At 51.0% G+C, this 64,753-nt stretch overlaps 1 protein-coding gene across 1 annotated transcript; it reads left to right on the forward strand.

Moving 5' to 3' along the window:
- The first annotated feature begins 8,748 nt into the window (after nucleotides 1-8,748).
- LOC131211876 (metallo-beta-lactamase domain-containing protein 1) lies at nucleotides 8,749-59,523 on the forward strand. The gene is made up of 3 exons (XM_058205537.1): nucleotides 8,749-10,048; nucleotides 15,350-15,517; nucleotides 54,148-59,523. The coding sequence occupies exons 1-3, from the start codon at nucleotides 9,889-9,891 to the stop codon at nucleotides 54,498-54,500; spliced, it is 681 nt and encodes a 226-aa protein (XP_058061520.1). The 5' UTR covers nucleotides 8,749-9,888; the 3' UTR covers nucleotides 54,501-59,523.
- The last annotated feature ends 5,230 nt before the right edge of the window (nucleotides 59,524-64,753 follow it).

Genomic DNA, 64,753 nt, shown 5'->3' on the forward strand with positions numbered 1-64,753 from the left:
ATTTTTTAAAGAAGTATTTGGGGGTCACCGAATAGGCTTCAATCGGATATCGTAAGACAGAGGGATATTTTGAAACAGAATCCAATTAACAGTCCAGTGTCCGGTACCCGAAACCCGTGCCCGGATGCGAACTCCCCGGCACTGGGTCCCAGCCTCGGTGAGCGAGGTGAAACTTCCGAGTCGCTCGGGGCTTCAATAAAAATTGCCTTTCAACTTACGCAACCCGATGCCGAACGACGCGCACCGGCAGGAGGCCAAACGAGATGCGGCAGAAACATGACCAAACGCCCATTCCGTCGCCCGTCTGGGCCGACGCGTCTCTGGTGGGTGTGTAAACATCGTGGGGATCGTGCAGCATTCGAAGCCCCCCCCCGGGGCCGTCGATGAAGCGTCGTGTGAAAGACGTGAAAATATTTCGTGAACGTGTTTTGCGAACAAGCGCACCCCCGGGGACCGTCACAGGCCGAACAATGATCCACTGGGTGAAGAAGTTTGTTAAGTTTGGCCACACGGCAGGTTTTTGGACAATCTTCAATTTTAATGTTTTTCCCTTGTTCGTTTCGGGCGGGAAACGAGTTGCGTGGGCAATAATTTATGAAACGCCAAAAGCGCAAAACAGGACCACAAAGAGAGAGAGAGAGAGAGAGAGAGAGAAACCTGGGAAGAGCAGGCTGCAAACAATGTTCATTCCACCCCTTTTTTGTCAGAGACCAGGTTCCGTTCCGATGAGAAGTACTTTGGGAAACGGTGGATCGCGCCAACTTTATGCAACTGCCCGAGCGTAACTGCCATTCTCGCGAAAGAATACGATCGTCGCGATCGAGAATGCAACGGTCTGGTGGACTGTTTTACAAACAATTCCGATTGTTTTTGGGCCACCCGTTTTGGTTTTTTGGTCTCGCCCCTTTTTAACAAACCATAATCCTGCGCTTTTGCCGAAGGTAACCGAATTTTGTTGTCACATAAATTATCTCACACAATGCAGCATAATTTTCCGTCCAATGCTTTACGCTCTCAACTCACCTCGAGCATCTGTTGGTTGGCTTTATCATTTTGCCACTCGGTTTGGTGTGCTTTAAGGACACACGGTGGGCACAAGCCAGCACATAAGGCACACTCCGGGCGCCACGAGATCAAGGACACTGCAACTATTAGTTTTCAGCTAAATATTTGCGCGATTCGTCGGATGCACTGCGATTCACACTTATTCCCTGGGATAATTTTGCACACTCGATGATTCCGCGATCACGCGGTGAGTCACGATTTCGAAGACGTTACCCACTGGGCAAACCGGATCCGCGGTGCACGATCACCTATCCACCAATATATTTCCGCCTCGAGGCACGCGACTGCACCACCCGTTCCACTCGTTTGTGGCCGGGTTTTGTTGTTTCTTTTGCGCTCCCTGCAATTTAACTGCACTGCGGATGCTGCTGCTGGCAGCTTCCCACTTTGGCAAAAACGGCGTACCGCTTCGACGGACCGACGGACGTTCGACACTGCCTAACGACTGTTCTGCGAATGACCAGCGATCGACGGTGCCGATCGTGCTTTAATGAAACCAAAAGTGAGCTCCCACGAGTGCCATACGCGCGTGAGTGCCGTCCCGAACCCCGAAGACTGCACCGCGCGTAGACGACGAACTGGTTTGCGGTGGATCGGTCGCCGTACGAAAGCTTCACGGGGACGGGGAGAAAGTTTCGAAGATGCGATCGGAGCTTTCGTGAGTGAGAGCTCGTGAGATGATCGCGCGGTGGTTGTTTTGTGGGGTCGAAATAATGTTCTTTCGGTGTCGCCCAAGGATCACGTGACTGATCGTGCGGGAGTTGAAGGATCATCGAGAGTCGTCACTGGAACACAAATTGAGCACAAAATAGAGGCACAGTTTTTGTTTAACGTTTAAACTTTAATCGATCATTACCGAAGGTGTGTGCCCGCGAATGAAGAGTTTTCTAATTAATTCAGCTCATCAGCCTCCGGGGGCCCATTTACCGATAAGATATGCTTGATGTGGTGTCACGTTCGTCTGGCGACTTTGGCTGAAAACCCCCCGCTTCTTCTAAGTCTGGGATTGATTATGCGCCCGTTCTGTGGTTTTTCGTTTGCTACCGTCTCAACGGTATGCAAATGCCCAGTAACTTTTGTGTAAAGTGTGCTCTTAAAGAGCCCCAACGCATTAACGCGAACCGAGCGATAAGCGGGTGCCGTTTTGGTGCAAAAATGCGCTTAAAAGTTTATGGTGGAATTGATTAGAAGTTTCGTATGTTAATCACACCGAAGGACCAGACCCCTCGGTGACCTCCGGTGGCCCGATGCGGTGGTGTGAAAACCGAAGATGCTACCAATCGACCGTGACCACTTCTAAGTGTGCCCGGACCGGAACCGAAACCAGTCTCACTGGTGCACCGAAGACGCCTCCAAATGGCTGCCACTGGCCTGTGTGCGTGCGGGTGTGCACAAAATTAATAACAAACCCGTCCCCGAGAGAGAGAGAGAGAGCGAGAGAACGGCAGCGAGCCGCGGAGAGAGTTGCGCAACGGTGCATTAGCAGCGCCGCCGTCCGGCTAATGTTGCTAATGTTGCCGGGATTTGGCACGTCTCTTCAAGAAGTTGTTTTTATTTACTTTCCTATGCGTTCAAATATGCAGTCGGCATCATCAAACTTGACCTCGATGTGGCCCGCTTCGGCGGGGCTTGATTGGTGAATAATGTTCGCTGATTGTAGGATGTTTATCAATCGAAATTCGGGGTTTTTCCCTGAGGAGGTCCTTAGGCCTTCGGTGGCGTTCTTAGTGCGTTCGATCACGTTACGATCACGGGTAGCGCGGTTTGCATCATATTCGAGTTGATTCACGAGTGTTATGCTAACGTCGCGCTAATGAAACGTGAGCGGTTTCGAGTGTCGCGCTTGAAATGCTTGCGCCATGCGCCAAGCGGATCTAATGCCGTTCGACGGATCGCTGATTTTTCGCTGGCTCTTCCGATCGTCCGATATCGATCAAATTTCACCGACAGGGTAGTCACGTGGTCACGAGACGGCAGTTATGTCCCCTTTTCGATCACCCGGTTCATTGTTTGATTTATAGCCTAAAATTGGCATTGTTGATGATTTAGTATCGCAATTTTTTTCTCCTTTAACTGAACTGTTAATTCTAAAAATCAAACTGCACTTTGAACCTTTATTTTCTACTCGAATAAATTCTGATTTTCCCCGAGCTTTGATGATCGATGATTCCGATTGACGGAGGTGGAATGATCACGTGGGCACGTGATAATACAGTTATCATGGATTCCGCTTCGCTTTCTCCTCCGATTCCGGTCGTTTTTCTAGACGTTTTTTGCAAATTAGTCACATTGATGTGAATTTTTTTGTGCATGAGTAACCCGGACCGCAGTGTCCCGGAAGCTGGCAGAGTCCTTCGTAACACTGATAGTCCATTGTAAAAAAGGTGATTTCAGCCGACGGACAACATTGAACGGAAATGGAAGCGTTACAAAATGGCTGAGATTGAATTTCCCACCGAGCCGTTCTTAGCCTGCGGAGTACGGAAGCAAGTGGCCCAGGAAATCCTTTCAGGCAGCAAAGAAGCAAACGAGCGAAAAAAAATAAATGGAAAATAAAGTGACAAAGCGACCGAGTGCCGAGACCGCAACATAAACACGGCCCAAAGATGCGCCGGCAAGGCACGAGTGAGAGCGACCCCTTGCAACATAGCAGGGCCCGTCTCGTATGCGCGCTCGATCGAGCACATAACCAGGCATAAAACCGTGCCCCCGCCAGGGCGTACCGCCGTCAGCATCGTTTTATGTGTCACTGGTGTTAGCGTGGCGGGACCATAAACCGACCGTGTCCCATGTTTCCCCATGTTCCGGGGGGCGCTGGGCGGCAAAAAGGGCCGAGCAAAGACGGGGCAGATTAACGGGCAACCACAAGTAATTGCTTTCGGTTGCCGCCAGTAATGCGGAACACCACGATCAGGATCGTCGATGGACTGGGAGATTACAGATCGCCGAGAGTTGAGATTAAAAACAGCGGACAGTGTGTTGCACATTCGTTTCCTTAACGATCTTTGGTTTCTTACTGCCCCTTGCTCGATGCCCAGCCTGCCAGCGGATCGTCGAGATCGTCGAGAGTTGTTTTGTTTTTAAGCACTTCCAGCCAGCCACTAGTGTGGCCACCGTGTTGGTGGCGTTTGCCAACGAGCGCGGCAATTCGCGTGAAGCCGCTGAACTTTATCTCCCCGTGGTGGGGTGGAAGAAGAAGCAGAAAAAGGCCACCCTATTCCCCGGGCCGGGCCAGATGGGGTCGGGTTGGCCACTATCGGCCGGGGCGGAAGGTGATGAGGTTATGTGATTTAGAAATGTCATAATCAGTGGCCAAGTGGCACGTTACGTTGCGCAACCTCGATGCTCGTGCTGCGGTGTCGATTTGGTGTCGAGCCTTGCCCGAGCCACCAGGGACGCTTAGAGGCTTCTGGATGGGACAGCAGGAAGCCCCGGGGTCGGGGAAGCGAACGGAGGAAACCTTTCGCTTGGCGCCCCGCTTTTTGTTCGATCATTTGCATTCCGCCCGTTTTCGGTCGTTTTCGTTTTGTCGTCCGCGCGAAAGATTGATCTTTGGACGCGGTGAAAATTAATGGTGATCCACTTTTTAGAGTTTCCCTTCGGCATCTTTGCATAATTTGCGATCCGCGATTTGCGGTCCTTAAGAGGCACTGCACGAGCACGGGCACTTGCGAGCCGCGCGAGATCCGCTAATCTCCGCCATCGACCATCGGTCTGCGCTCTCACCGACTAACCCCCATAATCGATGCTGCAATCAACGGTTGCGCGACCGGATTTTCCCCGGGGGTCCGATATGGGCCCTGAATGGGCACAAGAAACGTGCGACAGTTTCGCACGGACGGGAAGCTCGCGATGCTTCGGTCCGGCTCCGACGCTTCCTCGTTCCTGCCGGGGCCGGAGCACCAGCAATTAACACAAGCTCTCGGAAGCTGGATGGTGCAATGTTTGGCCAATGGTTTTTCATGTCACCAACCGGGGGCTCCGACCGTAATTTAGACGTTTGCTTCGCGATGCGATGTTAGGCGTCGTTTCGATTCGAACAATAGTCCGAAGCTCGTGGATTCCACATTGCGTGTGATCGAATCGAAAAATATTTGCCTTTTTTATTTTACCCAACACGACGCTAATGCTATTTACTGTTGGCCAAAGTTGAAGGATGCTGGCTTGATATGCAAATTTTGGGAGTGATAAATAGAGGGATTTCGCACGCTTATTCATCGTTCTGGTCGCTCTTTAAATGATATGTTGAAGTATTATAATTTGTGGTAATCTTACATTTTATTGCTTAAAAGCTAGGTTGATACTTAAACAGATGGCCATCGCGTCGGGGCCATGATCTAATTTCGGCAACGGCAACAACCCATCTAAGCGAATCATTATGGGGTGTTTAGTTCGGGCTTTCGGGACATCGAAACGATCGTCAAGCGTGACACGGACCCCGGATCATGTGCACGAATGGGAGGTAATGTTGTTTTTAAAACACATGCTACATGCTGCTGGGTCGCTTCCACGAGGACCGTTGCGATACTTTTACGCCGGCTGCCACAACCTACTGACTGAGTAGCGCAAGGCCTATGCCTATGAACAGGAAACTGAATCCGGTCCCTTGCGGTTGCGGGGTACCTCGCTGTGTGGCGGGCGCCTTCAGCTGGTCACCTGCACACTGGGAAGCAAACCCATCACCGGGCAAAACTGAAAGTGATCAACATTTATGTAACAGGCACTCACCGGGCTCGGCGTCATATCGTTTAACGCACCGCTTCGAGATGCGAGATGTGCTCCGGGTGACAGGACCGCTTGGAGCCGTTCATTATCACTCTCGCGACGATGACGATGTGTGTCTGCGTGGCGGGGCAATGTTTGGATTATCGCACCCATAACCTAACCTCAAACCGGCGCACGTGATTGCCGCCGGCTGGTTGGTCAACTTTCGAAGGTTGAACTTTCGCCGAATCCCCGTTCCCGTTTGTTTTTTGGGCGTTTTTTCTGCGGGAGGCGGGCCGGGTTTGGCGCCACGATGGTCGGGGCCACCGGGTGGTTACGGCATTTCGGCGCGGCAAGATGTGGGCCAGGAACAGGATGTGCTCGGCCAGAGCCGACCGGGTGACCGGCGGTTGACGGTTAGATCGATTGTTGTCTGGTCTAGTTATATCAGGCGCTGGTCCGGCGAAGGGTTCACGAGACGACGACCGTGATGCAATCCGTGGAGTCGGAGTGCGCGCGCGTTCCGAGGCTTTGTCCATTTGCGTACGGCGCACGGACCCTTGCCCCAGGCGCCATAATCGTGCGCGCGTAAACACGTGAGCCGTGGGCGCCCCATTTGGCAAGTGGTGGGCTCCAAGTGGCGTACAGGAAATGGTGGCCACGATTGCGCGATGAGTCGGTGGCGTCTCGCTGCAGGCGGCCCGACCGTTGCGGATTTGGAGACTTGGGCTCCGATCGGATTGCGAAAGCGTTGCACATCGACCCGCTAATTCGATGCGCATTGCACAGCGGCAAGTGGCGTGGCAGGCTGTCGCTGGAACCTGGTCGTAGGTCCGTAACCGTTCTGCGGTGGCCCGCATCGCCAAGCCATAATCGGCTCGTGCCATCGTGGCCATGATCCGCAAAGTGCAGTTGCGTTCAGCGCAAGCGCGGTGCATTCGGTAGGGGAGCGGCACATCCGATCTCCAGAAGCTAAGGGTCTGTTGACCGAATTCAAGTGGCCCGGCGCATCGGTGCTGGTGCATTGGAGCAAAAGTATAATTAAAAATTAGTCCACCTGTGCCCGTCGTTAGGTTCGATGGAAAGGCGAAGTGGCGAAGATTACGATTGAGGGCTGAAAGGGGCACACCTCGTGTGGGGGCCGGTGCCGGTACAGAGGGTTAACCGATTATTGGCTGTTGACACCGGCGGCACTTGAAGTCATTCGCTGTCTCATTGGGTATTCAATCAACGCACCGGCGGGACAAGGGCACGTTGATCGGCAGGCTTAGGGGGCAGTGATGCGATGTTGTAACGCGCCCAAGACTTGGCCCGTTGTTGAACTTCAAACGTGACAAGGGCCAAATAACCGAAATTTATTGAAGGACGCACAATCGACATGTCGGTTGAATGCTTGAAAATTGGGCAACCACAGCGCACGGTCATACGTTGGATAAGGTTGGCGTTCTGGAACGGGACAGTTGTTTGGCTGATTGATTGCGATGTTACATCACTTTAATCAGCTGTTGGGCCTTTGCGTATCTTTGGATGTATTTTGAATTTATTCACAAGTTCACTTTGTATTCCACTTCTTCTAATACGAGGCTTGCAGTGTTATACGAAAGTACTGCTCGAAATTACGCGTCACCGAAGAATCCAATTTTTCCTACTGTTGGAGTTAGTTCTAGAATTATAACAAATTCTATTGGGTTCGTTTAAAAAGTAGGTAATTCGATGTTCTCAAAATTTATTGGTTCGGTTTTCCGTTAATATGAAATATTTCATCTGCTGATGAGTGGAAATTTTTCACTTGGTGATAATTGCACGCAAGTTGGTGGATTTTTAAAATCCAATTTATATTCGTATTTCCATGACCCGACTGAAATGTACTATTAAAATCTGAGCTATGTGTGAATTATTTTATGCATACACTGGAGTTTGGTGGGCCTCTACTGTTCGTACACAATACTCCATTGTTTTCTCGATTGTATCACGAACAAGCTTAACGTTTAAAAAGTGACAGTTCAGGTTCATTCAAAATAAGGTTCATTTAATTGTCAAACAAATGAACCACAACAAACTGAGTTTGGTTGGCTAAAGTGAGAAATTGCTGTTTCGCGTTTTTGGGTAATGATTTTGAATTTTTGGTAAACAGCCCGTTAATCTACTATTCCAGCTCCAGCAGCACTTTTTATGCCGAGGTCGCTAGCTCCTTTACGCTAGTCAGCAAAAGCTAGGAACGCATAACATAACTGCTTGGCGGGGACTTTGCTTTCCCAGCCACGAGTTTATCGCACTGTCGAATCGAACAGAGGAATCCTTCGTCGTCAGCGCCGTGCTGCTTTTGCGAGCTTTTGCGCAACTGTAGAACGTTCCCCCGTTCCCCCGGCACCGCCGGTTCGCCGACGCCGGAGCGGGCGGCCGGTGAGTTATTTGTGTACACGAGGTACGAAGTTCGCGCCGGGGCGAGAAAGTTCGCAGTCATTGCAGGAGTGAGAGCGATCACGTCTGCATTGCATTTTCCTGGCCGAAGCCACCGACGGCCGCTGGCATTCGTATCGACCAAATCCTGTCGCTGGTGAGGGAGCGGAAACGGCCGAACCGAACAGCGACCGACCGACACCGAATGGATCGAACGGGGAAACGAGCGAGAGAACCGGCATCCGGTCCTCTTCACGGGCCGCGCGGTGTGGGTGAGGACAGATCACCGTTGCCCACCGGTGAACGGTGATTTCATTTCTTCTCTTCTCTTTCTCACTCCCCGGATGGAGCGGACCGAAGCGAACCGAACGCAACCGAGTCGCGTCCGAACCCGTCCGTGGAATCGGGGGTGGCGCGGGACTCGTCCTGCGCCCTCCCCCACGGCCGTGGGAAAATTTTGCAATGCGCTCGGTGCGTGGCCGCAGCACCAGCGGGAGCACTTTTTTGGCCGACTTCCTTGCCCGACGCTGTGTTCAGTCAAGGTTGATCACTCGGCAGGAGCGAACGGAGCGCGACTTCCGGACGGATGACCGGCCGATGACGCCGCGGTACGCGTAGCTTGTGTCCCCCGACGCCCGGAACGACCATACGGAATGGTGGTGTTTTTTTCACGGAACCGGAGCAGCCTGTTTCGATAGTTGGCGATGGAAACGGAAAAGGCAACAAACGAATCCTTTCCTCGCCACAGCAGGCGTGTGATCAGAAATCGTGAAAAGTTCACGTTGCACGTTGCACTTTCGTGGCGGTCGGGAAAAAAAAATGAAACCGAAAACGTTGCCGCAACGCCACAGTCGGCCAGCGACGACCACCTCCGCCGTCGTAGACAGCGCCGTTGAAGAAAATGGTCCAAGAGAGAGGAAGAGAGCGAGAGATGGAGCGTGATGGAAAATAATAATAAATCGTGCGTGTTTATGTGCGTGACCGGCCATTAACGCAATGCTCGCCTTTCCGGTGGCCGCGGCCGCTAATCACGCGGCCGTCGCGGTGCGTTGTGTTCGCGAAAATAGCGCAGGAAACGTCCCAAACACTGCGAACGCCGCCGCCCATCGTGCCATCGATCCTTTCGCGTTTGCCGCACAGCCCGGAGGAGAGAAACGCGTGGCCAAGAAATCGCAAAACAGCTGGAACGGATGCCGCGAACCAGTTCGTGAGTGTGCGGGCGTGTTTGCGGTGGTGTGTGTCTGCGGTGCGTGAGTGTGGAGCTGGCCGTGTGCGCGCGCGGGTGTCTCAGTGTGTGCGTTTGCTGTTGGTGAGGTGAAGAAAATCGTGCGGAAAAATCGGCCACCATCGGGGTCAAGTCAAGCTACGCGTACTGCGACGTCGTCAAACGTGCGTCGTCCTGCTCGGTCGCTGCGGTCTGGTCGCTCCTGTCGGTAATCTTCCTGAAAGACTTTTCGCACGTTGCCACGTGTGCGAAACGTGTCAAGCGGTTTCGATGTCGAACCGCTCGGTCGTTACCCACGGCCAAGGAATCGGACGGTGGGATGAAAAGGATACATGCTTTGAATATGCTTTGATTCACACGGTCTTGCGTTGGCGATTTTTAACGTCTTACACGTCGATTAGTTTGGTGCACCCCACGAACCCCGACGGAGACTCATCGTTCGTTTCTGCACCGACGCTAGGGACGCATCCTGGAACCTGTCGGGTGGAACGATAATGAACGAAATCATCATCCTGAATGAGGGCTACTCGAGATACGAGGCAGCGGAACCCTCGGTGATGCTGGCCAACTGCACCTGCACGTTGATCAAAGGCCGCGATTGCAACGTCATCGTGGACACGATGACACCTTGGGACGGCGATCTGCTTTTGCAACGTAAGTATCTTTGATTAGCATATTTGAGACCCTTTTCAGGAGCCATCGATGAAGTTCTTGAAGCGAAGGCGGAAAAAGGATTTATTTTTATGGCCCAACGGGGATAAGCGTAGGGGCAGAGGCCCATTTACGCCGACGATAGCGCAATCGGCATTACGAGCCGACCCTCGGCGACCGCGAATACCAGTGGCCCACTTGGCAACCGACGATGACGACGACGAGGGTTGGTTCATGATGTGTTTCAAGTATGTGGACCCCATTTTCACTTTCCACTGGATGCGATCCAAGCCCTCGATTTCGGCGTACCCTTTCAGCAAAGGAAATGCCAAATCGAACTCTCATTTTCTTCAGACTCTGCTGGGGCCACCACGGACTTTTGGCGGTTACGGAACCTCGATTACACATAAAAAACGAACTGCGATGCGCATTTACTACGTCCATTGACTTCGGGCGCTCGGCCGGGCGGTTCAGTCCCACCCACCGCTACATCGGCGGGTCGATGGGATTCCGATAGCCATGCACGCACGCTACGATTGGTGACAAAAGAACACGCGTTATACGCATCAAACATCACCCCGCGAACATCCCACCGGATCCTCTGGTGGGTCGGGCGTGGGGCGTGTGCCGTTCGGCTGATAGCAGCGTGAACCGCATTTTCCAAAAACCCGCCGGCGCTTCGGTGCGATGGTGGGTTGTGTGTACTTCTTCGGAAATAGTTTTCCCTCCGATCCGCCCGTTTAATCCGCGGTCCCGTGTTGCCCTCGGTCCTACTTTTCTTTGCGTTCCAAATCGCCGCCCAAGATAAGAACGCGAACGGTGGATTCGCGTGGTGCGCAGTTCCCTTCAACTTTTTGCCCGCAGCCCGATCAATGCTCGAGCTCGAAGGTTAGCAAATCAGTCTCGTGGGGTCGGTCGGGTTGTCGCACAAGGACCTCCCCGTGGGTCCCTGGGCCGTTGAAGTTGAACACTGCGCCCGGAAGGGGGCCACACGGTATCGTGGCCCGGTTTGTACCGAACATTTCCGGAATGAGGTAAAAACATCGCCCAAGCACGCAATGACGAGCAAGTTTGCGACGCGAGTTTGTTCGGAGTTTCGCGCAACAAAACGGAGTTCTGCGATTCCCCCTTCCCCTTCGAGGGGTGGTTGAAACTGGGAATCCTTCGGGCCAAAGGTTCCTGCTTCAGTCGGGTTTTCGTCGAACTTTTGATTAAGCTTTTGTCGTTTTGCGCGTTTCCGCGCAAACATAGCGCGGCGCCAGCGATGCCCGGTTCGGTTCGGTGGTCATTTGAATCGCTTTTCGCGGACCGCATCGGGATTGGATCGAGCTTCGGGTTGAAGCGGGCCAGACCCGTCCTGCCCGTCCCTGTGTACTGGTCGATCAGCAGCAGTGCCACAGCACGGAATGGCCCGGATTACCGATCGGACGTCGTTTGCGTTTGACTTTTCGTTCGGCTCATCCGCCTCTCCGCGGCGGCGGTGGGCGATGGCAAGGTGGCCGGCATAAAATATAATTCGAAACACCCTGCCCCGACCCTGGTGGGGCAAAATTTGTGATTCCGACAGTAACTACCGACCAAAAAAAAAAAAAACCCGACGGGAATCGATTGGAAAGCAGTCAGCTCGAACGATAGCTCAAAAACAATTCCACTCAGCTCATTTGTTTCGTTTCCGTTCCGTTGGTGAGACCGAGTCGCGGTTGGTCCAGTGGACCGGGCGGACGGCCTGGGCTGGCCAGTGGCTCGGAGAAAAAGTAATTTAGTGAAATAGAAAAAAAAAATGAAAACGAAATGGCCGGAACTAATTTTGAAAGTTTTTGTCACACATTTTTCACCCAGCCTTTGTGGCTGTGGCAAGAAAAATGTGTCTTTTATTTTGTTTTCTCCATTTTTCGGGGGAGTAATTTGTGAGATGTAGGAATCAGTTTGGTTCCCTTTGGACAGCAGAAGGAATGAAACGATTTTCTTTTACAATTTATTCTCCCAACTCAGTTTTATAGTGATGCGAACTATTGACGGTGACGAACAATGGCCACAAATTAAAATCGTTTATTAAGAGTTTTGTAATTTATGTGTTAGTTTAAAACTATATAAAATTGTGTTTTTTACCCACCGTTTTTAAGGACTTCTCGTTTTGAAAAATTATTTTTTTCTTGTAGTTACGCAATCTATTGGCCATTAATTCTGTTTCTATTATGAATTAGATGCTTTGAAGCTGTTTCTTTCATAAAGAGATGGCCAACAAAACAGTATTCTATGCACTGTTGTTGATAAATAACCGGCATTCACTAATCGATTCTTCTGCTTCCGGGGCGACATCCCTGGGAGGATTGTCACTTCCGACCGCCCCTAGTAAGTTCCAGCGACGTCGAACTCTTCAGTCAGTCGGCCTGCCGCGCCTCTATCGGTGGTGGGCTCCCGAAACTTCATAATGACGCCAATCAAGCCAAACGAGCATAAACTTTGCGGCCAACCATTCACAAGGAGTTCGGCGGACGCGCACACCCCAGAAATGAAAACGTTTACCACAATTAACCGTACAGCAGCAGTGGCCGGGAATATGCAGTCCGTGCAGTGTGGTTCGGGCCGGAAACCCCAAAGAAGCTAGCAGCTTGAGGCTCGACCTCCGGACTTCCGTGCCGAAATGGAACGCGACGAGCAGTGAGTGAAGTAGTTTCGCTGAGAGTGGTTTCGGACAGTCCCAAACGTCCGCCACCTCATCGCCGCCGCCGTCGCCGTTCCCTCTGTGGATTTGTGCAAAAGTTTTTCTTCCTTAGCCGGACTCTGTCGGGTACTGCCTTCGCTGAAGTAGGGGCTACTGGAAAGTTCATCCGGTCGTTTAATCTGCCCGTTTCAGTTTTTCGGTGGCTGGGAAATCGGCAAAAACCAACACCATGCAGTGTGGCCCGTCCCGTCGGGCTCACCTGCTCAAATGAAGTTCAGTTTTTCTGAGGCTATCTGGTTACCTGGTTCTTATCGGACGCTTTAAAAGTCACCTCTATCCTCGGGACGACACCAATGGAAGATGGTATCGACAGTCTTAACTTGGCCGAAGAAAGTGCGCAATGTTGATGAATATTCATTGGCGTTTTAAATTTCTCCCCATCTAGATGACGTATTTCCAAGAGCTTCAACCCGTGGTCCCCGCTCCGTGCTCCGTGGCATCTGCATTGCCGTACCGGGGCAGCTAAAAGACTGATAATCTTATTAACTGCTGATTATAAGCAGCGCAGGTCGTCCATTGAACCGTATTATGAGTCGATTGTGCACTACATCCGCCGGTATCCCTGCCAACAATAGCAGCGAACCGGCCAAAAGTATGCTAATTCCATCGCTCTCCCCTGCCGGCTGGCCGACGGTGCGTTGTGCCCGACTAGGCGCCTCCATCGCCTTGAGTTTTCAGCTGTTGATCGATAATTTTAACATGACAGTTTATATTTTGCCTGGTGCCCCATCGCCAAGCCAAACGCTAGCTGGCCGCGATGAGGGAGGTCCCGGCACTGATGTCACAGGCACTGCGCTCGGCCCCGACCTCGAAAGCTGAAGAAAGAAGTCGAGAAACGACACCCTCAGCTCGGCATCGCTTTCACCGTCGGCCCCGCTGACTTACCGGTTTTCGGGACATCGGTTAATCCCTTTTGATGTCCGATTATCAGGATTTGCGCGGCTTACGTTTTCATTTCATATCTTCATTCAATTTTCCTTCCCAAAGGATCCGTTGGTTTACCTTGCCTTGGATCTAGTGCCCCGGGGACCCTCCGGTGCACCTGACCGAATCCGGATTTAGCCGACAACTCTAGCGTGGCTCAAGGGTGCTCCATTGCCCGGCACCGGCCGCGGGGCGAGTTTTAGTGTGTTCCTCGGGGGCTTACCTTTAGCGAAATGGTGTCCCGTTCCCGGTCAGATGAGCCTTCCTTTGTCGGTCGGCCATAGCGGCCCGGCTTTTGGCTTGACTCCGGAGCACGGCAATCAACTCACGTTGCAGTCCATGCACTCTCCGACGATTGGCTGGCTAGTTCTGTCTCTACTTCCGCTTGATCGGGGCTTCCGTTTCGTCCTGCAGTGTGTGCGCGCAAGTGAGTCGTGAGTGAGAGTGAGTTGCTCCGAATCGAAAGGGACAAAGAACACACGGTCCGAAGTGAATTGCGCTGTGATTCGGTGAGAGGATCGGCTCACCAATCGAGACGATGACTTGTGAGAAAGCTTTCGCCGCAGTGACTATCCAATCACTATAGCAACGCCGCCTGCCCGAACCGATACAACGTGAATTTTTCCATCCAAGCAACTTGCTGTCAGTGACGTGAGTGGTGAGACGTGAGAAAATGAATAGACAGCGTGAGATGGGAAGATATATCGATTATCATACGGCCCATCCGCTGGAAGATGCTGGAAAACGCAATACCCCGCAAACGGTGAGGTTGATTTCCGTTTTTAGTGTCACTTTCCACACCCACACACCTCCCCCTACGTCCGGAAAAATGGGAACGTCCGCTGGAGGTGTTAAACCTCCAGCGCTGCGGAGCTCCGGAGTGAACTGCGGCTCATAATTGTAGCCGTTCGGGTTTTGTGTAACCGGAGAAGGATGGCTGAAACGTGACACCTGGCACACTCACAGACACATAGCGATGGTGCTTCTGCCGCACGACACTCTGCCGAGTCGGCAGTCTGCGGGTCGGGTCGCTGAGTGGTTGGACTGAAAGACGATAACGTTGTTGATGTGGAGGGAACGGTGAATGGTAAAGATTTTTAAGCTCACAAAAGACACGATACGGAGCAATTGTCGGATTTATGTGCTTTGGCCGTGTTTACCCAACCACCCGCCCAACCCACGGTAACTGAGCGGGTTCCAGGGGGGATGCTGTGACAAGGGTACCGTGAGGGGTGTGGTGCTAGGCTATGTTTATAATCGGAACCGTGTCGTGTCGGGCTGATGCCTCCTCCTCAGGTCTGGTGAAGGAAAATCGATAGACGGCAGCACGGGCTGACGCATCCCGGTTTCGGGACCGGGGATTACTTTCCGGTGACTCCCAGTCCCCGGGTGGAGTGGATCCGCTTGGGAGTTGGGCGTTGGTGCTGTTGATCTGATGAATCGCTGCTTGCTTCGAGAAGGTCCTTTGTGGACTTACTGCAGAGGATGGGTTATGAGTCCCAGGCTCGCAACATTGTATCCCTCGTCCAAGGCAAGGTGTAGCACGCTGCCATTGTTTGATCCCGCACATCAGTCCACAAACTAATGCTTCCCATTTTGTTTCTTCCATTCCTTCGCTGGCCGTGGTCACTCATCGCCGCCCCATCGTCGAACAGGGCTGCAGGAGCATCAGCTGCATCCGGACGACATCGACTACGTCGTGAGCACACATGGACACTCCGACCATCTGGGGAATAATAATCTTTTCCTGCGGGCGAAGCGGCACATCGTTGGGACCAACATTTCCCACCGGAATCGTTACTACGTCCATGATTTCGACACTGGTAAGTGGAGCGACTAGTCCAGAGCCGCCCGTCCGTCACGGAACGGTTCGAAATGACGCCGATGATCCGATGACGAGTGGCCGACCAATCTATCCCCTCCTTTAGTTTGGGTCCGAGACAACAAAAATGAACGATATCTCTATAAATGCCCAAAACAAACGCTAAGGATCTTGGGGGGGCGGACAAGGAGACAATCGGACAGATTTATTTTGTGTGGATCGGAGGCGTCGGGAATGGACCAGATTGTTTGACATTAAGGAACCGCCAGGGATCGGCGGCTGTCGGCCTCTCACAGTACCGAATGATGCGAAATCATTTGTGGAAGCCCCACACCGTAGTTTCGTAGGCTCAGGCTCAAGTGGCGATGGCGATTTGCCGAGGGTCGTCCTCTCGGTTCAGTGTCGTTCTCTGGAAATGGATATCTCGTTTCAGTGAATTTTCCTGTGGTTCACACGCGATGATCCCAGCTTGGTGGATCCTGCCCGCAGTGGTGGCCGCGGCCCGAGACGAGCTTTGGTAAACTTATTTACCGAAATAAATAAACAGAAAATTGACACGCCGCGACCCGCCTGGAACGTGGCCGTGGATCACCTCGCTGGTCCGAAGGAAAGGAAAGAGGGAAAAAAAATTCACCCAAAATTAGATCATCCCCCAGGCACGACGCTCGCTTGTCCGGCCGGCGTGGAAATGCTTTCCGCGATTGCTCTCATTTTTCCGGAATTCGGATTACGACAGATTTTGCACCGGTCTAAGGACGGACGGCCAGGGCGGCCCCTCCTTTGCCGTGGGTAGAAATGTATCCTTTCCGTAAGGTCACACATAGATAACCGTTCTGTCTGTCCGCTCGCCCGCCCGCTTTCACCGGAAGCCAGTCCCGGAGGTCCTAGTTTCAAGGTTTTTCTCTTTTATTTTCCACTTTTCGCCTCATTTCCCCGATGACATTTTTGCGCTTGCTCCCGGTGGCCCACCGTGGGCCCCAGGTACCGACGGTGGCCACGGGAGCTGAACTTTATTTTTCCGGCCAGATGAGCATCATCCGCCGTGGCAGGAGGCAGCCAGCAAACCGGTGTTCGGTGCGCCAAGTTCCGGTTCGCCTCCGGGCGCCTTTCTTGGAAGCCACAAATTATTAGCCCTCTGCGCGCTGCGCTTCCGGACGGCGAAGGAGCGGTCCTGCTATATCGACGCATCCGAGACGGGTTGACTCGGGGGCCCTCACCTCCTTGCCCCTTGGCACTCCACCAGCCAGAGGCAGCGGAGCGGTGTTTTAAATCTTTAAATACATTTGCGTCATTAGCGTCCTGTGCGCGGCGCCACACACAGCTCGACGGCCCGAACGGATGGCGGCCCAGGACCAACCGGCTCCGGTTCCGGTTCCGGCGCCAGGGCCTAAATTGGCGGTAGGAATCGATTATTTTAATTTAACTCACAATTTTCTCGATCTGCTTTGCGCCGCCGTAAGCGTCCTCCCGGAACTCGCTAGCGCCCTTCCCCCGGCTCCGACGTACTGCGTCGGATAGTGCGGTAATTTTGCGGAAAATGTGGCCACCGCCACCCCACCTTCTGTCCCCGTTGTTCTCCTGCTCCTGGCGGCCTTTTATGAAGTGTGCTTCGCTGGGCCACAGCCCAACGGCACCGGGACTTCGCCTCCCGGCGGCGAGTGATTTAAACTGTAACGATCGTGGCGCTTAAATTAATGGCCCCGCCCGCAGCTGCGCCCGCCGTGGCACGGGCTCCCTCCCACCCTCGGTGGCCCCCGGGGTTTTGTTTGTTTTATGTGCGCCACGTCGCACCCCGGGAAGACCGTCTCCTCGCGAGATTGCGTCGAGAGTTTTTGTCGGGCGCGAATCTCTGCCTCAGAATGGCCTTTTTTTTGTTTTCTTGTTCTCCCCTGTCCCGATTCCCACCGCCCGTTACAGGACCATTCCCTGCCCCCCGCGGACGGGAAGGTTGTTTGCCTGGCTCGACGCTCACACAATGCATGTTTATCAAGTTTCCCAATGAATATTGCTTTGCGAAATGCTCCATTTTGTTTGCTTAATGCCCGGGGAAGCGATCAGCAGGTGTGGCGGGCGTACGAGAATCGATGTCAAAACTTTACAACGCAAACGACGATCAACATTACTTTTCCAGGACGAGCGGCGAGAGCGATCGTTTGCCGGGATGGATTTAGATAAAATTTTATGAAGAAGAGCAAAATGCGTCACACGCGTCAGCTGGTGACAGTTTGCGGACACGTGGCTGCCGATGCTGGCCTGATTCACCCCGAAGGGTGGCGACGGCCACGTGTCCGCATAAGAAGCTCCGCTTGGATTTCGGGTTGCAGTGCGGCGCACATGCCCACAATGGGCCAGACATCCATACATACATATATGTACATATATCAGGCCCACGCGGTTTATCCTTTTGTGCCTTTTGTTCTGTTCTTTGTTTTTTTTTTCTTCTGGGGGCCACACAGATTGCGGCGGTGGCCATATTGGTGGAAGAAAACACTCCAGCGGCCCGGTTTGCCGTGCGTTTTCCGCCACGCCATTGTTTCGTTTTTATTACATTGTTATGAAGAAAGCGGCCCGGGCCACTGCACCCGGCACGGCTGAACCGGCTCTCCGGCATGGAATATTTGATTTTCGTGCGGGTTGTTGTTTTGTTCGCTATGCTCTGGCCCCTTGTTTCGTGTCACGTTTGTGGAGGAGATAGGAGGCAGCAAGGCATCAATGTTTACTTAAAAGCAAGTGCGACGAACTCGCCCAGGCTAAGCCAACAACGGATGGAACGATAGTTTCGGTGAATGGAGTGCCGATTGAGAAGCTTCTGTTCGCGGATGTCAGGCTTTACTGTGGCTTCAATGATGGTTTCTCTCAACAAGTTGCGAGCTTTGATTAAGAATGTAATTTATCATTTTACTCTAGTTCTTATGCCGTGCAAAGAAGATGGACATGCTTCGAAAAGACACAATTGGCTGTGTGAATAAGGTGGTAAAATATGGTTTATTTTAAATTTTGTCCTCTGTAACCTGTAACTACTTGCTTATTGATTTCTTTACTTTTAGTGAATCTCTTGAGGAGTATCGATCGGGAAAGACCAAAGTCTGGCGAACACAGTGGACAGATCAGGAGTAACTTGACGCCATTTGAGTTGTAGTGCTCGGCTGATTGGTATATTCGGTGCTCATGAAAAGTGCTCAGGCATGGTCAAGCCACCAAGGTAACACAGACCATTTGAAAGCATTGACCCTGTGCTGGGGTGCTTGTAAGCTTCTAGCTGGGTGTTTGCTGGTACGGTTTGTGTTATAATGAACCCTAGACTCGTGCTCTTTTTACATGATTGACCACTGCCAATCTAAATATTTCGTGACGAAAATGGAACTTCTCATAGCCGAATGCTGGATGGGTACTTGACTTCTGTCTCCTCTAACGGACGATTGGTTCACCTTTCTGTACCGTCTTTTTGCGTTTCCGATGTAATGATTCAACGTATCGCTGATTTTAAATCGAAACGTTCAATGGCGCACTCACCGTCTGCTGTCGCCAGTGTGATCGAACACGTGTGCCAGGCATCCAGGTTTGTGCATCAGCTTCCGAAGTTCCCATTCTTCCCCAGGGAACAAGCACCAGCCACTTAATGCAATTTCTTCGCGTCGGTTTCGTTTTGATTGCGAGGCGTGAAACTTTGGTGCGAACAAGGAACTCCGGGAGACCGCAAACGTAGTCCGGGGCCAACGTTGCCGTTGCTTGTCTGTGCCATCTTTTTGTCACGCAAATAGCGACCGGATTCCGGTTCCGCTTCCTGCCACACCACGCTGGTAGCGAACGATGTTTCTCGCGTTTTTTGGTTTTTATTCTTCTCCCTTTTCCGACCGGAATCGACAACCCACGGTGGCGGCGGAGCTTGGTCGGTAATTTCATTGTCAACATGTGTGCCTGCGCGAGTATGTGGAGGTGCTTTGCTTTTTTATGCCGCTGCCTCTACTGATGTGTCCTTGTTTTTCTCGTTTTCGGTTACGCCGTCGTTCGGTTACGTTCGCCCGACGATCCGTCACGTTCGGCGCTTCGCTGTGTGCGGGGGGGCTCAGCAGGAGGTCTCGCCGTGCTTGATTTCCGCAGTTGGCCCACTTCAGCCAGGCCAGCGGCGTAAGTAGCACACTCGGTACAGCCCGGTCGGAGACGGCGTGAAATTCTACACTTTCCTTCCGGCTGATCCGGTTTTGACGAGCTCTGACGGCCGACGAATCCGTAGATAGTGTCGCCGTCGCCGGCATACGACGTGACATTTCCATAATCGAGTTCCGAGCCGCAACCGCAGTCTGTTTCGGTGGGCAAGACGATACGGCGCAGTAGGAACGATACGGACGGGCCGGGTGTCGTCTTGGAGATCCTGGATCTCGGGCTCCCAATGAGATTGTTTCGATGTGGTTCCGTTGAGCGCACAGAAATTGAATTTCGGTGTCCGAGTGTCCGCGTGAGCGGCCAAGAAACTTCCCCGTTGCAGAGTGAACGGTTTAACCTACGACGGTTTTCGTCAAGCACTCTTACGATGAACCCACTGCGCGCGGACTCAGAGCAGCGTAAGTCGCCCAAAGTAATCTGCTACCCGCTTTGCTGCCCTTGAGCAGGGATCCCAATCCCCGGAGAAACTAACCTTTACCGGATGGCTAGGTTTAACGGCGTGGCTTCCGGTCACCGAAGTCTCGGGCAATGGCGCCCACTTGGCGAACGGTCGGTCTACTTCTATCTCTCTCTCTCTCGAAGCCATTACTGCTACCTCATCGCCATCATCATCATCGACCGGGGGCTGCTTGCTGCAGACACTTTTTCGCTATCGCAAAAATTCGATTTCGTATCATGCGGTGACGCGCCCAGCCCGGGTGATTCCAAATGACATTACAGGACGGCCCACCCGGCCTACTTCCGCCGGCGATCCGTGGACGATCCAGGACGTGCCAGCAGACATGTGTCTCCGGACCGGTCGGCCCGGGACCTTTTCGCCCGGTTCACCCGGAGTTCCAGTGAAGTCATTGCTGCGCGAGCTGCTGAACTCTGAAATATGGACTCAATTTTCGGAAGACAATCACTGTCACCAACCGACGGAAGTGACGCAAGCGAGCGGGCGAGCGAGAGATAATTGTCCGCACGGAAGTAGATTTGGTGTTGCGATTCGAGCGGCCACAGCGGGGTGTCGATGCGAAGGCCTGCTGAGGTCGTTACTGTTGGCCGGTCGGGTGTCCGTTTTGATTTGGCCCAGCTGCTGCTGCTGCTGCTTGGTTCCGGTACCACCAGCATGGCCAGCTGGCCAGCGAGCCGGGTCCATTTTATGAAAATATTTATGGACTTTCCGGGAAATTAACTTTTAGCAGTCGATTAACGATTTGCCCCAACTCTAGGGGCTGTGCCCCCGCCTGGCCAGAATTAATGTCCGGCAGGAGCTGGCGTCCCCTGGCCTTTTGGCCGTGCGCCATTCGATCGTCGTTATCGAATCACTTGAAATTACCTGGTCCTTGGGTTTTTTTCTCTCTCTGTTGCGAAACCATTTGTCACTTCTTGCCCAGGTCCCTTTCGGGGCCACCGAAATTGCCTGTTTTCCAACCAACACACAGTGCATTATAGGGGCTATTTTGTGGGGGAAGTTTTACGCCGAACGCGCCCATTTCATGGTCGGGACCCCCTTATTGCGGCAATCAAATTCTGTGGTTTTTGGCCCGGTGAAAATGACAAGCAAGTGAGAGAGGGAGGGAGAGAGAGAGAGAGAGAGAACGAGCGATGGGGGTTCAAAATGGCGACAGTTTGTGGCGTGCCGAAAGATTTGTGCTAAAATGCGTCTTTTGGGCCCTGAAGGGAGGCAGGGCGGATTGGTGAATGTTTGATAAGTTTATGGTTGAGCCGGTGCCATCTTTGGCCGTCGGCCGGAGTCTTAGGCTGTGACTTTATGAATTTTACAAGTCATATTTCAAATGACGAAAAAAGGTGCAATATTAACGATCCGTTCCGGGTGCGTCTTACACTTTCGCCGCACTCTCTCTCTGTCTCTCTCAGTTTTCGGTTCCTCGTTGTATTTCGTTGTCTTGTCACGGGTACAGTTGGCCCTCCACGTTAACCGTGCTGCGCGTGGGCTTTTATTCCTTCGTTTTCGGTCGTTGTTTTTGCGCCATTCTGTTCCTGGTTTCCGTTTCGTCCTAAGCGAGCCCGCCGGTGGGAGGTACTTCTTCGCTCTGCTCGCGCTGACAGCTACCTTAATTAAGCAGGCTGCATGTCACGGGGGGCACCCGAAGCCGGTCCGGGGAGACAGGACCAAGCATAACCTCCCCGGGGCGGTTATCTGCTTAACCGTGTGGCGCTTCCATCCCACCACGGAAGGATCCCGCCCAGCCGCCATGCGAGAGGCTGCGAGCGAACCGAAAGGAAATTTTCTTTGATTGGGCTTTTGAATAGAAATTGTATTGTGTGTATGTGTGGGTGGGTGGGTGGGTGGGCGTGTGTATTGTGCACGTGAATTTGGTGCGACGCTTTCTTTCTCTACAATGTTGGTCTTCCTGTTGGGCCCGGCTTTGTTCATCGAAAGCACGGAATTCGGTCGGTGGTCCTTTTGTATTGCTCATTTTGTGACACGGCACGCTCTGTGCATGGCACCGTTTTCGGGTCACACGGAGCCCCGCCCGACTGTCACCGACTGTTTGCCGAGCGTTGTCCCGTTTTTCTTCGGAACTTCGGAGTGGGTTAACGGTAGGGTGGGTTTTGAACTCATTGGGTACGCCTTCAGCGTCCCGGCACGAGTATGTGATTACTGTCGAAAGAATAGAGTAAAAATGTTCTTTATAATGTGCTTATTAACTTTGTGCCCATTAGTTTGGCCCGAAAGGTGACAAAGCTTACCCGCCATTCTGTGCGGTGGCAGATGGAAACCATTTTCTTGCACCTGCCACACTCTGACATTCGACGGAAACTTTAGCTTTGTTAATTGCATTTTATTGATTTAGTCGTTCATTGTCACGCTTCGTATATTTAAATACAACTTATTATGACTTACAACTGAAAATATTTGCACTCAAGTTATCGCCACGGTACGAACGATCCAGCCATAACAGATATCCAGCCTCTTACAGATAGTTTGCCGATCGAGCACTGGCCTGTAGCATTCCTGTGCTAAAAAAAGTTCGTTTGCAAAAGATTGGTGCCGATCGTCCTTGGAGTCAACAATATTATATTGTTTCTCCGCGTCTGTGGAAATTAAGAATATGCCCTCAATCAGGTACGGAACTGATCGGACAATCCTGGCCATCTAGCTTTGGGACTGGCCATCCGAACCAGGCCCCGGCCACCAGTCAAAAACCAAACACTGCTTGGGCCGGGGCCTGGGCCTGGGGTCTCTCTCTCTCGCAACTGTTGCGAGACAGCGATGAATAATGGATTCCCCGAGGTTTGTTGTCCGGAGATTCGGAGACGCGCGCGCGCGTCCGAACAAACTTACGTTTTGAGCGGATTAGTCGCGGCCCGCTGCAACGGTTCCGACCCGATGGTCATGATTAATTATTCAGCCCGGAGCCGGGGAGAAGCACCGGCAGCAGCCGACGACGGACCCGGGCCACCCGGTTACACCCGAGAGGCGCAAAACTTGAACCCTCCCCGAGAGGGTTCCCATATGGGAGGAGGCTCCGGCCACACACCGGAACTAGTCCCGTTTGGCAAAAAAAAGAAACACAAGAAACAAGAGTGGGCCCTCTGCTCGTGACGCCGGACCAAACAAACGGGCCACCAGCAGCCAGCAATCGTCAAGTATTTTATGGGAGAGCTACTACTTCCAGCACGGATGGATGTGGCAGCATTTTGGGGGACGCCTTCCGGGTGTTACGGTGGCATAACAACAGCAGCAGCAGCCATCGCCATCCACTGTTGGCCGGACGAAGGGCCATTAGTGCCAGATGTGGTGGCTGCCGCGAGCACAGTTTGGGCTGTTGGGCGAGTGGTAAACATAATCCTCCACCGGGCGGCACACCTGGTACACGGGAGCGCACCACCACTCGTTGGCCGCGCACTTTGTTTGCTGCCTAATCTCTATGTTTGACTTATGATTTCGGGTTGCTGCCGGGCTAACGGTAGCTTCTGGGTGCGCCACTACCCTTTCGACTGGCTCGAGCATACGCTAATTTGATAAGGCTTTTGTGTTTGCTCCGTTTCTGTCGCCGGACCCTGGTCCTGGCCGTTGGCCGATGTATAGAAACAGATTTACTTGTCACCTTCACATTCCGACAAAGTAGCCGTTGAGTTGTGGGGCTCGTGTTGAGTGAGTCACAACAAAAAGTATACGACCTTCCAAAAGTCGTTCCATCATTTCGGGCCGCGCACGCATGACTTCTTCGGCCAGAGGACCCCAGGCCACTCCGGAGAACGGTGAAACAGAACGAGAGCGAAGCAAAGTAAAGATGGATGACCAGCGTAGCGCAAGATGGCCGGCGGCCATATATGAGGGTGAGTTGTTTTTTAAGCGAATCTTTTATTGCCACCGCCCTTCCGGGCCACGTGTGCGTGCGATGGCCGTCAGCGTTTATTGTAGCCAGCCGGTTCTCTTACTTTTGTAGGTGCTTGGTGTGACGATAAAAACGATTCGCCTTAAATTGGGACCACCGAACCACCGTTGACGGAACGTCAACAGAACACTTACGACACTCGGCGCGGATTGGCGGATCCGTGATGTCGCCCAAACCAAGGAGTAGCAGCGAAAGATGAGATGCATCCAAGCTCAAGCTCAAGCACCTAGCCCGAGATGGCAGTTTCCGGTTTCGCTACACCTCCCGTCTCGTGGCGTGTAACAAGGGGCAATAAAGTGAAGAGGCCACTTGAAAAACAACCCGACCCCAAATAACCGCGAGAGGCGCGTACTTGAGCGACCATTTCACTCGAGAGCCGCCCGTCCGGCCGGCCGGCTGAAGAAATGGCCTTCCGCGAAGTCCTGGATTGGCCAAATATTCGTACCACGGAGAGAGAGAGAGAGAGAGGTCGATGAGTGTATGTATGTTTGTGACTAAAACGGGCATTTATTGAGATTGGGCCCGAGACCCGCCGGGGGCCGCTCGAAGCAAAATTGTGCGCAATCCATCCATCCATTGTTTTGCTCCCTTTGGCCGGATCGTGAGAAATTTCCCGATTTTTCCTCGGTCGGCCGAGGCGAATGGTGGTGTGTTTTGCTGGTTGCTCTGTCCTTGTCCCAACCCGTGGTTGCTCCGAGAACCACCGCCCAAATGGCTCGGAAATGGAATGGAATGCAAAAAAGAAACCGACCGGATTGCTGGCCCGAGTGCCGGTCCGTTCACCTGGTTCCGCAGAAAACGGATGGTCTCAATCAGTGGGGACCGGCTGTTTGCTGTGGTTTAGCATCCTTGCCCGCCGCAGGAAGATGAGGGCGCTACATGGCGAAATTAATTTGTATCCATTTCTCAGACTCGCTGCGTCTCGCCTCGGGAATGTTTTCTTTCCACACAGCCGGACGGTTGCGGCCGAATGGGAAGCGAACGTAATGGGCATTCCAGGCGTTCCCGTCAGCGTACGGTAGGGAGTAGATAAAAACACATCGAAAGGCTCCGTTGCTTGCTCATTTCTTCTACAGGGAGCCCAAATGATAGGAAAATTCAAATGACGTCGTAAACCTGCGACTGAAAAAAGCGAATCGTGAATCCGCCGGAGGCATTAATACTTTAACCTACCATCGGACATAATTGCTCGAGTAAGTGTGTGTGTGTTCGAGCGAAACGGCCAGCGGGGATCCGGGTTCCGGGTATGGTGTGAACAGTGTGGCCAAAGGACACCTGGGGCACTGGTCAGCAATGGCACCGGTGGCAGGTCGTAAAGTGGTGGAAAATCGTTTCACTGAAAAAAAGAAGCAAAAACGACGAACAGGAACTCCTCCGAAAGGCATTTGAATCAATGATGCCACATCCCGGCGTCCAATGCCCCCGGTGGTGGTGCTGCGAAGGAATTTCTTCGCTTTTCATCAAAACGGAGTTTCGGAGTTTGGTATCTGCTTTCGGTTCTTCTTCTTCCTCTCACGCCCACCAGCAGAAAGTGGGAAGAAAATGCGTTTCGTGCGATTCAGGACCGGACCAGGTTGGCCAGTCCGGTGGTCCGGGCTCACATTATTATGCGAAAGAGCATTTTCATTATCATCTTTCATTCTTTGATTTTCCTTTTTCGGGAACGCCTGTGTGAAGGCGGGTTTGCCGTGGCCATTTTCACGGCTGCGAAGCGGGCCCCGAGCCTGATGGAAGGAAATTAATTTAAATTCCCCGCACAACGGTGTGGCATTCGCGAGCGGATCGTGTGGCATGTGTACAATCGCGCACGGGACGGGCTCCCTCGAAAAACCAAATGAGCCCGACACCTCTGTCGGGACTTGCCGTTGCCACTTGGGTCGATCGCACCTAAACGCCTAAATTTGGCGCCCGCGATGAAAACACAATCACTTGGGTTGGGTCGGGGCCCGATGGATCCTACCTCTTAGCACTCTGCCCTGAAAAGGTGGATTAGGTCTAAGGGCACAAGGGCCTGGGACTGTCAGGTTTCGCTCACTTCACTGCTTTCCCATTTATTCATCTTCACTTTGGGTGCGCTGCATGTGTCTGCTGCGGGAATTGTGGTTAACCTCATTTTTTCCCGAAATGGAGGCGCATGGAGCGTCATCGCCGCTTCAACCGGGCACCGGGGTCTTAAGTTGACGTTGATCAAATAAATTTCGCTGCATTGTGGCGCCTGCGTAAGGCGGGGGACCCCCGTATGCGGTGTGTTCAGTGCTCAGTGCCTTCGACCCCAAAAAGGCAACATAAAGCCATTTCGGTCACCGAGCGCTGCCGGCATTCCCCAGGAGACATTCGTTGTAATGTTTCGGAACCCGTGGGCGACGGTCGATGCGATACCGTCACCGGGTCACCGGAGGGGGCCAACTTGTGGGCGATTGCGGTGGCGATGGCAACACTGCCGTGAATCTACGTCGCGCCCTCGCTGAAGAGATGCTGAATTTTGCTGTTCAGGCTCCCCGCGGGCGGCTGCTGCCCGAGGTGGAACTGTAGGTCCAATGGCCAACGTGAACCTGACGTCTGCCAGTATTTTATGCTGAAACATTTTTTGTTCGCCACCGCCTTCGGAAGACACTCTGCCAACCGTTCTGCCGTAACTGCCATTTTGCTCCCCAAATGCTTCCAGGCATCCTAGGAGGCGTTGCGTTTGTATCGTTCCGTCTATCTTCATCTATCGGTTAAACGGCATCGTCGGTTGGCTTTTATTGGCGCGCTTGGTACCCCGGTTTTCGCGTTGTTGTTGTCGACAGCAGCATCGTCTAATGCTGCGTGCAGAATGGGCGGTTGGAACCCTGGCCCTTGGAGCACCGGTGCCGGTGGCGGATGGTGAAATGTGTTAAATTGTTTCTTTCGCTGGCCGCCGCCTGGGACACGGTAAGTTATTATGCCGGCGTACCCGTGGCAAAGTGAGTGACAGACAAGCCTCGACGGTGTTTACATTCTCACGGAAGAGAAAGTGCGTGCGAAGAGCCGGGGTAAATAAATACCATTTCCAGGAAAATTTATACAAAATTAACTAACCATTGGCCGTCGTCAGATGATGATTTTCATGTTTCACAGCTCAACGTTGCTTTGGTGATGCCTACTGCGCCTGTAGTTGATTTCATTGTTGCTGATTGCCTCCCAATATCGGAAGGCTTTTTTGACAACTAAAAGTATTTTCTTTAATCTTTTAGGCGAAAACCTTTCTTTAATCTTTTAGGTTTTTAAGGCTTTTAGGTATGTAATGCTCGAATTCGGTCACACATCATGCTCATGTAAACATTTTTGTTGAAACAATGACCGCAGGTGATATGTTGCTGGACTTCTGCCGGGTTTGGCTGATTATTTGGAAATTCATGTTGAAAGCAGTGCGAGCCTAGCCGATGCAGTTATGACCGATCAAATAGGGGAATATCTTTGTCACCATCAATCCAACTGACTTTTGGCACCCAAACCTACAGATAATCGGTAAATGTACCCACAAACGCAACGAACGAATGGCTCATTTGTGGGCGGCTTGAATCTCGTAAAATTAATTGTCCTTTGATCGCGCGCATTCGCTTGGATGAAGACGCTGACGCCAATCTCGACCTCACAGCCGATCTCGAGCCGCAGCCGCTCTTGGTTTCGGTGGCCCCAATGTACAGCCAGCATCGATGTGATGGTCATAAAAATTATGACCCATGCTGTGGTGTCGAAGGGGCCGCGTTTGGGGCACGCATAATGAATGCATAAAACCTTCCGGTACAATCTTCCAGAGATCCGGGACGACCCGCACTCACTGGCGGACGGTTTTATTGTCTCGTCAAACCCGATGGACCCACATCAAAATGGCACCAGGACCGATGCGTGGCCGGAAGTTGATAAATAAGGACGTGGTTCGATATACGTGCGCTCCTCTCCATAAAGCCACGTATGGGGCACAAAACGGACGTTGATTGGCCGTGCATTGGCCGAAGAGCGACTTCATAAGCGACGACGTCGTAGCGGTGGCATCGTTTCTTTTTATCGCCCGATCCATATCTGTCATCGTGGCGGAGGGTCAAAAATGAACCAAGATGTGCATTCTTGAACCCGACAGGACAAAGTTACGGTTCCACCTTAATCAATCATCAAACGGGATGAAGGTGCTCTGTGTGCTCACTGGCTCTTTGAGTTCTCTATCAGTGCCACGTGTCTGCGGGAACCTTCTTCAAAGGACACCGGTACCGTTGCTAATGTTTACCCGTTCTCGGCCAGCTTCCCGGAAGTGCTTCGACGATCGAAATTACTCATTGCCCTGCGGCCTGCTGATGTGTGTGTCGCAGCATGTGCTTCCTTCCGGAGTTGGAATCGATCGACTCGAATCGAATCATTACCTGGTTCACGGGCGAGTACCTTTTCCGCCGACGACAGCCCGGTCCCCTGGTAACGGGGAAACTTTGGCGGAGTCGTCGTGCCGCTTCCAGCGAACTTTTCGATACACGTTGCTGATTTTAGGTTTATCTCACTTGGACTCGGTCGTTTCATTTGCCTCCTGCACCGACGGTAGCGGCGGCAAAAGTTTGTGACGTGTGTCAAGAAGCGACAGTCATACTAATTTGTGAAGATCGCTTTTTGCGAACCGTGCCAACCCACAAGGCTCACGATCGGGCTTCCGGTGGGCGCCCACTGCCCTGGCCGGGGACTTTGTGAGCAACTTTCACGCTCGGTTTGAGCCGCCAGCGAAGCGGAACCAATTTCTCTGCCGCCGGCACAGAGTTTGGTTACTTTTGAATTGTTTTCCTCGGCGTTTTTTTCCGTTTCGGCGTGGGACGCACACAGTAATAATGTGTTTTTCATGTTTTTTTAACGGTTTGATTGAGTTGGATTATTATTTTGTGGGCAGTTGCCTCTTTTCTGCTCGAGGCTTTCTGTTTCTGTTTCGCCGCGGGATGGTGGTATTTAATTAAACTGCTATTAATCGTGAATATTTTAGGCAACTGTGAGTCGCGGCCCATCGGTAAGGTCGGTGGTTAATGCTTAGCCTTAGCTTTATTTCTTTCCCGGGCGCCTGATAAGGAGTTTATGTGTGGTGTGACCCGGATGATTATTACGGGTTCCCTTAACTGACGTCATTAGTAACCGGAATCAGCACAAATTGGGTGGCCAGGTTGTGCCCCGTTGAAACTAAAACCTTTGCCCACCTCCTCATTTATGCATTCCCCGTGCGTTCCGCGTGTGTGGTTGTGGATCATAAAGTTTAATAGTAACCATTAGCGGTACACCTGCACTTTCGACTCTTCCCTTTAATTGATACCATTACCGGAAGGCACGTCCGCTCGGTGTGCTCCCGCGGTAAACGGTTTGTAATTTAACTTCATTCCCATACCCTGCTGACGGGTGGGTGGTCACCCGCCACCCCCCTCCCCGTGGGAAATGACCAATGTAATAAGTGCGGATTCGTACCTGCCCTGCCCGGTGCGACGTCGTGAGTATACACTTGGTCTGACGAAAAACGGCGTTGTGCGGCGAAAAAAGGGAGTTCGCTACCTGCACCATAAAGTCGGCCATTTCCGCTGGGAAGAGCACGTACTGTTTGGAAAATTGCTCACTGAAAAGTGAACCGATGGGGGGGAGGCAAAACCCGAAAAAAACAAGCACAAACTCCCACGAGTCCCAGCACATAAACAAAGCTTTCCGCCTGCAGTCCAACTGGGTTTCGTGCTCGTTTTGCGTTTCCCTTTTTTTGCACCCTGAAATGGAAAACGCACGCAGGAATTAGAGTTGATCAAATTTCCCACCAAACAAACAGACGACGCTCCGAGATCCGTCCGAGTCGCTCCGATTACCGGAACTCCGAGCCGAGCCGGAGCGCTGGGAAATATGTTGGACATGCTTCGGGAAGTGGTTTTTTCTTGTTTTTCTCCACCGTGCCGGGCACATGTCCACCGTGCCGTGCGGAAGTCTGCAGTCCACGGAATGCTGGGGTAACGGAACTGCGAAATGTTTAGCAATGCTTTTTAGAGTGACCCTGAGTGTAGCCCGGACCGAACCGAGGTAGAGAAGGGTCTACGGCGTGCGATACATCGTGTCCGTTCGTCTCCTGCGAAGGATGGCAAGCAACGGGACAGTTGTGCTCGCAACGAAAGCTTCCGCTTCGTGAAGCTGGTCTGACTTCATCTTTTTAAAATATGAAAATATGTAGAACCGTATTGAACTGTCCACCTAATTCATTTTTAATACTGTTTAGATCCCTAAAGCTTGAATCCTGAAGCCAGAGCTTCAAACTTTTTAAATATTTAAATATATTTAAAGTTATTAATAAAATCGTGGAATTGGATTAGTTTTGTAATATGGCTGTGATTATGGTTAGCCGAATAATGGATGACGAATCTTAAAAGGCCTAAAGACATTGGACTTTAAGCAAAAATCCTTCCAAGCCCTGTTCGCCAACTTCTGCACTACCTCTGAGTCACGTTCCGTGCCGTGTTTCTCCATTCAGTTCCGCGCAATGTTCCGAGATTTATGAAAGTAATGAACCCGAAACATTATTTAATGCCTTTTGCAATAAAACCTCGCCAGTTGTGCGCACCACTGTCGGAGCACGGCCATGGGGAGCGTGTGGCGGCAACCTTTTAGACGATAAACCCGCCTTAGTCCGGCGGGGTTTCAGCTGGCGGTTTGCTGCTGCTGTTGATGATGGCGATGATGATGACGCCGATGGAAGGCGTTACCTTGGACCGGTGCTGCCGGACCTTGGCCGGGACAGCCGTACAGGAGCCACCACGTCCACCGCTAATGTGACGGATGGTGCCGGTCGTCGGGACGCGGCGGGCAGACGCTGCATTGGCGCTCCCATTTTCCCATCAAGAGCATTTCCCTGTATCCGGCAGCGATACACGGGTTCCAGGTTTGCCGGCTGCCAGCTCCCTCAACTCAGATTGCTTTTAATGAATGAGTGGTGCGGTGTGTGTGCTGCTCTGCTGGCGATTCACACGAGATGGCGGATCGTTCCCGCGGGAGTTCGCCATCGGGACCGACCCGGGAACGTTCCTTTCACCCCTCCGGGGATCGACAGTCTGCGGCTGGCGAGAAAAAATAGACAACACCACCGAACCTAATGGCGAACGAGGGACAGAGTGAGAGAAAGAGATAGAGAATGAGGACAAAATTGGAACACATTTATCCGGTGCCGCGGCCACAAGGTAAGGGGAGAACCACACCGAGTCCGGGTGGAGTCTGTTTGAAGGATTTTTGTGCAGCTTTTTTTATTATCCTTGTTGTTTCGCCATTATTTTTTTAGTTGTCGCCGAAGCGCAAACACACTCGCCCGGTCGCTTGTTTCCGGTCACCAGCACCAGCAAGTCCAAGTTGGAAACTCCCGAGGGCGAGATGGCATTTTCTCATTTCGAGTTCACCTCACCGCCACAGGACCCAGCGTCCAGCCGGGAGCTGCAGAGCTGGTCCGTCCGTCCGGCGGCATCGTCGTCATCAGCAAAATGTGTGCAGTTCACGCTGCAAAAGCTCGCTGCGATGGCGGGATGTGACTCGGCCGGACCCGCGAGTCGGAAACAGCCGGCCCCATGCGTCCATGCTGACCACCATCATAGTCCATTGTCTTCGCCGGGCCGGTTGATGTTGACCAAATGGAAACAATAAAGCCGACAGAGCCCGTGCCATTTCGCCGTGCGGTGTTTATGTCCTGCGCGACGCGGGGCTATGCTGAGGACGACAGAAAAAATCAATTAAAACGGAGTCATCTAATGAAGCGGCTTATCTATTAGAGGGTCACACACAGAGGGGATGGCGCGCGCGCGCGCTTAGGAGCCTCACGGGACGGCCGTTGTTGAGCAACGCCATTTTCGGTGTCGGCGGTCGTTCAGGGTAGCTCGTTTAGGGGTCAGGGACGAGAAGAACCCGCAAGCAGGCATTCCGGGGTCGATCCATCCGGTTGACACGTGTTTTGGCTTTCACGGTCCGGTGGCCACGTTAGAACCGATTCGGGCCGAATCGGATGGCGCGGCGACGATAGTAGGGCACCGTGCTGGCGGACACGAGGAGAGGACCGAAAATAGCATTTAAAGGCCCTATGGTGGGGCTAATGAGAGAAGTGCCGTGTATGTGCGAATGTGTGCGCGGGAGCTGGAAAGGTAAATTCCGGTCGAACTCAATTGGAATTAAGGCTGGCAAACGCTCTTGATGCTGGTGCTCGTTGGGTTCAATAAGATAATGATGGACGGTCGGATAGCCGGTTTGCATGATGATGATGATGATGGCGATGAGGAGGAGGATGTTGATATTTATCGTGGCCTCGAGTGATTCGTCCCGAGGGTCACCGCTTACGGAAAGGAACACCAGACCTTAGCCAGGGAGCAGGAGACGCCAGCCAACGGGGAGGTCCTTTGGGGCGAAAATGATTTATTTTTAGTTTCAACACTCGGGAGTTCGGGGGGAACTTAATCCTCCCGGCCAAAGATTGGCCAGCAAGTTACATAACCTAAGCGGACGGGTTGGATGGGTGGAGGCTAAGAAGCTTTTAATTGATTGCGGCACGGCGTTCCGGTCCCGGCACCGACAAACTCTCTCTATCGCACACAGCACGAAAGGATCCGTTCCATCCGGGGCAAAGTTTTGATCCACTTCTTCCATGGCCCACGGGCGATGGAGGCCACGCCGTGTCCTGTGGCCGAAAGGAGTGCCCGCGTCGTCATCGTCGTCGTCGGCAGCGAGTAGATAAAAGAAATCGACCGTTTGCGTGCGTTTTGTGCGGCAACAACACGAACCAACACGCCGGCAAAACACGGTCAGAGGGCAAGGATGTTCGTTGAAATGTTTTTCGCATTTCGCTCGAACTCCACCGGAAACCGGGAAGGAAATGGAAGAGCAATAAGAAAACTCCACACTCCACTCACCAACCCAGTTTTGTGGTTCCCCACAAGAGCCGTGCCGTGCCGGCGAAAATCAATCGTGCTAAAACGCAATTCACCGGCCCATCGTGTTTTGCGTTGGCCGTAGGTCATGTAAATATTTTCATATTTACAAAAATGTGTATAATAGGGGCAAAGAAAAAATTATCTCAGTGCGGTGCTTTGATTTGATCCCGGAAAAACCGTGGGAAATTAGGCGCGCGAAGAAAAAGACAACCCGGCAAAAGGCAACGGAAAGATGCAAAATCATCAGAACCAACATTTCCATGCACCGTCACGGTCCACGGTGATGGCTGATGGTAAAGCGCATTATGGTTGCTGTGCCGCGAAGATGATTTAATTTCCTCCTCAAGGAAGGGCTGGCGGCTTTTCGTTTCTTCCCGCAGACCCTCCACCATCGGGACAGCGCAGATTGGAAGGATCATCATAAATCTTGTTTGAATTGATGAGTGATACAGATTGCTACTTTCGGAAAAGGATGTTTGATTCAGCATAAAAAAAAGTTTTGCTGCCGGAATCAAATGTACCAGTTTTGATTACCAATGTTCGAAGGTTTGTTAACGAGTTTTCAAATGCCTAATCCGTGTAACTGTTGGGAAGTGGGCTCATGCTGACTGCTATGCTTCAGGCTTCCGATGTGCATTACGGTTAACAAAGTTTTATGATGTTTTCCTGCAAAAGGAATGTCTTCATTAGTGGCCCGAAGTGGTCTGTTCACCAACGGAAAGCTAAGTGAAGCTTATCAAGCTTGAATTGCTCACGATTGAATAGCAGTGTATTCAATGGCGAAACATGTAATGAGAGAGTGCAGATCCTATAAAAAACTATTTCATGGCGAAAAAGAAAATTGTCTGTAACCACTTTTACACAGTCTACTTCGGGTTTTCGCGAATTGCACAGCACGGTACTGCCAGTGACTCGTCGAGTGGCGTCGAGTAGGCTTCGTCGCGTCTCGGTCCCGGTTGGTTGAGATTAAAAATTAAAAACTTATCAACGGCTTTTTTCCTTTGAAATTCAACGGCATCCTCAAAGAGCGGGGCAAGAAATTTCTTTAAATATCACTGACTCCCAACGGTGCGCTGCAGATTGAAGAAGTTTTCTAATTTCTAGTTAAACGAGGCGAGGCGATGCGAGGCTCGATTCTCACTTTAGCTTCGCTTTGTATTTGCCCCGAAAAGGCTTGCTACGATTGCACCCCTGGAAAGCGAATTACTGACGTTACGAATTAGATGGGCCCTTTTCTAAATCTTAGTAACCATCTTCAGTCCACTTCAAAGTCGGGTGCCTCCCACAGGAAACTAATCCCATCTATTCAAATTCGTGTAATCTCAGTCCTATTGCGCCGCTCCGTACCGATGACGGATCGTCAAAAAACTTGCTGATAAAGCCTCGCCGATAAGATCCGATGGTGTTGTTGTGGACAAATGGCGATGCTCAACTGTCCTTGATCCGGTGATTAAGCGGCCGGGAAAGATAATTCGATTCGCTGCTCGACCGGAGCCGACTCGCAGAAGGTTCGGTGTGTTTTTGTCGTCTTGGACAGGGACCCCCCGAAGATCAGGTAATAAATGGCAGCTGTGTCCAGTTCATTACACTTTTGATGAACCATAACGCATGCTAATCGATCAGCCCGAGGAAAAGCTGGGCTCGGCCCACCAAACACGCAGGCCAAGGCGCAGGATAAAAACCTTACGAACGGGCCCTGTGACGTCGGGGACGGGGAAGGACGGACCCGGAAAAGGCATAACGGACCTGTCGAAGCAGAAGAAGTTCGCTGTCGTGAAGAATGTAGCTTCTTATCTCGGTGAAGAGCGAAACTTTTCGCCACGGAAGTTTTCGGTGTCCTCAGTGGCGGATCCGGGCCGGGCCCGGACTCGTCTGCTTCCGGTTCCGGTGCCGGGTCCGGTTTGGTGGGGCTGCCGCCTGGCACCACTTTATTTATCGGGCGGACAGACATAAATTATCGCGAAAGAGGAGAGCGAGAGCCGAATGATTGCGGTGACCGGCAATAAAGTTAGGAAACAAATTAAGGGACCGGCCACACCGCGCACACCCACACCGGCCACCGGAACAGCGGCGCACCCTCACCGGGCACGGAATGGAGTGGTCGCATGACAAATATATCGTGCCACAAAGAGGCGCGGAAGAAGCGCGCGTGGGACAGCGTACATTAAAATGGGAACGGACGAACGAAAATAACGACAAAACGCGTTCGGCACGGGGCTTTTCGGGTTTCCGGACCGGAGCCAAAAGCTGACGCTGCACGTTTGCACACCGGCGACGACGGGTGATGGCTCAAAGGGTCCTTCGCTCGCTGACGTCAGCGAAACGCCCGGCCCGGTCGCTGGAGAGTATGTCATCTTCACTCCTTCTGAAGACGCTGGCGCGAGCGTGTGTTTGTTGGAAAGCCTTGTCGGTCGAATTTTAAGAGCAAATATTTAAATTGCAGATAAAATGTGCATCCTCCGACGGTAGCGATGCGCTGATGAACCGTGCTGAAAGGTGGGACGACGTTGCAATTTAATGCAGTTTGCTGGTTGCACCTTTTGTGCACTTTGACGCTGATTCGTCTACGAGAACCCGAACCTGAGAACTTTTGGCTCAGTTGGTTTAATTCACTTTTGCATTTAATGGGAAATTTGCATTCGGCTTTGTGGCAAGGGTTAATATGGCCAAGCGAAGCGCTAAAGCCAGCTTCTTGCGAACTTTCAGGAGCAATATGGTTTACATTTTTTGTTTAAATAACTAAATTTTTTATGTTCCTGTACAATATTTCTAGATAATAATTGTGACATCGTATCCAACATCTTATGACGACATCAAATTCGTTGTTAAAATAGAAACATTTTCATTTGGAGTTTTCCATCCTTACTTTTACATTTACAGTTTTAAGAAATTGCACTTACCAGTATTGGTTTTTGGCTTAATCTTTTTTCCCCTCTCCAATAACGTCAATCTTTCTGTGTCGTCCGTGTTTTATTGTTGTTAAAATTCCAAAGTGCCTGTGTTCTGGGTTAAGGTTCGTCGTAACGAAAACAGGTGCCGGGACACGAAACGCTGGTTGAAGGCGGAATCGCGTTGATTGAAATTTAAGAAGCAGCTTTCCGTTCACGAAAGCCCTCTGCCTGGCCGGGAAAGAAACACGGAAGCATAGTGGAGCGTTGCTGAGCCGTTCCCTTTCGGACACGTAAGAACAACGGTTTGCCAACAACGGTCCGAGTCACGACGGAGGATCTCGAGTCCATTTGTCAAGTGGCCGTGTCGTCTCGTGTGTCGTGCGCACGGGACTGCTTCCGTTAGCGTGGCCGCTGCACCGTCTTCTTGATTGAGCATATTTAGAGCCGGGAGCCGAAGAAACATAAGAAATAACGAAACCGGGCGCAACGGGCGTGGAAAAAAAACCATCACGTGCCACCGGACGAAGCTAATGATGGTGTCTCGTGCAACAAAATGTCTCACTTTCCAAGTGTTTCACGTCCGCATGCGAGCACCCGGCCCGGGCCGGGCCACCAGATTTGCCAAATATCCGGCCGAAAGGCTCCTTCAGAAGTGTGCGCGCGGCCTCGGAATGAGCCCGGAATCCATTCCGTGGGGATTCGGGATTGGGTGTACTTTTGGACCCTCGAGTGTTCGAGTGTTCGAATTGGGAATCGATGATCGTGCCGCTCGAGAGCCCCGTGTGGCCAAACGACGGGGCACGCGCTGCTCTTTGTCGTGCTATCCGGCGTTTGGGTTCATTTTTTCCCTTTCAACTACTTCATCCGTTTGGCCCGAAACGGACGCCTCGTTAGTGTGTGCCTCGTCGGGTCCAAAAGTGGAAAAATCGGATCGGTGGGCCCAAAGTCGCGCCCCGTCCGCCGAACCAGAGAACGCGCGCAGATGACGCTAAAGGCACCATTATCGTCCTATCAAATGTCATAAATAATTCAGCCAGCTCCGTGCAACCCCCTGGACCCCGGACCGTTCGCGTTCGATTGTAATATCAATTTGGTTCCGCTCATTTCCAGCGGTCCTCAGCGCAAGCCATCCAAGATGTGCCCGGCGCCCCACGAAAAACGGAAACGGATGACGATGGGTATAGCCAGAGGCGGACAGCATTGCGCCGCGCGCATTAATCTCTCCCGCTCCGGGTCCCGGTGACAATAATGTTGCGGCCTGTGGGTTTCGATGTTTGAATTTCATAATCGAAAATCGTTCGAAAAAAAAAACACGGACTGATCCACGGGCGCATAAACAGCGGTCGCCGAGCGGTGTTTTCGGCCCAATCGTACGGTATCGTAGGCAAACATCGGTGCCGAATTTATTTGGCGCTATTTCGGCGGAACGAAATATTGATTTCGCGCCGGGCCGGGCCAAATAATGTTATCGCTGTTAGCGCGGCCACCGCTCCAAAAACGTGATCCGTTCGCAACAATAAAAGAAAATCATGAAAAAACAACCCCACCCGGGTTGGGTGTGGATGCTGGCTCACCGGAGTGTCGAACAGCATCTGAATCCGGGTGGACATCCGGCCGGGAGTATCCTTTCCTTCCTTTCGGCGATTACGCAATTCGTTCCATAATTTCGCTGCAATCGCCATCGGGCAAAAGGCACAAACCTCTGCCACTTAACTGTGGCCGCTCAGTTCGGGAAGCGGCCACCGAACCGGTTACTACGAACCGGAAGGGTTACTGCGGCAAGGGGTAAAAGTAAACCCCGGCACCGGCCCTGGCAAATGTCAATTTTCCCAGCGAAAGAAAAACCGAAGCCACCGAATCGTCGCCGTTTCGTTTCGTTCGATAAAAGGACTCGGTTTTCTCGGCCCATTAGAACCGGAGGCTGGGAATGGTCGGTTACTGGGGTGAGGCGGTGTCGGGTGTTCAGTATTTGCCCGCATTCCAGCAGCAGCACCAGCACCAGCACGAGTTGTCCAGCTGCTGGCCATTGCCGCCCGTCATCATCTCTTCGTTTGCAAAATCGAAAAACGGGGCAAAATCCCAACCAGCGGTCGGTTGTGGGTGTGGAAGTGCCAAAGGATTGTGAACGTCGGTGTGCGGCGGCGGCGACGGTGGAGTCTGTGGACCACACCGGTGGCCGGTGGGTGTGTAGCGTGGGGGTTTTACCAGCTCACTGCCAAGCAAGCGGAAGGATTTTTCCGATAAAAACATAAATATGCTGACGCATTCGACAGGCGCAGGCAAACCGCTAACTATGCCCCGATGGTGCGGTGAAGGGATGTGGATGAGGTGAGAGCAGAGCTAGCCTTTGCCACCTCTCGCCGCCTGCACGATCTCTCACGGGGCTCCGGAGCAGGGACTTTGTGACCAAATGGTGGCTTTTGTTATGAAGCAAAAAATATCCCTTTCGCAGCAGAGTGAAAGAGAGCGTGTGGGAGAGAGAGAGGGAGAGAGAGAGAGAGAGAGAGGGAGGGAGTGAGTATAAAGGCCGAATATCTAAAATCCTGTGAAATGGAAATTTTAACATCAATTATCACATTTGTTTGACACTCGCTTCGACAGCAGAGCCGATGGCTGCTGGCCGGATGTGTCTGTGGCCTGGCGAACCTATCGATTAGTGCTCGTCCCTGGCGGAAGACATTAGGCCCGATCCGACCACACACAAGTGCACAGTTGGCTAGATTTGTGATCGTTTTACTGAAATTGGCTGCGGCCGGGCCGGGCACCAGGCAGCCAGCATCGGACCTGAAGCCTGATTATACGCCTGGAACAAAAACCTCCAACATGACGTGGGCAGAAAAGGTGAGCCCGGTGAGCCTGGGTCGTCGATACCAAAACCGATCCCCGTCGATCAGCATCCAGCCGGCCAACGATGGTACCGATGGGGACCCGTGTACATCGTGTAAATGTCACTGGCAGGGGCAGGACCCCTATGAGATGAAAAACGGATTCGAGACAAAACGGTCCGATGGAGTCATTTAATTAAAATTATGTAACCTGTCTCGGGCGTCCCGGACGCGCAGGCACGATGTGTAAAAACGTCACTCCGACAACGGTGCACCTCCGGAACCGGGCCGGGAACTTCAGCAGCAGCGTGCTGTAGAAAGTTGCAAGTTTCTTGGAACTTGGTTTGGCTTGACGGAGCGAGTTTGGCCGCCGGCTGCGGGTCGGGCTGCCGATGCAATCTCTGCGACGGACAGCACAATCACGGCTCACCCACACTCAACATATGCAATTAAACATTACGTTCCCCTCGACTGCCGCAGACTCGACTCGACGGGCCCAACATTGTGCCAAATCGGCCATCCGGCTCAGCTCATTCGATTTCGCCCGTAACTCCTGCCTGCCGGAGGTGGTTGCCCTTGGCCAAAACCACTTCAGGTGCCACCACTTCGGGGTCTTGGCAAATAAAGTGAATCGTTAAATCCCCTAACAAAGTATCTGCTCCGCCACTGGGCCGGAGCATCGGCTGGGCAGCAAACGGAGCGCAGGACGATGGGGTCGGTGCAAGGGCGTTATTTTCGGCTTGGCACTGTAATTTCGTTACCTTCTTCAAACGACTTTAGCACTGCGAACGAGTATTTAGTAGCCGACCGGATGGCGATGCCAGCGTGCCAGGCGGCCCACGATCCCACGGCTTCTGTGGCAATTCTGTTGCATATTTGAGATTGGATGTAATAAGTTGGAAACGGGACCACAAAGAAGCTTTTCGGAATTGGAAACTCGATGTGGGGCAACGCAGACCGGCCGTGCCACCCGTTCAAGAGCGCACTCTCGCATCAAACAAAGTTTCCGTGCCGTGCGAAAGGCACTACTCGGCATAAAGGGTTGTTGCACACCGGGTAATTTGATGGGGAATTTATTGCCAACAGAAAGGGATCACTCTTGACTACTTCGGGGGCTTCCATAGGGTTTTCTGTTCGATTCCGAGTGGTCGTTGCATTTGCGGACGGGGCTCGGAGCAATTCATTGCCAATGCATTCATTTTCTGATTAAGGAAGGGCTCTTTAGGGCCCTGAAATGCCAATGACAAAAATTCCCTCAACATCCTTTTTGCTGATACGATGCAGGAACGGATTGTCAATTTTGTTTAATTAACAGTGGAGAGTTATGAGCACAATAAGTGCATACAAAGTGTGCTTTAGTATATTTTAAAATGATAGTCACATTGTGAAAAAGGACTCTTGCCATTAAACACGAGTATAGTTTCTTCGGAAGACAGTTTCCGAAAGTTTTATGCAATGTCAATACTTTACTTAGAGCTTTTAGCACACAAAAGCATCCAGCAAAGCTTTTTCGAAATCATTTAGCATTTTAGAAAACAATTTCCATTCCAATTCCAAGTCGAAGGTGTTGAACTGGACTGCGTGCGAATGAGTTATGTTCTCCTGGAAATTACTATGGTGTTCATTAAGTTATGTGGGTCAATACCAAAGAGCGCTGCTAAGAACCTTACTTTTCTTTGTTATATTAGTACAATCTTCAAATTCAAAGCGTTTTCGATAGGATAAAATGGATTTTGTACACCGAATCATCACTATTGATGAGACTTGGGTCTATCACCATGATCCTGAATCAAAACAAGATTCTAAGGAGTGGTGTGAACCTGGTTCTTCGGTTCCGAAATGATTTCTTCCATAAATTGCCTAAAAAGATGTTAGCATCAGTTTTGTGGGATGCGAGTGAAATTTTACTAGCAGACTTGCAAAATGATAAAACAATAAATTTAGAATATTGTTGTAACCTTCAAGACCTACTGAAAGTGAAAATTCGTTAAAAAAGACCCGGTTTAAAGAAGAAAAACATTCTCTTTCATCAGGGCAATGCACCGTGTCACAAGAGCATTTTGAAAATGGTAAAAATCCATGAATAAAAGTTCGAATACCTAAACATCCACCGTATTCAACAGATTTAGCCCCTAGCGACTTTCATCTGTTTTCAAACAAAAAAAATCGTGCGTGGAAAGCGTTTTCCATCAAATGATGATGTCATAACAGCTGTAAAAAATACTGTAACATGTCGATACTAAATGGTTTGTAAAAATAAAATTAAGTGACCGATTGAAATAAAACTTCACATACGTTCATTTGAAGAATGTATCAGTCCAACAAATTGGACTCGTAGCTGCACCCTCTGGTATCGAAGAGCAGAACTTATTGAACACGCTAGTATGTTCATCTTTGCTGGTCCGAATCGGCAAGGAATGGTTTTTCGCCTCATCAGTCCCAGGGACTGGGTTTTCCATTGAAAGTGTCGCTAGGCTGAACTGAAACACGTTCCCTTCCCAGCCATGTCGGTGTTAATTTACCTTTTTCTTGCTTTTTGCTGAAATGTGAACCCCGTGTGTCCCGGTGTACCCTCTACCATCAGGACGCTGAAATAAGTAAACAGCCACGAAAGTATTTCGAGTAATGTCGCACGCATACATGGCATGGTTGGCTGCAAAAGTTTCGTTCACAAAGTGCCTCCGGCGTACAATTTGCATCCCCAAGCCCCCCAGCGCGAGGACCCGCGGCCGGGGCGCGGTGCAATTTATTGTGACGTTCAATGTTGTAACAGCCGTCAGCCGGCCATACAGGACCGGCGTGTCGTGTGTAAACATGGACCGATTATCGATCGAAATTAGCCTTGTTTTATTAAGTTGCAATCACAAATCGATCAGGGCGTGGCGTGCCTGCGTGGCTGTGTGTCAATAATCGTTTGCAGCGCATGTTAATTGGTTCGATGGCGTTTGATGTTTGTGGAGCGTGTTTAACAACCCGCTCGGCAAACGCACCGAACCGAACTTAAGCCAAATGCGGACGGTGGTGCGCTCGTTTGCGCAATAATTGATGCGGATTTTGATTTAAATTAGCTTGCCGTTGGTTTTTATTTTTTGTTTTTGATACGCAATGGTCAATATGGTCGCGGCTTCTGAAGCGTTAGCTGAGCCGAATTATTATGTTCAATGTGGTTTGCTCGATACGGTGTGCGGTTGGCCCCTTGTAATGCCACTTTTTGAGGTTTCGAAACTGATGCTCGTTTGATATGCGTCGAAATGGTGGTAAAAAACGTTACGGGAAATGCGAGTAAAATCCGCAAACATCGCGAAAAGCTTACAAACGCCGTTGGCAAATTACTTCAGACAGAACGTGATACGAAGTGAGTCCGTCAGTCTACGCAAAGTGGAATTCTATTTGTAAATAATCGCACCATACCCATTTCCCGAAACTGCTCCATGTGCAGCTCCGTGGAGAAGACGATTGCCCTTCTCGGTCGGTGGTTTGTAGATGGGTGGCGATAGTCTTCCGAGCGATATGCTTGATGTTGGCCAAACGGATGCTTTCCAAACCACACCAATCCTCGGCTCGGTGCGCTCCTTTTTGGTAGAGCATAAACAACTTACAGCAAAGCTCACGTGAAGCGCCGGTGCGCCACCAACCCGAGTCGAGTTCATTACGGCACGCTGGAAATGATTTATTCGCCAAATCCCTCTTTTCTTGGACCCCGTGTAAGATTTTCGGAGCCCCCCTTACAAAGATGCACTCGTCGCTAGCCAGCCAGCCGGAGAGATCTTTTGTTACTTTCGGTCGGCCCCATTTTCATATCCCTTTTTGTGTGCCATTTTAATTCCGTCATGTCATGTCTTCCATCTGTCCGTCCGTTTGTCGCTGGTCGCTGTGAGAGAGAGAGGGGAAACGATCACAGTCAGCATAAGCGATACGTCTCCATTGGGAACCCGGGATGGAACCGCGCGCAACCCGCCGCCGGCCGGTCGGTGGGTGAAATTGCTTTGAAGACAGTGTGCTTTCAAAATTCCCGTTTCTGGTTGGCCTAGTTACCATATCATCGTGGCGGCCACCGCCGCCGCCATCGTCATCATCATCATCATCATCATCATCATCATGTGCGTCAGCAGGCTTTCCTGCGCTCCGCCATTTATCCGTAGTTGGTTGCCCTCGTTGATTGTGCCGTGCGAAAGGGCTCCGCGCGCAGGATGACTCCTCGCAATTGCTGTTTGGATCCGACCGGATGTGGCAGTAGTTTCAGCCCAGCGGATGGGTGCACCCCGCGCGCGCTTATCCACCGCGTGATCTGAACAAGTTTTCCCGGCGTGAGCGACGACGAACGGGAGCTTTTCGCTTTGTTGTTCGCTCGGTGCTCGTGTGGGTGCGGAAAAATGAAAAAAGAAAACGATTCTTTTATCCAGTCCACCACCAACGCCGGGTTCGGGAAAGACAGGGTGGTCACCGAAAAAACGGGGGTAAAAATGCCATGAAAAAGGACTCACCCGACGAAGGGTCAAAGCGAGAAGATCTCCAGTTCCGAAAGAAAGGGTGGAAAAACTTCCGCTCGACAACAAAGGGCGTGAGCGAGAAGAAAACCCCACCGGACACGGGTGGTGAAAAGCCCCAACGGGGGACAAAGGCTCCACGCAAGCGGCAAACACACTTCTCGGCTTTAAACGGTTTAACCGGGCTACTTCGGTTCTTATCAAGAAGGAAACAGGCAGCAAAGCGCGAAGACAGCGAGTAACACGAGGACCCCCGAATCACCATTCATTCGAATCGATGTCCTCTAACCCCGACCGACGCTCCGAAGCCGACTATTTGCCAAAAAGGACCGTGCCACCATGAAGCACTAGCCGGCATGCAGACCGGCGACGCGACAGACACACGGCCACACATCAGCCGGTGTCGTATTCCCGAAGCTCTTTAACTTTGAGGACCCTTTTTTCGTTCCCTGCTTTCAATCGGTCCTCGTCGAGAGCTTCGGGGACCGTGGGGGGATTTTATTTTTCCGGTCCGTTGTCCGTACTTACTGATTGCAGTTTGCAATGGCACCGTGGCACACGAGCTTCACGAGCTTCGCGCTTAACTCAAGGATCAATGTGGTGCTCATAATTTCTTCAATTACTCGGTGCTCGCACCACCAGGCGCCTCCATCGGTCGCATCATAAAGGAACCGCGGAACGAGGGATAATGCCGTGGGCGCGGCGTACTTGAAGAAAGTTGGCCGAGGCCGCGTTGTTCGACAGGTTTTGTGCTCTCGCAGCCATTGTGTTTGTGGTTTTTGGGACGCCACCATCGGATCCCCACCGGGATCCGGGTTAGTTCGCCGGGTTGAGTGTTTTCGTTTCGCATCGCGTTGCGTGTGTCTATTAATTGTGCCCTAATGTTGCCCCGTTTGTTTGGGGGCACAGTACCCGTATGGGTTTGTAATTAAGTTTGATATACGACACCGACGGTGCCGGAACTAATGGGCCATTCGCTTCCCGGTGAGATCCGGTCGGATCATCCGACCGCCGGTCCAATGGTCGGGGCGACAGATAGTGCGAGTTACGGCATAAATCTCGGTTGGAGGGGCGGCAAGCGCATTGATGGAAAAATAGTTTTCCCGCCCGCTTAGCTGTGCCATATTTATACAAGAACGCGCCACCCAGTCCCGGAATTAGGGCCCCCTTATTTATGACGCCTCCCGAGTATTCGGGGCTCTTTCGCTTATCGAATATTTATTTCATTATCTTGCGCGCGCTATCGTGCAATTATGCGTGCATAAGTATTTCCTCATAAAACCGTATGAGATACGAATCGTGCAAGTGGCGTGTGGGTCCCAGCCCAGTATAATGCTTTTTTGCTTACTGGCCCACTGGCGACTATTTTTGGCCGTTTAATAACGTTTATCCTATGCCGTGTCCGATGGAGCAGCTTTTAATCAAGATCAAACGTGGCAGGGAACGAAGAAATATCGAATCATCCGAGCGATTTGGGCAAAGGGCCCCTCGTTTGATCCTTTGCGGGTAGCAGCGAGTGTCCAAGAAATCGTGGGCCTTCTGGAAGAAAAATCGTGTTGAAGTAAATTCTTTTATGCGTGCTTGGCCTCGGGTTTGCACATGGAATGCTTAGGATGTGGGGATGCTCAGCCGATTTTCCATTTAGTTTTTATTTTTGTGGTCGCCCGATTTCGACTCGACAATGTTCGGTCTTGTTCTTGTGCTTCCATACTGGGCCGCTGTGGTATTGACACAGAAATCGCTTCGATATTACTGAAGTTATTCGAAAGTTATTCACAACATAAGAGTAAAACCCCTCTTTTTATCCGAGTCGAAAGTGAGAAGGCAATTATGCATGGGAAAACTTTTCACAACTCACTGCGCTGTTCTCGGGTAGGGACTCTATATTTTCCATACACCTGACGAAAGAAGCATTCCATGTTCGGAAGCCACTTTGCGGTATTTCCACCAACACAATCCTAATTGCTGCTACGGAGAAAGCACCAAGACCATGAGAGTCAACTATTGCCAACCACACACGAATGCAGCAGCAAAATGCATTTAACTATCGGCAATTATTGATTTTTCCGAATGTCCGAATGCAGTGACATCACTTCACTGTATACAGAAATTTCTCTGCTAAATATGGTGCAATTCCAGGAACATTTTTCATAAAATATGCATCACTTAACTTTGTGTAAGGTTTGATGTGTAGATTTAGTTTCGAATTCGATTGGTTTCAGAAACTTTTGTCTATTCGATCAATTATTAAACTTATTTAAAACGGTCGCATGTAACTGGCAATAATATTGGCACAATTCATGATGTGTTTTGCAAGTTTTCCGTGCTTGCGAAGCGACTGCTCTTAACATAAATTTCAACACAGTTTGCGCGGGTTTTCATGCTTTGGGGGGCGTGTTAGGCTTGAGCGAGCTTCAAAGGCGAGATTGCACCCACCCGAACCCCAGCCGAGTCGAGTGACCAATTATGCAACTCCATCCATCATCAGCTGCAGCGGCCCGCTACTTCGGTGAATACATTTCAGTTCGGAATGAGCGACACAGCCGAGCGATCGCCATCGCGGCCAAAGCACAACTTCAAAATCTAATTTGCCGCGTTCCGCGCGCCACCGAAACTCTGCACGGAATGCCTCCCCGGCTGCTGTGCGGTTTGGCCGGCTGATAATTATGATAGATTAATCGTGTGCTCTTCCTCGTGTGCATTACATAATGCATAGCCGGCCATGTGATGCCGCCCGCGGCGGAACGGCGACGCTGATGATGACGATGCAACCGTAAATGATTTTGCATAATTCATTTTCAATCATTAACTTCAACGGGTCGCTGCTGCTGGCACTGCAATTCGTTCGCGCGTAGTTCTCGCGCACACGTTTACATTAATTGCGAATTTCGAATTGAAAGCTTCGGGGCCGGTTTCGGGGAGAAATTAATTTCCCGGAAATGAATAGTTCAGCGCCGTTGTGCGCGGACCCCGATAACCAGTGATAACCAGTCTCTTGGGAGGTGAATAAATTTTCCCCGCAGGTGACCCGGAACTATTCGTGAAACGGTCAAGCTCTCCAATACCGTCGCAAACTGCTGCGTTTCGAGGCGGCCAGAAGACGGATCGCTTGTTATTTGTACAAGGAGGAGGTCAACAGAGAAAAAGAAACTCAAACGAACCGACGACAGCATCCGGTGCGGTCCACAATTGGGGTGATTATGCTGCGGTAGATAAATTAATGCGACAACAAGTCGAAAATGAACCCAATATGTGTCAGTGTCGGGCCGCACTCTCGCTCGCTGCCTTCCAATCGACGGGGTGCCATGTAGCAAGTGCTCTATAAATATTCAAAGTTGCCCGCCCCGAGCTCGGAGCCTTATCGCTACGGCTCGGCCAACGTACCGTACCGTGTTTTCCGGCGGTCGTTGCGTGTCCATCGGCCAAGCGGCGTTCGAAACGGATGTTAGTTCGAGTCCTCGAACGTCTTCGCCAGTGCGGGCGGCCAACGAGAAGACGCTCCCGTTGGTGGCCCCGAAACGGATATCATCTGCCGAGTCTGAACTGTCATTTCACATGGGAACCGGCGAGGCACACAAGGAGACAGCAAAACAGTTTCTCCCTGCTCCCTGCTTGGAAACGTGCCCCACTCGGAATCGGAGCGGATGCGCCCGCCGTCACCCGTGCCGTGTGCACTATCCGGTTCGTTTTCGCATTTCACAAGCAATTACCTATTGCCAACTTCTTTATTGCGACTACCAGCGTGGTCCCGGTCGCCGCTAAAACCGGAAGTGCACGTTTCGCCAACCCGGCCGGTCCCCGGTGTGCTTTGAATTTAGTTTTATCTCCCCCGGGGAGACAAACCAACCCACTTTAACCGACCTGACCTTAGAGCGTCGTGTGTGGTGCCCATTTATGTGGAGTGCCACCATGGCGCTGTGAAAAGATTTAATTTACGTCCCAGCGAGTTTCCGCCGATGGCCACGGGACTGAGATGACCGAGCCCGACTCTGGGTTGTGTCGGTCCGTAAATCAATATTCACGAGTGCATTCGGAGAGAGAGAGAGAGAGTGTCACAGTGTCGGCCGGTTCGACGTCAGTGTCGAAATTGAAATGAATCGATCCCCGGTCCAGCGCTTCTTCCGGTGGCCGCCAGGTTCGTTTTTTTTTTTCATTTTTGCCTCCCCGTTCAGGTTCTCCTTTTCCGTCCACCGATAACCTCAATCCGACGGATTTGTTTCTGCAAAAGGGTCTGTCCCCGTCCGCGTCCGCGTGTGATTGGATGAGTGATTTTGTGTCCTTTTGTGCCGCTGGCCGTCGGTGGCAAAAGGGCCTCCGGCTAGGGCTATAAATTGAAACACTCTGTTCGGTGCATTTTATTTCGAGAAGGATATCACGGTGGTCCTTCCGTTTTTTATTTGCTTCGCTTTTTTCTCTGGCCACCATTCCAATCACAGTTCGCACGCGGCCACCAGAAACCGATGATGCTGTACGGTTCGGCCGGCCGCAGCCCGAGGCCACTCGTTCGAGTGTTACGAGTTCCCGTCGTAATACCGGTTTTTTTTGGCACGCTAAAAAGCGGAAGCTTTATTACGTTAACCTCTGGCGGAACCCCGTGGGAACCCCCGGAAAAAAAAAATGGGGAAATCACTTTGGGCGGTGCCGAAAGTGCCGAAACGGTAACTGCTGCACGGGAACGCGCGTAACGAGAATGGCGAAATCGTTCACATATTTATGCCTCGCAGCGATGTATGTGGCCTCGTGTGGTGCATCCGTTTCCACGTGCCACGTCCGCGCCGTCCGATTGCTCGGAGCGCGCTTTAAAGCGTTATTTAAAAGGCAATCGAATAAAACATGACATTACGCGATACAGGGATCAATAAATGGGAGCAAAACCGGGGCTCGACATTGTCATTCGCCCACCACCGAAAGCTTCCGCCTGATGAAGTTTCTCCGCTTTTTCGTTCCACAATCCGCGTATTTCCCCGTGTTTCGCTGCTGGCACAACTTATGAAGATATCCGACCTGCTGCTTGTTGGAATTTGTTCGACTTCTTGCACCGGTCCGGAGTCTGGTTTGCGGGTTTTTGTTTCTTTTGTCGCCGACTTACTTTGGCCTTTTTGCAACGACGACACCCCGATCGATTGTCTGCTGGTTGTCCCGCCCGTGCCTCGACCGCCACGCCCGAGATTGAGACGCAAAGTTGCGTCGAACAATCGGGTTTTGTTTGACTACTAAACTTCAACTTACGGTTTGCAACTGTGAAACTGCGAAAAAAAAAAACGCGGAAGCTAAGGACCTTTCTTTGCCCATGTTCGGTGCGCTCCGAAGCGTTCAGTGTTCGGTGCTATTGGTTTAAAATAAAATTTCCGGCTTCCCGGCAGGGAGGAAGGAGTGCTGGGACCGAACTTTGCCCCTAGCCCGAACTCTCTCGCCCTGGCACTCTCGGAGTATCAATTTTTCATGATAAAAGTGTAATGAAAAAATATGATTTCAGATCTGGCCGGCGAATTCGGACTCGCAGGCGGAACACGTAGAGAGCAGACCCCACGAGGGGCACGAGTTATGGGGAACGTCGCCTGAAAAAGGATGATATTTTCATCCGACTAATAATTAATCATTCTGCCCCCGTGACCCGTTCTGCGCGGGTTCCCCGGTTGGCGGGCGTTCCAAGAGTAGCGCATTTCAATCGGAAATCGGCCGTTCGGCTTCCATTCGCGCCCGCCCCAAAACTTGGGCGTGAGTTTTTGGGAAAATCCCGTTTCCTATCGCGCATTCGTTTGCACCTTCCGTTGCTCGGGTTTTTTTTCTCACTGAGTCGCCGGACTCTAACGACGATTTATGTCATGCCATCGATTACATAAAATCGGTTTTCAATGCTTCCGATGATTTCCATTCAGCCAGCCGCCACGGGGTGGTGAACGGATGATGATATTATTCCGTCGAAAGGGAGCTTTCGGAGGGCGAATTGAATTTGGTCCCACCCGAGCACCCGGCTCACCGTGCAGCAGCTTCATTGGAAATAATGTTCCGGCCGATCGGGCACACAGTCACTGGGGTGTCCTCGCGCGCGTCGCAACGCGTCGTGTGCTCATTATTTTGCGCTTGCAAAGCAATTTCTTAGCACACGCAGCCCGGCGCAGAAGTTTGGAACGCATCCAGCACAGTTTCGAACGATCGATTGATCGGTTTCTTGGTGTCCCGGCCGACAGAACCACGGGGAAAAATATCATCAAGCGGTGGTTCTGGTGGGCCCGAAAAAATGCGATGCTTAGCGCGTGTTATAAATCATTTGTCCTGGCGGGGGGGCTCCAGGTCCCCGTGTGGGCGTCGGTGAAAAATCGTGGCCGATGGAGGCGCCTGGTGGCTGCTGGATCGTGGCCGATGGAGACGCCTAGTGCCGGTGGGCGTCGATGCATCGGGGCGCTAATAGAAGATTGAACAGTTTTACATGGCCAATTGATTTCGGAGGCGGATGCTTGGGTATGACTGGCTGCCGTTTGGGTGTCAAATATTTTATACACATTTTCCCGGCTTCCCGGCTCTCTGGCGGTGCTCGGTTTGAAGAAAAGCATCAGCGGCACGGCACGATTTTTATTATCGTGTTATCGGGTTTTGCACTCGCACACATTGGAGGACGAGGTGTTTTGGGTTTAAAAAGCAAACATTTTCATCACTAAAGTTGACTCTTTTGGAGGCCTTTAAAAGCCTTTTTTCCACCACGGTGGGCGACGTGAACGGTGGCCGTTGTGAATTTTTGATTCCTCGATCCGGCGTAACCTTTATCGGTTAGTTGTTCCGGGCATGAAACTTACGCAAGTGCTTCTTCCCGATCGGTGCTGCTGCTTTTTCCGGCCTTTTTGGTTTGTCCATTTTTTAATAGCTCTCCCTTTTTTAAGAGGCTTTCGGTTCGGGGTCCATTTCTTTGTGCTTCACTCTCCCAGCCGGCTACGGCCGGGGTTCGGGATCTGGGAAAATTTATTCCGTTGGAAAATATTAACTGCCCGTGCGGCTTCGGTTGCCCCGGGGCCCCGGTCCCGGGAGCGGTGTTCGCTAATTTACACCTGAGCCCGTGGCGCGTGAGCCCACCCACGGCAAGAAAGTTGGTTTTCTTTGCCCTTTATGCTTCTTCGATTGCTAACGTCCAAACCCAGTAGCACCCAGCAGAGAGTGTGTTACGAAAGTGATCGCAAAATATCGTCCCACCACCGAAATTCGGTCGTGTCGATAAATATTTCCCGGGAAATATGGAACCGCTTTTAGGCGAAGGAAAAGTTTGCGAAAAGCCCACAAGCCAAAGGAAAACTCTCATTTTTTTTCCTGTGCGTTCTGCGCAAAGCGCAAAGGCGCGCGAAATTTGTGCGAAAACAGATCTTCGGCCCCCACCCGAAGTTAGGGGCCAAGTGCGAGAGTTTACGTTCCGCCGATAAGATACCGACCGATTGGGTGTTATCCGATTCCGCGCAAACAGTAATCAAGATTGGGCACCCCAGCCGGCACCGGCAGCGTATTGCTTTCGGTGCAGGTAAGCATTACCCCGACAACACGTATGTTCCGCCGTTCCGAGGACGGCGTGTGGGCGACGAACAGTGTAACATAAATACCTTCTGTCTGTAGCATATATTTATCGCCGACACCCCATCGCCGTCGTCACTGCCCGTCGGAGACCCCGACGATGGGAAAGAGAAACGAAAAATGAATCGCGAAAAAGGGAGGGAAAAAGGAAAGGCAAGGACAATGTTGAGAGCTTGTCCACCGTGTCGTGCTCCGCCGTCGTCTCCGCCCCGAAGTGCGGTCTCCCCGGAGTGCCACAACTTTTAGCCGTGTGCCGTGCGCCATGTGAAATATTAATGCAATCGTTGTTTGGGCGCTTTTAGAGAAACATTAATATTGCACCCTTGTCCTCGGGCCCGTCCCGGGGCCTTCTGCACTATGGGGCCACATGAAGGGTATCGGATGACCGAACTACTCTCTCACTATCGCTCCACCGTCGAGTGCGGCGCGCAATTTACAATTCGATACGCATCGCCTCACATCAAAGCGCTGTGCAGCGCGTCATGTGCTCGTCTAACCTTTCATGGGTTGGAAGTGGCCACCCTTTCCCTGACGAAACACGAATTTATTGTGACCTGTCATCAACGCCATCAATATTTTTACCTGGCTTTCAAGCAAATGAAGTTTTCGCATCCGTCGAAAGGCATTTGTCGTCGGATGGGAAACGGTGGCCAGATCGATTTGTTTGTGATTGGCTTTCAAAACTAATTAAGGGTCCGACGTGGACTTCCTGTAACGGTTGGAATTATTCTGCATTGAACTCGACACCCGTGCCCGAGTCCCGCTGCTGTCGGGCTTTTGCATCGTTTATCGGTTGTTGGCTCGGTTCGGTGACGATATTGATTACAAATTCTGAGCAGAAGCGCCCCCAGGAACAGCAATAACCTGGCCCCCCAACCCGACGTGACTCGGGTCGCCCCGAGTCACGTCGGGTTCTGGAGGACGAGCGAAATATGAAATATCAACCGTATCAGCGATCGACGATCAAATCACGGCGAACGAATCAAATCAAATCAAATTCAACCCGAGGATGACATTCGAATCGACATGCAAACGAGAACCGGCTACAGGGCATCATCAGGCAGCGGCCCTGCGTGATTTGCATTCCCGTGCCGGGCCCCGCTTATGATTGGCACCTTGGCAACACCCCCGAGGGGTGGACCGTTTGTAGGAAGGTGAAAACGACGCCAGCCGCAGCCCCGAGGCCGAGGCATTAATCAAGCACGCACTTCAGCCCGAAACCCGCCAAACGGGGCGGAAACGTTAAGCGTTGGATTAAATTATTACGTCGCCCCGATGTGGCGCTTGAGAAATTAATTTTCGAAGTGCGATGGTACGCGCTGCAGTTTGGTTGCCATCTTCGCCCTCACGAGTGCACTGCGAGTGTCGAAAGGTGTTAATTTGATTTCCTGATTGACGAGTCGTCATCATTTAGGGGGTTCAACGAACTCATCAAAGCACACCAATGGCACGCGCATAGAGACACCGTGGAAAATCAACTACATTTTGAATATTTGTCGAAAATTCTAAAAAAGGATTTTTAAAGAGATGCGATGACTTTTGGAACTTGGAAAGCGAACTGAAGTATGCTTCTGGTCTTTGTTAAATCTTTTTAAATAAATAAAATCAATTGAATTTTGGCGGATGAATGTTTAGTTTGAGTACTCCTTTCCTGATTTGTATATAAACCTTGGTACTACGTTTGAGAGAATACCTGTGCATGTACCAACCTAGGGATGACAGCAAACTGTCAAGAGCCAACGGAGAATGACAATTACAGATGGAAATACAGTAAATTACAAGAAGTAAAACCTTCAGCCATTCTGAATAATAATTAGTAAGTTGCGCTTACAGATCTTAAATATAATTTAAAGAGTCACACCTTTTAATAATACTGTATAATTCTTTCCAAGCCCCTTGTTCATGTTGCACTGTAATATGCTGTGTTAATTATTACTTGATTGTTTTTCAAAAGTTTATAAATCACGGCAAAGTTCGATCTTATTTGTTAATTCCTTGTCCGATTCCTTAATAGCCTGTGGTTAATTTACCTAAAAAAGGGTTCGTGTCCACAGCCGCATAACGCTCAACGCTAATGCTGTGGCCACCAACTTTTCGCTTCACTTTCGAATCATCACCAGCGAAAAACCTTTTCTGATTGCCGGAGATTGCTTTTCCACATACTCGCCGTGGCGCGCAGTCGGGGGCAAGTCTGCACTTGAAGGCCCAGGCTTTGATGTGGCAGCTTCATTCGGGGGTTCGCGGGCTGCCTAACGTTTTCGGGTGGAGTGGAGCAAGTTTTCTATTTTCCAACAAAAAATCCCGAGCTCAGCATGAGCGAGAAAAAAACCGGTCGGCCGAGCGCCTCTGTCAGCATCATCGCCACGGTGCGCAATGTGCGATGTAATAATTTGTTGCAACAAAGCGCCGGAGGAGACCTTCGCCCATGACCGAACCGCGGGATGGCTGATGAAAAATCTCCCACCGTGTCCGTGCCTTTTCTATGCAAATGTGCACTGCAGGATGGAGGCGACCATCGCACGTGCGGCGCCGTGCCACGGCCACGGAGAGCACGAAACCCTGCAGTGCGGCCGGCCAAAGTTCACCGAAATGAACTTTTCTGGCTCGGTTCGTGGTGCCGCGGTCCGGACAGAGTGGGCCGGCTCGCCGTTACATCCTGTGGCGTGGCCCAGACGCGATGGTAATCTGCTCGATAGACGGTTCTTCTGGTTCCGGTGCTGGTGGTGGTGGTGGCCGTGGCTCCCGGTTTGCGATGCGCACCGCAGGACCTGCGTGAAAATGATTGAAATCGATTTGGCCAAACTCGCGTGAAGGTGCGCCATAACAGCGATTAATTTTATCGGAGCCGACCGCTTAATGGTGGAAGTTAAAAAGTTTTCCTCCAAGAGGCGGCGGTGTTTTTTTCCTTTCGGTTTGGTGGTGGCGTTCTTCTTTGGAGATTTTGAACGATTCATTTCCGGCGCTGCGCAGCGGCCGGCACCGCTGAGCATGTTGATGAGAGGGCGAGCCACCGGCCGAGCGCCGTGAATAATGGGTTTTTTCACTCAACGATTTTGTTTGGCTCCCGTGGGAGATAAATATTTGAGGCAAATAAATTAAAGAACTTCACTTAATGGCATCTCGGATCGGCTCGGCGCAACGGGCGCATGAAGAATGTACTGTTACAGCAGGTGTAAGGGCTGTATTACCTAGTTCACCACCGAAATGCAATAATAATTTCCGCAAAGAACATCAAGTTAACATGCTACCCCCGGGCCCCCGGTACACGACCGAGTCACGGGCGGTACGGCCGGACGGACCGTGCCAAATCGACCGACAGACCGACCGAGGATGTTGCGACCTTGCGTACAATCATTACCATGTTTGGCCGTCGTTCAAAAACCCATTTTCAGCCGGTGGCCAGTTGTTCATTTGTTCTCTCTCTCCTTCTCTCTCTTCCCCAGCACCATTCCGGCTGACGGATGACATCGAAGTGCAGGCCACACCGGGCCACACGCTGTCCTGCGTGACGGTGCTGGTCGCGGGGAGCAACATGCCCACCGGTGACGGTGGCCGGACCGCGATAGTGGGCGACTTGTTCGAGCGCCGTCAGGACATCGACGACGAGCGACTGTGGATCGAGGCCGGCAGTGAAGATCCCCGTGCGCAGCGCCGTCACCGGGCACGCATGGCCGCGCTGGCGGACTGCATCGTGCCGGGCCACGGTGAACCGTTCCGCGTGGATGCTCCGATGCGAGAATCCTTACGACGTCAGGTCTGCGACAACGGCGAGAGGCAACGGGAGTCCCTTCAGTGAAGCCATGGGGACCAACTATCGGTGGGCACCGTTTCGGTTTTTATGCGTTCTCTCCGTTGAATAGTTACTTTAGTGAACCGATTGCACGCGCTCACTTCCAAAATGCGTACGCATAATCGTTTCCGTTGCGCGAGTTAGGAAAACAAAATGGATTTCGTTCGGTTTTACGGTAAGCCAAAAGCAAACAGGACGAGGTTATCGATTGAAGGGGATACCGTACCCGTAGTACGATAAGTGAATTTACATTACTATGAATTAGTCATCGTGCCAACGTGCACCTATAATTGTGTAATCCATGTTTGACATTATCGAGATTGTTCGTTCGTAGTGTTGTTAATGTATTCCAAAAAACACCCTATGATATGAATAATTACCAAAACCATCTACCGGTGTGTTGTGTTTTCGAAGGTGTGCATCCGGAGCGGTACGTTTGCGTGACAGCAAATCGTGGCCAGCTTCCGTTTAACTCACTGTTAGTGCAGATATTGTTGTTTGCTTCAATCGTTTTTTGTGTATAAGTGTTGCGCACGTTGCGCACTGTTGCAGCAACATTGGTGTATTTGTGCGTAAACGCAGCAATAGTTTATCGCTCTGATGGCGAAGGGCTGACGGTCTTGAATTGATCGCCCGCGACACTGGACACGAACCAGCGAGCCCGCTTTGCCGCTTATTTCCGTATCCTTGGAAGCTTCGGTTCGGAAGCGAGAACGAAGAAGCAAAAGCAAATGGTCCACAGGCGAGGAGGTACGCGAGTAATGGAAGGAACATAGTGGAGGGAAAGAAACAATAAATTCCACGTTCACGTTCGGAACATACGACATAAACGATAACGTTGAGGAAGCAAGCTTTATGATAACGTAAATAAGTATGCTTTATGGTTCCAAGTAAAACCACCCTAGGCATTGAATATACGCAGACTGTGGTGGAGAGGCAAAAAATTACATACACAAAATACATAATACACAAATATGAATATGCAGTTTCTTGATCATACATGTAAAACGTTAGTGGACTTAGAGTTGCAAAAGTTTCTTAATTACAAAACGGAAGGGAAAACGAGAAAAACCACGTCAAAAACACAAATACAGCTACCCGCAAACGACAGTACGGAATAGTATTATGTACTCAGTTACAAACCTAACGAGGGAGGATCAAATCCCACACACAACGTGCATTGCTATTCCACCCAAACCGGCATTGGCATTTTACTTTCCAATAAAGACACATGCACAATAGCGGTTTAGCAATAGCAGAGAACGGGTGGGGCCAAACCTGACCCGCTAGACACCTGTGCAAAACGCAACACGAAAACACAAGAATCTACAACAATGGTACCAATTTTGAAAACGGTTGTGCAACAGTAAACAAAACATCCCATTTTCCGCGACCAGGCCAGTGGCCAGCGTCAGTGTGCAGCAAACGAACCAATAGAACGGCCGAGCACGGCACGGGACGATATGTTTCACGTACACTGCAAGACTTTTTGAGACGGAGGATGTAGCGCACACTGACCCTGGACTGGAACCGAAACATTGTATGAACTCTCGCCACAACAAACAAAACAAGTACCAAACCCACAACAATTACACTGAAGAAGAAAAAAACACATTTGAAATCGATGGGCTTGACACAGGAACGGTGAGACCGCTCGTAATGCACACTCCTCCCGAGGGCTGTGTGTTCGGTAACACGCTGCTGGACGGACGGTGCCGAACGTGTCCACCCGCACCCTGATTGCCTTCTTTAAGATGCTTCTACCGATTGCCAACTTTTTGGACTTTGGACAAAGAGAGAACCACGAAACCGATTTAGCACAGGAAAAGAAACACACAGCAAATATACAGCGTACGCGCGAAACACTCTCTCACAGAAACACAGAAACATACATAATGGATGTTTAGTTCTAAATATGCAGCAAGCAGTAAGAGAAGAAAAACTTATAAAATATTAAATACTATTACTACCGTGTAAGGGTTATATATTAGCAGCAAAGGAGAGGGGCAGAGGAAACTAATCATCTCGTGAATCACCAAACTCATCCAACTAATTAATCTAGTGAACTAGTGAACCGTAGGTTTAAGGGCAACGCGCGGCGCGCACCGTCCGCCGGACGGCAACATCGGTCCGCGGATGGGCGCGCCCACTAAGACACCACTTGGATCCGAAAACTAATAGTCGATAAGGCATAAGTACCACTGAAGAAAACCTGGCAAACGAGCGAGGTAAGGCGGTATGAAGATTAAACACTTAACCCGTAACCTGTAAGAGTTAAAGATGGACATTGATATTTTCTCCCACTGACACCGTGGAGGAACCCTGGCAAACACGATTTTCTACTAAAAAACCCAAAAATATTTATTCATACAAACATATATATATATATATATACATATATAAATATATACATACACAGCTATGATTATACCGAACAAGACAAAGTGCATGTAGCAACGCGAAGTAGTAGACCGCAAGCACAGAAGAGGCGAAAAAAAGCATTACTAAACAAAACGTTTAATTGTTTCCTACAAAACATGGTAAGCGTAGCACATAACCTCATGCAAAACTGATTTAATGACGATGGGCGGAGGTTAATGATCAACAAACTGTTGGTTGGTTACTAAACGCACTCTGTTTGGGGAACCGTTTGGAACCGCCGGCAGATAGGAACGTAATGGTGATTGATGTTAAACGAAAAAAAAAGAAACTATTAACAGAAGATCGCGGAACGGATTGACAGTTGAAACAATAATTTAACGGAATCGAGAGTCAATCGGCTTGACGGAGGAAGGCGACCCGCGAAAGCGCAGTCGATGGCAGATGGAATAATCAATAAATTCATATTCACGCCCAGTAGTAGAGGCGACCGTAGTAGAGCAGCGAACGTACTGTGAGTTCAGCCGAGAGCAAAAGTAGTGTGCTATTGAAAACCTACTTCAAAATCCATATGAATAATGTAGCAGTTATCTCCTTTCGGTTGACTTGAAATGACTAATTTTAAAGCGATCAAATGCGATTGGTATTGGATAATAATGTTGCAAGTAGTGGACACAGAACACAAAATGAACAATTAAATGAAACCCACGCACACACATTATCGAACAAAAAAACTGAACCACACAACTGTGTATGTAAATACATATACCGTAGGAGCATTACGCAGAGCTATTTAAGCAGCATCTAGCCGTAGTGGAACGCATTTGTTTGAGAAGCAAGTTAAAAGTAAGCCAAATAAACGCAACACACTCAACTATATGATTCATTATAATATACAGATATATCTAGACGGAAGCATTAGAAAAAGGAAAATACCTGCATTACAAGGATGGAAAGATGGAGCAAACGAAAATGAAAAAAAAAAAACCCAGACACAACCATACGAGAAACCATGGCACATTATTTAAGCTTGTACTTGTTATTCGCCGGCAAACGCGGGCCTATCGCCTTGCGCTTTCCAACCACACTTAAGACACACCCTGTAGGTCTACCGTTCTACCGAATGCTGAAAGCAGAAGGCAAAGCAAAAACGAAAAAACCATGGGAAAAACAACAAAAAAACTTATTAAAAAAATGCAGAAAATAATATTTAGCTGTTTCATATTGACATGAATTCAACAACTACGAGCCGAAAGGATCAGGAACGATCGGATAGGAGAGGAAGGAGGAAAGGCAGCCATGATGAGATCCCTGAGGGCCCCTGGCGGACCGTTACATAAACACGTACCACCAGTCCGGCTTTGACCAGATCCCCTTGGAAAGGAAGAACGCACAATGTAAAACAAAAGAAAAACCGATCCAATACAAATTGAAGCCAACAACAACTAATCCGGAGACGAAAAAAAAAGACAGACATAAAATCCCCGCCACAGATGAGGGGTGACCAAAATGTGAGAAAATAGAAGAGCAAATTAAAACAAAAAGAAAATGCCTGGCAAAAAAAAAATGGAGCGATAAAAACAAACATCCATCAACTGCGCCTGGCCGAGGCACAAAGAAGGAACAAACAAACACAATGTTGTTTTCACATTGTGACTGCGAATTATGGACACCACGCCAGTACCTCCATGGCGAAAAAAAGAATGTCGCAAACAGGACAACCGTCCGGCACCGTGATTGGCGCCGATGGTTGGACCGATTGCTTGTTAGTAGAAGCAGGATGACGCTAGGAAAGGGAAAGGATCGCTCTTGAGCTACATCCCACTGGAAACAGGGAGCTTGGATGCGTGGACATCAAACAAAACCCCTCCCCACAGCATAGGTATCCACCGAAGGTCATAAACAGCAATGGACAATGGGGGAAGGGGGCACGAGCAAACCCGACTCGAATGCGGATCGATACGTGTGGTCGCTGGTCACCGCAACGTAACGTGTCCGCCTGGGTGGCTTAAGGGCGTACACAGTGGACTCATCTCGCAGAGAGAGAGAATGGCAGAGAAAAAGCGCTGATAGGAACCGAAAATTAATGCACAAAATAAACCACATATACAGGAGCAGTACCGAGAAGCAGTACAGGAACCGAAAGGACGCGAACCGAAGGGAGAAAAACAAGAAAATAAGCGCACACATAAAATGGCAGACACAAATGCGTAACGCAAGGCAGATACGTGAGACACAGCTTGACAGCTTGATTCACGCAGAAAATGATTAATTGAGTAACCATCACAACCACACAAAATGCGCACAGTTGGCCATGGGTGAGAAACGAAGAAAATGCTCGAGACCAAATGAAACTTCAAACCCAAGTGGACCCAGTGAACGAAAGCAAAAGGAAAAGAACCAACAAACAAAACGGCAAAACGGCTTCGCGATGCCATAAGTTGATGAACCAAAAATGCACAACAAAACAAAAGGCAGTGAAAAGGCAGAATTAAAACAATGTAGCGAGAGGCTGGCTGAACCGGGGAAGGATGGGCACGTCATAAAACCGTGTGGTGGCCCCCTGAGCCGGTGGAAAGTGAAAGGCTATAAACGAACAGCGGGAAAAGCCAACCTCCCTGAAAAAACAGAAAAAGAAAAGAAAGCAACAACAAACCATTCCGCTGCGTTGTGTCCGCTCCTTTCATTTTAAGTTTCATTTTCACTTTAGTTCTACCCCCTAGCCGGAACCGGAGCCGGAGTCGCGAGGCTTAAAGTGTCCGTCAACACTCTGGCCACCAATTGACACCGTATGTGAGTGATGTGTTGGTCCTTTGCCACCCAACCAGCCGACCATTGTTGCCGACCACGCGAATTATCTTTTCATCGGAGCGCATCGGAGCGAAGAGCGCACCCCCTTCGAAAGGAGATTTGGAGCAAAGGTGATCCATCCACCACCCGCCCCACCCGAGCCTCTAATGGTCAACGGGGGCTGACGGTGCAAATAAAACGGGCTTCCCGCCAGCTGTCGCAGCCGCAGCCCACGGTTCATCATTTATTAAGCCAAAAACTTGACAATCCTAGGTCCCGAATAGATGAACGAAACGACCCCAAAACGATAGCCGTTCGCCGGCTGCGGCGGAGCGCAAATTCGTAGCCAAAAAGAAACAAAGATTTGACCCAGGGTTTCCTAAACTCGACTCGTTCGTTCGTTCCGGCCGGCCTCGCTCTGATGAGGCCACCGCTGATTGGAATGGGAATTCGAATGAATCCTTCATTCCGTTTCCGGGCACGGTTAGGCCCGGGCCTAGGGCACGATGTCGCCCGGCAAAAAAGGGGTTTAGGGCTTGGGTTTTTCATCAAAATTAATGAAGTAGCGATCGCCGGCCACCTCGAGACGGGTGCGAAGGATTATGGTGCGCTGGCGTCGTCACCCGATTGCGAAGCGAAACGCGGCTCGTGAGATGTTCCGTTCCTTGCGGCGTGACGTGGTCCGTTTTTTTATGTCCACCCTAGAGCAGCGTCTCAGAACCACGCACCCCCGGGCCAGGTGTGGCGTCACTTTTATCGGCAATGGCTTCCCGGCCCATTGTTTGCTGATCCTCTTACGAGCCACCGTTTGGTTGGGGCCAAAAACCAATTCGCAATTCTTAGGACCCTCGAGGGTTAGCGAGAGCTTTTTTTCGTTTCTGGTGTCCCAGACCGAAAGAAGAGAAAGCATGAACCACACATAAAAAAGCCAAGGCCCACCAGAGTACCGATCGCGTGATTGGCTTGTATTACAAATTATCACATTCTCATTAGTTTGCCCGCGGGACCACTCATGCCACGACCCGCCACGGCCGTGGCGATGGAAAAATCCTACTCGAGGGCACCGAGTGCAATCGTATCGCCCTCGGCTCCGCCTAGGGTCACTTCACACGGAATCGGTTCGGAAAGTGGAGCGACGACCCCACCCGAGGGCCACGATTTAATCGTACGCCAGCGGAACGTGAAACGTGGCGCGCCAGCCGGATCGAACGAACGCTTTTGGGTGGGAATTTATTGAGCAATAGCATCGTTAATTGGAATTTACATCGCGACGTAACGCGAACATAATGGTTCCCGGTTTCGCACCGCCGTACTACGGTGGCCATAAAATACGCGCCCGTGTCCGGGCTACACTTGTTGCAATCGGCAGGCCGGTGAAGCGGAAATTCGATCATCTTTAAATGCAATTAACGTTATTGGAATTTTTGATGACACCTCACGAAAGCTTCCCGAGGACGGGCACGGCACCCGCGACTGGCGTTACCGCGGGGGGGGTTTACTTAAGAAAATTCGTGCGAACCCCAGCACCGTTGGCGTTGATTGACGTCACCGGATATGTTTGCAGTGCTTTGTTCCAACGCGATTTGAAAATGGTTCCACGAAACACACCCGAATTCTCCCGCAGGTCCCGGAGAGGCGGATGAGACCGAATTTTAATAAGCGCCGCACAATAAATCTCCACCTGCGTAACTTTCTGTCTTCCGCCAATTCTGAGCCATTCACTGGTTCACGTCTGATCAGCTTCGGGAGCTTCGGCAAGAGTTAGATCGGGAAGGAGAATGTTTGAAGAAGAAAAACCCTGATTTTCCTAATTATTCCGGTGCTTCCAGTGGATGGTGCCCATGAGTTTGCTTGAATTGAATCACGACGACGACGCTGGTACGCCTTTACTCTGAACCGGCCAAAACATTTCCCATCATAAGCTTTGGTTGCTGCTTTTCAATTAGCGTCACACGAAGACGTTCCGCCGCACACAGTGAGACAGCAACGATCAACCGTAGAGCAACAGTGTTTATAAAATGTTAGCCTAATAACGCCAGGGATTATAAATTTGGAAGTCCGTAATATATATGGAATTCGAGGTATGAAATTGGTGGACTTACTTCGCAAAACAGGCGCTTTAAAAATCAATCAAAATTCCAGGAAAATATTGATAGTTAATTATGCTTCCACCGATTGGCCACTTTAGCCCACTGTGCAGCGTCCTCGCGTTTATTGCGCACCCCGCGTGGCATCATATCATGGCCGCCCGGATTTCGGAGGGTATGCGAAAACGCGCTGTAAAGCAACGCGTCTCCGCAGCTTTACGCAGAAACGACGGCTCGGCTCGGCGCCCCGTCGGAAGAGCTGTCGCTGCGGCTGTTAGCTGTTTGCCGTGCAGATCAACCTGACGCTGACGTCAGCGTCGTGAACGAGCGGAGCAAATAAAGCACAACACAACGTAATACTATTATACACAGCACAGCAACACCGCACGGCACATAAGTATCACGAGCGGGCTGGGAAATTTCCCAGCGTGCCGAGACGTGGACCCCGAAAGGACCTGGCTGCCATCACCATCATCATCATCATCCACGCGAGCCACGCGAGAAACATCGTTCGACTGAATGGTTTATTCAGACGTGCAAACGGGTGAGTGCAAACACTCACGGCCCGCGGAAACGGGTGGCCATTATTGTTGTTGTGGTGTTGTGCAGCCTGTCTTCGATGCAGCACTTGGCCCCCCTCGAGAGAGAGAGCAGACCATCTCCTGTAGCTCGCCGGTACACATTGTTGAAGTATGAATTAAACGAAATATTTTAGCAGCCCAGTAGGCCGCGGGGAAAAATGATTCGAATGTTTATTTGAGGACAGCTTCTCGGCACCGTCCTTTCGGAGCAACCGTGCCGGGTTCGAACGGGTGTGCGACGGTGACTTCATTTCCGTGGCGTGCGGCTACCCGCTGGCAACGACGGAGACCAGCGAAGCGGCGGTTAATAATTCGCGCTTGTTTCGCGGAATGGGTGTGGGAAAAGTTGCCATCCGTCGCCATCCGTCGCCATGCGTTGCCACGATGGAATGCATAATTGAATGCATTTAATGAGTTTGTGTTTATAATCGCATTATCGATGGCCATGTGGCAGCCAGCGTGGGGCAGACCGGCCGCATACGCACATTGTGGCCGAGTAACGCAACAAATGCAAATCGAAATCAATAATTGTATTAACCCCCCTTAATCTGGTGTAGTGGCACTCGGTGTCGAAAAGGATGTCCTCGGGGCGGATGGATGGATACTTAATGGGTTATGCGCTGGGTTGATGAGCTTTTGTGCGACCGAAGATTATTATTTTCTATTGTCCAATTTCGGAATTTTGTTTGAAAACGGCATTCAAAATTCAATTCTCAAAACTATACTCTGTCGGTTCATGTATTTATATTCGTGTTATTATTTATGAAAAGTAAAATAAATTGAAAATTGTTATTTTGCTACTCAATAGAGACGATCGTTAAAAAAATAACATTCAAATAAAATGCGTTTCGACATGATCAGACTGGTTTGCAAAAGATTCAAAATGTAGACTCCATAAAAAAAAGTCGTTTCAATAATTCCAAAAGTAGATACGATTGTTCCCTTCGATTTAATTAATTTTCAATTTATTTATTCGTTTTCAGGAACTATTCATATAAATACAACAATGCTAATATAGAACAACTATCAAAAATTTATGTAATATTATGTTGGTTTAAATTTATGGTCGGTTATGTTGAAAGGGTCTTAAACATGGCTGAACTATTTCTGCATCAGCTTCTAACTAAAGCCCCAAATCGACACTAGTAAAAAGATAATAAAAAATGTAGTTCTATCCACGCCGTTATCATTCTTCTTGCATCTCCCGCAATCGTTTCAAGCATGTCCCATTCGAAACTCATTGTGTAATGATTTATTTATTTATTTTGCATCAAAACAATCTATTCCAAGGCCGACCGGACGAAGAAAAAAAAGTGACCGAAGAAAGAATCGGAACAAGAAAACCCACGGAGCCGACTTCGGGAACAGTTACTGTCACGCCTTGACACAATCGGCTTCGGAAATTTGCATAAAGACCGGAGCCCCGTGAACCCTTTCGCCGACAACCGGTTTGGCTTCCGGTGGCGCCCTCCCCACACACGGCGGTTGGCGGTTGATTTATGATGTATGGTTCGTCCTGGCAGAAGGTGCGCCAACAGATCCGAGTGAGTTTCGAGCATAATGAAGCGTGTGATACAATCACCGGCGGCCATCGAAACGGCAGCAACGGCAGTTCACACTTTGCCGGGCGGCGTCAGCATCACTGACGTCAATCTACTTTCGCGTCCTCCGGCTTGCCCTCCCCCCCTATCAGGCCCCGGCGATCACCCGGGTCCCGGTTCTGACCCATGGCGAACTTCCCGGACGAACTTTTGACGATGAATTCACTTCAATCTTTTCGGTCCTTCAATGGCGGCGGCGGCGACGACGGAGAGGCCCGACGGTGGGCAGGGCACATTAATCTGGTGACGACCCATTTCAGGGCGGTTAATCCTTTTCCGTTCAAAAATAGCACACACAGGCCGGCCCGATGACGTGGACCGATGAAGGACCGTGTCCTTCAGTGGGACCCCGGGGCAAGGACGCTCGGGCCAGGCCGTCTGCCCTGCTCCACCGTGGCGACCACTAACGAAGAAACCGTCGGTGAGGGGGGTGGCCTTTCAATAGCTTCCCGAGGACGTCACGAGGACAACGGCGCCTGCACTCAGTTACAATCTGGAGTGGACTCTTGGTGTAGTGTTGGCCGCTCTCTCTCTCCTTCTCTCTCCCTTTCTGGGTAGGGGCCAGCCCGGGGAGCACATTTTCACCATCATTCAAATGCTTGTAACCCGAAAGAGCTTCCCGGTGACACCCGACGACACGCCTGTCAGCCAGTTCCTCAGCGCATCGGCCAAGATCTGGCCTGTTATATTCTCTCCTCCTTGTGTTTCTTCCTTTCCCTTTCCTTTTCCCGGAGTCGGTGGCCCAGAGCATCCATTCTGGGGCCGCCGAGGAGACGCGTTGTTTACGTTGACATGGAGTGCAGGTGAAGTGGCTCCGACTT

The sequence above is a fragment of the Anopheles bellator genome, chromosome 2 (genome assembly GCF_943735745.2).
Source record: "Anopheles bellator chromosome 2, idAnoBellAS_SP24_06.2, whole genome shotgun sequence".
NCBI classification, from domain to species: Eukaryota; Metazoa; Arthropoda; class Insecta; order Diptera; family Culicidae; genus Anopheles; species Anopheles bellator.

What these genes read in the sequence shown, in the direction of transcription:
- LOC131211876 (XM_058205537.1), top strand. Translation starts at nt 9,889, where the DNA reads ATGAACGAAATCATCATCCTGAATGAGGGCTACTCGAGATACGAGGCA. An exon ending in CGGCGATCTGCTTTTGCAAC is followed by an intron (nt 10,049 to 15,349) that starts GTAAGTATCTTT and finishes ATCGTCGAACAG; the next exon opens with GGCTGCAGGAGCATCAGCTG. An exon ending in CGTCCATGATTTCGACACTG is followed by an intron (nt 15,518 to 54,147) that starts GTAAGTGGAGCG and finishes TCTCTTCCCCAG; the next exon opens with CACCATTCCGGCTGACGGAT.